The sequence below is a fragment of the Urocampus carinirostris genome, chromosome 15 (assembly GCF_059441175.1).
Source record: "Urocampus carinirostris isolate Australia breed hairy pipefish chromosome 15, RoL_Ucar_1.0, whole genome shotgun sequence".
NCBI lineage: Eukaryota > Metazoa > Chordata > Actinopteri > Syngnathiformes > Syngnathidae > Urocampus > Urocampus carinirostris.
This window is the reverse complement of record NC_142363.1, coordinates 7,774,756-7,835,365: the sequence shown is the minus strand read 5'-3', so window position 1 is coordinate 7,835,365 and position 60,610 is coordinate 7,774,756. Positions and strand designations below refer to the sequence as shown.

Here is a 60,610-nt window from a genome sequence, read left to right as displayed (position 1 = left end):
AGGACTGATGTTTCTTTTTGGCTGTGATGCCTTAGCTGCTAAGGCATCATCCCTGATAGGGCTTACTTAACACTATCCATCCCGTGCTCACGTTCTTTAAACAATATACATGCTGGTCTGCTAAGGTGACAACATATTCAAAGATTAAACGGTCCAGAGGTCAATAATGATAGATATGTTAAAGTGAAATTTTATACTCAAAGCACACCATTTTACACCTCAATCATTGCAAAGCACAACAGGAAAAACAAGATAGGAGCGGATGCGCTCTCACATCTTTGGGGTACTGATTTGTGAGTTCAGTAAGGAACTAACGTGTTGCAAAGGAACACAATATAAAACATTTTCTAACTCCGGTATCATTACTACTGTCAGGAACCCACTCTGGGGGTGCGGAAGAAAAGTGCCAAAACACTGGTTAGTACAGCAAACAGAGGTCATTTATTGACACAGAAAGTCAATTAGCCAGGCGATTAATAGTGGTGCACGATGCAGGCAAGGGTTCGGTGTTCCAGTGAGTCAAAATAGCGAGGGCAACAGTCCAAGAGTTCATTAGGCAGTACTCGTGATCTGGAAGGACACGTAAGGGTCCGTTACATTGGAATGACAAAACCCTTGGGACGTTACATGAAGGCAACAGACTAGTACAGAACCCAGGATACAGTGTTTGAATTGTGAAGAGGCAGGGGTGTGATTGGAGGGTAACCAGGACACCAGGTATGAGGTGGAAATTAGAGCTAGAAAGTGAGGGACCAAAAAAAAGGCAAGCAAAAGGGGAAAAGAAAGAGAGATAAAAAGAGAAAACCAAACCTGAGTGCAGGATTGTGACAACTACATGGTTTGGTACTGCGTTATTCTACTACTTATTATTTACACATCATTAATTACAGTGTCCTCTGATTTCCGTACACACCAGCATCGTTCACGTTGTGACGTATAAGCCTCAATCTGACAGCAACAAAAAGTGTGGGCATGTTTATATTTACCTGCAAAATAAAACTAAATAGAGTTATGGTGGCGCAGTCTTAAGCATAGAGTACAAGGCCCCGGAATTTTTGCTCATGGAGATATTTGCCCTATTATATATGCTACCCCTCCATCTCTCAACCCCGCCAACCAAGCACCAACCCCCCAACAAATAGCGCCATCACCCAACACCCAACTGCCCCTAACAAGAACTGTCCCGTATGTAAGAACCAACTTCCCATACCCTGTGCCCTCTTCTGCTGCACGTGTAGTAGAGGATTCCACGCTCGATGTGCTCCCGAATTAAAGTCCGCAGTTGACGTCATGAGGGGTGCTAACTCTTGGATATGTCCAACTTGCTCCAAACCACAAATGACATCAGCGGGCGCACGGTGTGAAGATAGAAAGGCGCAACTTCCCCCCCAATCCCAATCCCACCTCACCATCCTGCAGTGGAACTGTGACTCCCTCGCGACAAAGATCACAGAACTAAGGGCCCTAACAAAAAGACTCCACTGCGATGTCCTGCTACTACAAGAAACAAAACTTGGCTGTGAGGATCCCACCCCATTCCTCCCGGGCTATGATGCCATCCGCCTTGACCGCCCCTTCAGTGGAACCAAAAACCACAGAGGAGGTGGCCTCCTTACGTACATTCTCCATGGTATCCCATATTCTGTAGCCCCACCAGCCAACTCCGGTCCTGCTGAAATGCAACAAATCCTCATACCCACTGCAAGGAGGTCCCAACTCTCCCTTACCAATATTTATGTCCCCCCTGCCTCATCCTCTTACGCGGGCCCACCGAACAGCCACGCGGCGTGGCTACCTTGTCTACCCACGGTCCGGGGCCTAATATGCGGAGACTTCAACGCCCACCATCTTTCCTGGGACGACCTTGTACAAGCCGATACCAGAGGGCAAGCCATCTACGACTGGCTGGAAGACAAAGATCAGTATCTCCTGAATGATGGTTCCCCAACACGCTACTCCCATCACCTGGAAAGAAGTAATCTAAGCGCCCCAGACTAAACAATCGCGGATCCGCTCACCGCGGAATCCTGCAGCTGGACCCCCCTCGTCGAGCTCTCCTCTGACCACCTGCCGCTCCTGGTTAAATGGAAAGAGAAGTTCAAAACTGAGCCGGAAAGGCGGCGAGTCACACCTAACTTCAAGAAAGGGGATTGGGGGAAGTACAAAGGAGCTATTCTTCGAGACCTTCCCAACATTTGTCTCTCTGCGCCCCCAAAAGACTTCCTCAACGCATTCACCGACCTCCTCAAAAATGCAGCGGAAGAAGCTGTCCCCAAAAAAGTCTTCCGCCCAAACAACATTCCTAGGATGAATGGGGAATTAAAACAACTCATCAAGGAAAGGAATCGGCTAAGACACAACCTGAACGCGGCTACCAGAAAGACCTACCTGCAGAAATGCAGAGAAATAGCAGAGAAAACTATCGAGGCTAAACGCACTGCTTGGCATCTCCACCTCCAAAAGATTTCGGAGACCAAGGACTCCAAACAAGCTTGGGCCGCGGTGAAGTCACTGTCCAGTCTCCCATCATAACAAACCAATGAATCGCTCAAGTATAACAACCGTGAATATGCCTCAGACAAGGCCAAGGCGACGGCTTTCGTCATCGAATACGCAAGAGTGAGTGGGCGCAAGAGTGATAAGTCGAGTAGGAGGACCGTACGAGGGCTTCGAAGAGATGCGCGTGGACTACAGGGTTCCCCTCGGCAATGGCTCGAGTGCCCATTTACTCTTGATGAGCTACGCCGTGCACTCCACCAACTCAAACCAGGAAAAGCTGCTGGCCCGGCTGGAATTGCCCCTGAGATGCTAAAATATCTGCCCCCAGCTGCACTCCCCATCCTTCTCCAACTTATCAACACCAGCTGGACCACACAGTGGTGCCCCCAGTCCTGGCGCACAGCGGAGATCATCCCATACCACAAAAAAGGCAAAGACTCTCAACTCATTGGGAGTTACCGTCCAATCGCCCTCACTTCAACAATCAGCAAAACTATGGAACGACTCATCGTGAACCGCCTGTCAAAATGGCTTGAGAATCATGGGATTCTGAGCCCATGGCAGGCAGGCTTCCGGAAAGGCCGCTGCACCACTGACCAATGCCTCAGATTGTCTCAATTCATCATGGATGGGTTCCAGTCAAAACAACGTCTGCGCTCTATTGCTGCCTTCTTCGATTTCAGCAAGGCGTATGACCAAGTGTGGCGTGCCAATCTCCTCCAAAAGATGCTGAACATTGGCGTACCTCTCCGGTTTGTTGAGTGGACTAAGGCCTGGTTCGCCAATCGTACGGCACGTGTGAGGGTTAATGGGACTATGGGACGCTGCCGGACGTTCAAAGAAGGCCTCCCCCAAGGCTCGGTATTATCTCCACTCCTCTTTACCATCTACATCAACGACGTTCTAGATTCTTTCGAATCCTCCACCCTCGTCTCCGGCTATGCTGATGACTTGGCGCTGGTCTTTAGCGGCCGTAATAAAGAAGAAGTGGCGGTGAGACTAGAGTCAGAGGCGGCCAAAGTCAACCAATGGGCCACTATTAATCATCTCACCCTCAACACGGCGAAGTCAGAAGTCGCCTTCTTTTCCATGGACGCTGCGGAATCCTCTTGGTACCCAAACATCACTGTAGTGGGTTTGAGACTCAAGATAAATCCTACTCCTACTTTCCTGGGGGTTCGATACGATCGCCGACTGACCTTCAATAAGCATGTCCGGCACTTGAGCCAAGTCATGAAGCAACGATCCAATCTCCTGCGACAACTGACCGGCACGTCTTGGGGATGGCGGCCCTTGGAGATGCGGACAATCTACATTGCCACCGTCAGATCGCTCGCTGAATATGCAGCTCCTGCCTGGGCGCCCTGGGCCTCCAACACCAATATCCAGATACTGGAGAGGGCACACTCGGACGCGGCTCGAGCAATTACGGGCCAACTTCGATCCACTCCCATCGACGCTGTCCTCCATGAAGCCCAGCTCCCACCGCTCTCCTCCCGACTTCAGCTTGCCAACGATCACAGGAGAGTACTCCTCCAAAAGCACGGTCCTAAACGCCTCAAGAGAGAGGACTGGCGTAATTCCACAACCCCCATTTTATCCTCTCTCAACCTCACGTCAGGTTGTATATGACCCGAATATCCCGTGGCCTCTGGTGCCCCCACCAACCATCCATTTCACCCCCGTCCCAAAGTCCGCATCCCCTGCCCAACAACTTGCCACTGCAGAGGAAACACTTGAGGATTTGGGCCCAACCGATTTGTATATTTTCACCGATGGTTCCACCCTCAACGGTACGGAGAATGGAGGAGCCGGAGTGGTCATCTTTAAAGGGAACACACTAATCCACTCCTGGCATGCGCCAACCGGGGCCTTTAGCAGTTCTTTTCAGGCCGAAAAGTCTGCCATGATCGCTGCAATCGCCTGGCTAGACCACAATAACGACTGGTCCTCAGCCTCCATCATCACGGATTGCAAGTCACTCTTCCAAGCTCTCTCCAACCCTAATATAACAGACCCCTCCCTCCTGTCCCTTAACTTCTCAATTGCGGCCTTCTCCCCATCCAAGAGCATCCGGCTTTTTTGGGTCCCGGGTCACTGCAACCTCCCGGGTAACGACCTTGCAGACAAGCGGGCTAAATTAGGCTCGGCCCTCCCTCAACCTACCGCCCCGCTAGACCCACAAACTCGGCTCGCCATTATTCGCAGGAGCTGCAAACTCCCCCCATCTACCCATCCACGTCTCATTTCTCTTACCTCTTCCCACCACAAGCCGGAGGAAGAATCCCAGCTCTCCAAGAAAGACCTTGTCGATCTTATTTGATTCCGGTCCGGTCATCACCCCTCCCTCCGAAGATGGCAACATTTGACGGGGAAATGCGAAGACGATCGGTGCCGTCTCTGCGGTGAGAACGAAGAATCGGCCGAGCATCTCTGGCTGCGGTGCCCTGCACTCCAGTCTGCCCGATACCACCGCCAGATGGGATTCTCCTTCGGAGAACTACGGAGCCTCCCACAAGCGAGTCTAGCGCTACTGAGGATTATCCTTAGGCGCCTTGAGTGACTCAACAACAACAACAACAACACCAGCAGCTAATGGTAGGCAGCATGCGGGTGGGGTGGACGGTGGGCACATCTTATACAGAAATATCAAACTAACCAGAAATATAGAGGGCAAACTGTCAGGATCTGGCATGCCATCTTCCTCCAGATGGCACCAACCAGGGGCAGAGCAAGACACACATGCACCTGATCTCTCCACACCTGGGTGTGACTACCCCTACCTTATTATAAGGACCTGTTGAACAGCATACTGGGTTGGTCATTATCACCATCACACTGCTTTTCTCAGTTTCATCCTGGTTTCTGCCTTTCTGCATTTGTGTCCTCATGCAAACATAAACACAATTTTTTGGTAAAAGTCTCTTAAAATTTGGTATTCATTAGTATGTTTTGTAAAATTTGTAAAATTGAGATTTGTAAAACCATTTTGGCAACTCACCATGTGTTTCCGCAGTGGTTAAAACATTCTCATTCACCAGTTCGAGACTGGGTGGAAACAATTTGTTGCAATATTAAGTGGCGGTGTGGAAACATGTTGGCTTGGAGAGAGATGGGTACCACCGGGCTGTACTTTCCCATGACACACCACAGTTAATGTTGCTCCTATGACGCTATTGGTTAAGGGATCCGTTTGCTAGCTCTCAAGATTTAACAATCCAAGAAATATGAAGGTGTCACTGTTTCACAGGGGGGTCTTAATCCATCCATCCATTCATATTCTGCACCGCTTATCCTCACTAGGGTCGTGGGGGGTGTTGGAGCCCATCCTAGCTATCTTCAGGCAGTGGGCAGGGGACACCCTGAACTGGCTGCCAGCCAGTTGCACGTGTTTCTAAATGTTTTCTTCTATTTATCTTATGTGGCTATCTCAAAGTAGTTTTAGGGGGTCGGCTTATATGTGAGTATGTAAGTTTATTTGTAACTAGATATTCACTTTCAGAGTAATGTGCAAGTTTTTGGTGTCAATAATCTGGCGAGTAACTGAATTACTTTTTAAATAAAGTCACACATATCTGTAACTAACTCGTGATTTTAGGTAACATTGACAACATTATGATGCTTGAAAATCAGCAAAACTAGTAAAAAATTATCACGGCCTCTTTTCGATCGCTTATTTAATATGTCAATCTTTGAGTGGCTTTCAGTTGCAGCACAATGAGAGCCACTGCAGTCGTGTCTTTTCCCAGTTTTTCATAGAAATGCGAGACAAGTTTCCTACGTCTCATGCAAATGATACGTCCAAGTATGCCACGATGCGGAAAGACCCGCTCATTCGTGAGTGTGACGATAAATAATACGCTTATCTATTGGTGATTCGGGAGATTCACAGATATTGGACAGCAAAACATTGCTTTGATCCGGTAATAGTGCTCGGCATGTGTGGCCTAATTATGGGATTACAGGCGCAACCACACAGGTCCTGATGACATTAATGCAGATTGCTTGAAAGCCCCTAAGCCATTGTGGCGAATATTTGACACGGCGTGCATTTGTGTGAGTGCACGCTGCTAAAGTCACAGCTCTGGTGTGAACATGTTGACAGTCTTGATGTAAGGTAAGGGTGCGAGATCATCTATTCATGACACCTTTGCCTCAGGGCTGTTTGTTTCCTGCACGCTTCCCAGACGGATTCCGTCTTTTGCTGCTCTGACCTCAGTTCCAATTTCATGTCACCCCCCAGTTATACTAAACATAAAAATTTGCATGAAAAATGTGTTGAAAATTGAATGTAAAAAACGAAGTAGTCCTTGCATGTTTGTAATTTATTTTTAAAGTAAGACAGCTTGACAAAGATTTGCCAAAGGATTTGGCAAACAGGAGAATGGCTATTTTGCATGGACAAAACTGATAGTAATTATGCTCCCAATAAAAGGAAAGCTCCAACTATGCTACAACTACAGAACCATCAGTCTCTTGAAATTATGCGAAAGGTGCTACTAAACAGACAGAATCCACAGGCTTAAAACGTCCAGGCAGGTACTCCCAAATCCTTTCAATTGTGGACTCCCAAATCTACTAAATTGTGGACTGAACAATTCGGAATTGTGGACTGAGCAATTCGGAAAAACGCTGGACTGTGTAATGTAAGATCAAACATTCGGTTGTGTCCGGCAACTCTGTTTGACCCTCACCTCAGAGATCTGGTATGGAATGGGATGAAAATCAGCACAGAAAAACAAAAGTAATTACCAACAACCCCCCAAGGTATCACCACAAATATCACCATCAACCCCAAAGAGCTTGAACCTGCTCCCCTTTCTCTCACACCCACCCAAACACGCTCAAGGGAAATACATCCATAAACTTTTTTTTTTTCAGTTTTTTGTGACATATTTTCAAAAGAACTCTGCTTGCAGTTATTTTTAAACCATTATTTACGAAATGAGCCTCAACGATTTTAAATAACTGTAGGAGGGGGACAAATTGAAAGTGATATATTTGTTGATACAGCACACAGACTCTGGCAATATCATTATAAATTTGATCAAATCATCTAACGTCACAGAGATAAATAAAATGTGCTAAAAAAATTAGCTTTTCTCTGGATTTTGCTGGATTTTGTCTCGGAATATATGATATGGTTCTCTCTAGAAAAAAAATCGAAATATTTGGCCATCACGGCTCTTTTGATCAAAAAATGTTCCACCCCCTGGCATATGGGTTCTCACTAAAATGAAACACGCACGTACTCACACGGCCAAGTAAGTGTTGAGGAAAGGAGAGCTGTCATTTGTCAACAAAGAACTTTGGCAGATCTCAGTTGCTATGGGAACTGTCTGTTGCCGACGACTGCTTTTGCATCACAAGGTCCTCAAATGGCTGCAATAGCTGATAGATTCCCTCCTCCGCCTCACCTTCAACAAATTCTGACATATTGCCACAACCTGAGTTCATTTCATGAGCTTAACCAGCCCGTTTTTGCAGGTGCTCAAGCACCCTCAAATTCAACACAAGCACTTTCAAAAAATTGCAACATTTTTAAAACTCTCTTTTTCTTAATAAAGGACAGAATAGGCTTGGATATAATGAAAAAAATGTAGCTAAAATACAAAAAGAAAAACAAAACAAAAAAGTGAACAACGCAGTGCCACAAATACTCCACTGCCACTGAGTCCATTTGATTCCAGGGTCGCAGAATGGTAGTTCATGTATATTTGCCAATTTTTGATTTGCAATCTGCATTTTACGGTATATAACATTGTGTCTCAGTACTCCCAGATTGAGGACAACAAAACAATAGCCCGTTACTTCAAAAGTAACTATATGCAGTAGTTGCAAATAATGTATATCCTTGCAAAGAAGCAGACCAACCTAAAACTACTTTAAAATAGCCACACAATAAAATAAATTGAAGAAAATGTGTACACCAACCTGATAAAGATGTGAACACTTCATTTCTCTTGGCTTGTACAATCTTGAGTTTGACAGAGAACAATTTTCCGAGACAATCCATATCAATTTTGTCCCTCAAACATAACCTTCTCCAAGTCTATATACTGTTTAAAACGTTTTCTTTTTTCTACAGGCCTGGTGTACTGCAAACATAATTTTACAGATAAAAAAGCAAAATTCAACACACTTTTAAGGTAAATTTTGTGCTAATGTTTTCCCCATAGATTGATTTAGTCTGTTTTCTGTAGTCTGTACATCTCTCATCTCATAATATACTGGACTGTCTCAGAAAATTAGAATACTGTGATAAAGTTCTTTATTTTCTGTAATACAATTAAAAAAACAAAAATGTCATACATTCTGGATTCATTACACATCAACTGAACTATTTCAAGCCTTTTATTATTTGAATATTGCTGATTTTGGCTTACAGCTGAAAAAAACTCAAAAATCCTATCTCAAAATATTAGAATACTTCCTCAGACCAAGTAAAAAAAATAATTTTATAACAGCAAAACTAAATCAAACATTTGAAAATGTCCATTGATGCACTCAGTACTTGGTTGGGAATCCTTTTGCACGGATTACTGCATCAATCCGGCGTGTCATGGAGGCAATCAGCCTGTGGCATTGCTGAGGTGTTATTGATGCCCAGGATGCTTCGATAGCGGCCTTCAGCTCATTTGCATTTGTAGGTCTGGTGTCTTTCATCTTCTTCTTAACTATACCCCACAAATTCTCGATGGGGTTCAGGTCAGGGGAATTAGCAGGCCAATCAAGGACAGTGATGCCATGGTCAGTGCACCAGTTACTGGTGGTTTTGGCACTGTGGGCAGGTGCCAGATCATGCTGGAAAATGAAATACTCATCTCCATAGAGCTTTTCAGCAGATGGAAGCATGTAGTGCTCTAAAATCTCTTGGTACACAGTTGCATTTACTCTGGACTTGATGAAACAGTGGACCAACACCAGCAGCTGAAATGGCTCCCCAAACCATTGCTGACTGTGGAAACTTCACACTGGATTTCAAGCAACTTGGGTTTTGCTCTTCTCCAGCCTTTCTCCAGACTCTGGCGCCTTGACTTCCAAATGAAATGCAAAACTTGCTTTCGTCTGAAAAGAGGACTTTGGACCACTCTGCAACTGTCCAGTGCTTCTTCTCCATAGCCCAAGTCAGACGCTTCTTCCGTTGTCTTGAGTTCAGAAGTGGCTTGACCATGGGAATACGGCTATTGTAGCCCATTTCCCGGACACGTCTGTGAACTGTGGCTTTTGATACCTGGACTCCAGCTTCAGCCCACTGTCTTTGAAGCGCCCTCAAATTCTGGAAGCGGCTCTTCTTCACAATTTTGTTAAGGCTGCGGTCATCTCTCTTGGTTGTGCAGCGTTTCCGGCCACATTTTTCCCTTCCAACAGACTTTTTGTGGATATGCTTTGAAACTGCACTCTGTGAACAGCCTGCTCTTTGAGAAATTTCTTTTTGTGTCTTACCCTCCTGATGGAGGGTATCAATGATGGTCCTCTGGACAGCAGTCAGATCAGCAGTGATTTAGTTTACTGAACCAAGCGTGTTTTTAAGGCTAAGGAAACCCTCGCAAGGTGTTTCGAGTTAATTAGATGATTCAGGTGATTAGTTGAATAGCCTACTTGTATACTTTTTCATGATATTCTAATATTTTGAGATAGGATTTTTGAGTTTTCTTAAGCTGTAAGCCAAATTCAGCAATATTAAAATAATAAAAGGCTTGAAATAGTTCAGTTGATGTGTAATAAATCCAGAATGTATGACATTTTTGTTTTTTTAATTGCATTACAGAAAATAAAGAACTTTATCACAATATTCTAATTTTCTGAGACAGTCCAGTATATATATAAATGCAGACCATTTACCTTTGTGTGATATAAACATATTTGATGAACTGAATTCTCAAATTTTTCGGTTCATTTGACATCAATGACAATAAAGACAATTCTAGGTGTAGTTCTAATCCATTTTATGTCATTGAGCCTTCATTAAGAATAAACTTTTCTCTTTCAGACGAGGGAACAGATGAATGGAAGTTGGACCTTTATATAAAACATCATACCCTTGTCAGATACTTCATTGATACCATCTTTGCAAGTTTTTGCGTCACTTTTTAGAATCTCAATAACTATTTTATTGTACATTTGCCAAAGCAATGATGGCAATTTGACAAGCATTCTTAGCTGGTATTGCAATTAATTGTAATCATGTATTTTTGCCTGGTATTCAGCTCAATGTGTTTTTTACTGAATGAAAGTTTTTTGTATCAATAGAAGGCACTCATATGACGCACTGTCCCTTTAAAACAAACCTTCCATTAATAAAAACGCCCTTAAAACGAACATTCAATTGATAAAATACTGATAGCAAAATATTTTAATTAAAATGTTTCCATAACCGAATTTTACATGTTATATAACTTTAAGTGAATAGAAACAATGTTTTTTAATCACCCAGAACCGCTGAGTGCTCAGCACCCCTAAAGCTCTGAACCTAAAATCACCCCTGTTTCAATTCAACGCCTTTTCTACCATCTACGGTTGTTTCCTACCCAAAGAAATGTATGCATCATTCTTCCAAAGTAACCAGCAGGACAGTATTGATGTTCGGAAATGCAAACATTTGATGGCTGAATTTCCACCTGATCTTCCAGTTGGAAATTATTCACCCAAACAAACTCTGGCTTTGGGTTTGTTCAGGGTGATGCAAACAAAATTATTTAAAGGTTGAATTGTTTTTGACCTTCTAATAAGTCTGTAACACTGGAAAAAACTACTGACCCAGGCAAGGAACTGTGCACATAGTGTCATGATTACTGATTTGAATCACCTCTGCCCGCTTATTTGGCGCCAACTGCTGCGGTCTCTGATTGGCTTTCTTTCAGTATTTGAATCCAGTCATGTCTGTCCCCTGTGGTCAGTCCGTCTGCAAACCTCAGTGAATACTAGGCAAGCCTTTTTCGACCCTGACTCCCACCTGTCCCGTTTTTGCTCCTGTCTGTCTCCGGCTACGACCTGTATTGATCCTGACCACATCTGCTCTCCCGTCCCGACTTATGAGCCGTGTTTGATCCTGACCACGTCTGCTCTCCCGTCCCGACTTACGACCCGTTTTTGATCCCGACCACGTCTGCTCTCCCGTCCCGGCTTACGACCCGTTTCTGACCCCGGCCACATTTTTGCTCTACTTTCCCAGCTATCTACCTGCTTTTCCGTCCTTGACACTGCCATTGCTTACTGCGGAAGATGCACTTCCGTGTTCTGATCACAATCCGAGTATGAAAGCAACTTGCTTCCCGCGCCTAGCAAACACCGGATCGTGGGCGCAGCCCTTCCTCTTTCTTAAATAAAACTTGTGAGAAACGTAACGCAATAGGGTCCTGTTTCCATTTTGGTCCTGACACGTAGATTGACAATTTGCCAGATTCACATATTAAGATTATTACAGAGTTTAAGTTTGACATTATTTCTAGAGGATTTTTTTAGAATAATTTAAGTGCCAGGGGGGTATTACATGAAACCAAAATAAAGGATTAAGCCATCGTAGTGCATCGTAATAATAGTGCAATAACATTTAGTAGCCAAAAGCAAAACAAAAGACAAATGAGTCACAAGGGATATATTTTCTCAGTTTTGCGCAATTAATTGCAATAGCACCTAAGAATATTTGCCAAATTGCCATCAGAGCTTTGGCGAATGTACATTATAATTGTCACGGTTGCCATGGCACGCAATTGGCCCAGCTCGTGTGTTACGTTGCCATGGCGCCCAATTGGCCCTGCCCGTGTGGCGCCAGCTGCAGCTTGTTGACAGATTGTCTCCCTGTCAGTATCTAAACTCTGTCCTGTCAGTTCCCGTTCGGTCGGTCTGTCTGCAAATCTCTTTTTTTACACGGCAAGCCCTTTTTCGTCGATCCCGTTTTTTGGCTCCTGTCTGTCTCCCGCTACGATCTGTTTTGATCTAGACCATGTCTGCTCTCCCGTCCCGAAATATGGCCTGTTTTGATCTTGACCACGTCTGTTCTCCTCTCCTGGCTTTCGACTTATTTCCAATCCCGACCAAGTTTTTTCTTTCCTATCCCAGCTACTGACCTGTTTTTTCCCCTCCCGACCCCGCCATCGTGCGCCACAGAAGGGCTACTTCCGTGTTCAGAGCGACCTGCTCCCCGCGTGTGTGCAATCCTTTCCCTTCTTCCCAATAAAACTGTGAGAAACCTTACGCGAGTGGGTTCTGTTTACGTTCTGGTCTTGACAATAATAGTTATTGAGATTCTAAAAAGTGACGCAAAAAATTGCAAAGACGGTATCAATGAAGTATCTGACAAGGGTATGATGTTTTATATAAAGGTCCAACTCCCATTCACCTGTTCCCTCGTCAAAAAGAGAAAAGTGTATTCTTAATGAAGGCTCAATGAAATAAAATGGATGAGAGTTACAACGAGAATTGTCTTTAATGTCATTGATGTCAAATGAACTGAAAAAAATGGGATTTTATTGTTGTATAAAATGCAGATTGTAAATCAAATATAGGCAAACTATACTGTCATACTTTTCAATCTGCCCCACCAAACGAAAAAAAAAAAGGAAAAATATAATGGAAAAGAAGTACGACAATCATACCACAGTAACTGTATTTTAACAAATCAGTATTCAATACAGATATTTAAGTAATTTTTGCTTCGGTATTGAAATGAAAAATCGAACTTGGACAAACCTGTAAACAGCCAAACGCATAGCCGAGTGAGAAGAGGAGCCATCTTGGCTAATCTTGTCCGGCCGAAAAGTATCATTTCGAGACAGATTATCAATCTGACAACAAGTGTTGAGAACTTGTTGTGATTGTAGATGACATAGAAAAAGGAATTCATTTTTGTCTCATCATCACACTATTTTTACCCACTGTGCCACGCTGTATAAAGTTGTAATGGAGCATTATGGTAAAGAGTTCAGCCAAAATAATGTTGTATAACGCAATGTCGTGAGCAAAACGAGTGCAATGTTGATATAAAATCAAATTACTTTTTGTACATCTGCTATAGTGATTACACACCGGTTTAAGGCGTATTATTTTCATTGCGTCATGGTTTAGTGCCTGCAGTCCCTCTCCTTCTCCAAGAGATGGCAGCATTACCCATTTTTTCAGTCCTCTTCACATTTTTTCTCCCAAGGTGTTTCCAACCAGACAATTTGCCTCCTCTACCATAAATACACCTCACGTTGCTGAGTTGTTTTGATCCCTGAAGACATTCACTTGCCAATGTAATGGGAACCAGGTTGATGTTCTAGCTCCAGCTGGTGTTACACATTTGTTTTAGACATTTTTTGTTTTTTGTTGTTGTTGTTGTTTTACCTCATCTGCAAAATAGATGATAAATGTCAGTCTCACATGACACCATTTATTTGTTGACATTAAGGATGATTTATTGAGTAAGTCTCATTAAATCACGTGAGGTCCCGTGAGACTTGGCTCAAGCACCCTTCTCTGACCTGTGAGACTATGCTATCTAGTGGTGATATTCTAGTACTTCACATAAACTCAATACCCTTAAAAATACTAATACACTTCCCCTAACAGTCAAATACGGATTAAACAACATAAAAATCCCCAAATATAACATTTTAACTAGTCAGCAACCCTTGTTGCGCCACACCAAGACCACAAGCTTCCCCCCCACGACATTTGTTCTCCAGTTTCCTTTTTGTTCCAAGTTTGTCCACTCCACTACAAACATTTTTTAAAGGTACTTCCAGATCTCCCTTAAATATTTTCACCAACCCAAGATCCCATTTCAAGTCTCAATTCTCCTTGATCTACAGTAAATTATTTTTTGTTTATTCAATAAACACCCTCTATTGGGGTTTGATCACATCCCCGTTTTACATCTTCTTGTATACTGCATTTGGGTCTGTCCCCAATCCCAAGACATATTGTCATCGTTATTATTATGTTATTAATGGGCCAGACCAGGGGAATATTGTGAGACATTAAACCGGTCCGTGGTTGATTGTATCAGGTCCCAAGAAGGTTCATGACAAGGGGAAGGGAAAGTTGAAATCAGAAAGTAGAACGATTAAGTTGAAGATGGACATTATTATGAAAAAGGACAATGGTGAAAGAATGTTTCACCCACTAAAAGCAAATTTCCAATTCCAATATCTTTCACAAGCGCTCGAGAATAAACTTTCCTTGTATTCAGGAACTGAGCTTGTTCTGTTGTATGATTTGGTCAGTAATGTGCTGCAAAAGAGGCCCCCACCAGTAAAACACAGTTTACCTTCTCTTCAAAGTCAAGTAGCCACATCTGGCAAAAATTGGTCACATCTGTTTGCTGTGTTAGTTCACTGCCTGGCTTTCTAGTATTAAAGTCTGGCAAGATTCCTCCAGAGGCCTACATTGAGATGAGCATGACATCCTGAAGGAAAGTTTGCTCACCATCGAACACACTGAGCTGAGGATGTAAAATGGGAAGGATGATTGATTTATTAGACGTATGAATCCAAAGTTTTAACAAAACATGACCCAGTTTCGCCAACATTCCATGGACTGTGTTGGGACTGTTGTGTTCTTGGAGCACATTAACTTTTTTCAGGAACAAGTACTGTAACATATATATATATATATATATATATATATATATATATATATATATATATATATATATATATATATATATATATATATATCTCATCTCATCTCATTAGCCATACCGCTTATCCTCATTAGGGTCGCGGGGGGGCTGGAGCCCATCTCAGCCATCTCCGGGCAGTGGGCAGGGCATATATATATATATATATATGCCCTGCCCACTGTCATCTCATCTCATCTCATTAGCTGCACCGCTTATCCTCAGTAGTGTCACATGCGTCCATCCCAGCAATCATCGGGCAGTGTATGTACATTTTATTAAATATATTATTATTACTTTTATCTATTTTTATTTTAAACTGGGCCGCATGTAAAAATCTCAGGTTATCAAGTTATCACAGTGTAATGTTGTAAACAAAAGAGAGTTGACATTGCAATAATAAAAGCATATTTGTATTTGTATTTTTATGGTGTGGAGGATTTTCATCATAAAATCCATACTTGTCAACCTGTACGTTTTTGCCGTACAAAGTACGTTTATTATGCATTTTAGGATGTGTACGACGTACAAGAAAATCTGTACGGAAATACGCAAATTTGGCAATTATGGGTACCAACCTGTATACACCAACTATCACAAAACGGCAAATTAATCAAGCCAAACGAGTTCGATTTGTGTAGTGAAAGGAAGTCCGTCTCTTTATAGAGAACCGGCTTTTTCGGCTCAACTCATTAAAGAGAGCCGGCTCTCAAACGGCTCACTTGCTTTGATCATTATATTAAGAATTATTATGTTGTATAAAGAAGTTAAAAGGAAGTATAAAAGGAGAAAATGAAAAAATACAGGTTTGTGGTTGTCCCTTTATTCAGTATACTACCAACAATAATTTAATCCAGAAAATGATTTAATAATTTGAATGAAAAAATGTATTCTTCTACTTAATTATATTTGCATGTATTTTTTCTTTCTACAGTGAACGTCCAAGCTACTTAATTTTTGAACTTTTTTATAATAAACCTCATTCATGTCGAGCTACTCAGTGTCTCACAACAAAATGTTAATTAACAATATAAATGATTAACGAAACACATGTACAATATGACATGTTTTACTACATAAGTAAACACGTTTGAAAAAAAATATGGTGTAAGATTGTTTTGTATTTTGTAAGGGAAAATACAACATTTTGTAAGGGTATGGAGCCGTTGAGGTTGACAGGTATGTAAAATCTATTGTGGCCACGTTTCCCTCTACATATTACAAAAGACTAAAATGGTAACATGAAATTTCTTGACTAATTTGGATCATCTTAGACCTTTTTTGAAAAGGATGAATATTGAGTTGGAGAAATTCACCGCACCGATCATCTGATGAAATGGCCCCCTCTTGTGTTCAATATATATTATGTTTTCTACCCCAGCACGCAGTGGATTAAAAACTATTATTAACAGGTAATTATCAGTGTTGGGCGCGTTACTGAAAAACGTTAATTACTCATAGTTACTTCATTTATAATGTAACTCAGGTCCCCCCAAGATTACTGACACAAAAAGTAGTGCATTACTGCGAAAGTAACTATTTAGTTAAAACATACCGTATACAGCAGCACGGCGGTGCAGTGGTTAGCATGTTTGCGGCACAGTTCTGAGGTCATGAGATCAAACCTTTCTGTGTGGAGTTTGCATGTTCTCCCCGTGCTTGCGTGGGTTTCCACCCACATTCCAAAGAAGATGCATGACATGTTAATTGGCCGGTCCAAATTGTCCCTATGTGTATTTACGGTCATTCAAATAGCATTTGTAAAACAGGGGGTGCCGGGGCCCCAATAGTAACAAGAGGGTTAATGAGTTGTAATGATTTTACATCAGGAAAATATGCTCGTTACACGAGCAATTTGAGCTATGAGCGCGATCTTTGAACCAATTAGGCTTGTATGAAGAGCGACTACTGTATAATACTCAGTTCAAAAATTCTTGTGCAGTTAATGTGTGATGAGAAGTCCAGTCAAGTAGCCCTTAATCACAAGAGGACATTTACAGTGGGGTGATGCTAATAATGATAACACTAATAACACAAGGACAACACGTACCCTATTATTGGTAAAATGATTAGGATACAAAGTAGAAATTCTCTTCAAAAAGTTTGGAAAAAAATACACACGTACCAGACCAAATTATATGTTTTTAATAACTTTTCAAGCAGCATTCCTTGATTGTCTCTTTTTAAGAAGCAGCACTATAAGACAGTTGTGAATTGCCATCTCAAAATGCAATCATCCAACAAATGATTTCAGCCCATAATTACAAAATCAATTACACTTGCGTCCATTTTTACATTCGGGCACCGTTTTATGCCTCTGTGATTCAATTTCAAAGGATTCAGTTTGTTGATATACTTTTGCCATGTATATTTGGCATAGTAAGAATAAACATGCGCAAAAATGAAATGACTGTCGACCCAATTCAATTGCTGTGGAAATGATCAATCAACATTAGGAAAGTCAATATCCGGTTTTGGTTTGGGCATATTTGGTTTGAATGAACAAAATTTGAGAATAGTTTTCAACATCACATTTTTTTCTACTAACAAAACTAGATCACCTCAACAATTATTTACTATGTATGAACTGTAAAATATGAAAAAAAAGTAATTGGAAGCCAAAAACAGTTAGCTATTAACTCATTCACTGACATTGACAACCATACACGTCCAAAATCCATTTGAACTAAGAGCAGTGTGCATCATTTGACCTCTAGATGTCGCTGTATTGTGTCGTGTAGCTAAGGAAGGAGTGCTACAGGGCCAAAGGAACATTACTAACTACGGAGACTCAAAGTGGCCAAAAAGCACTTTTTTGCCCAGGTTTTTGGTTTAATGAAAGAAAAATGTTTTCTTTAAAACTTTGCCCCTGACAAAAAAAGACCATATTAAGGTTTATTTTAAGAATTGAAAAAAAAAACTAGGTGAGGCTCATGTAATGCAGAATAAATGTAAATTTCTCAACCCACATGAGTTTTAAAAATTATACGTTTATACAACAGTTCATCTATTGGGTTATTAAATCCATATTGTTTTAACGATTGTTGGCCACTGTGAGGATACAATTTCCCTTTAATGCAGTTTAAAATGACTGGATTTAGCTGCCAATGCTTGATTGTATCATGAAATTGAAGATCAACTAAAACCGCATATGCATCATTGCAAAAAATTCAATTAGGGCAGCAGTACATCAGGAGGTAAAGCGCTCATCTTGGGATCAAGAAGTTCGATTCCCAGCTCCTCCTGTTATATGTCGAAGTGTCTTTGGGCTAGACACTGAATCCCTAATGCCCCTTATAAGCAGGTAGTTGCTTTGCATGGCTGACACTGCAATCGGTGTGCAAGTGTGTGTGGATGGTTAAGTGTGAAGCACATTGTAAAGCACTTTGGGAGGTCTTCGTTGACTTGAAAAAGCGCTATATAAATGCAGAACATTTATTTAAGTGTAGTTGTTTTACCATAAGGAGGCGCTAAATGTACTCACACACTCCCGTCAGGTTTATGTTTTAAGGGCTAAACCCCACACAATTTTGGACGTTTACTTTTTTGATTAAGTCATTCTATAATGAAAAGGTGGAGAAAAGACACAACCAAGTTGTGTTACTCTTTCTATAGAAAATCAAAATATATTATTTTTTTTAAAAATGCTTAGAATGTTTGTATTACAGTCAATCCCGCTTGTTGCAACAAAATCATTGTCAACGTGTCCAAAACCTGATGTCAAATCAAGGTAAATTATTATTAAGTTATTTTTCACATATTAATGAATTGACTAATGAACTTTTGGAAAGGTTTAAACAACTAATACATAACATTTCCTTTTTCAAAATGAATGTATTTTGTTACATAAGAATCAATCTAATATTTTATGGATTATTAAGTTGGTTGCACAATACAAAACTGTTTAATCACATGTTTATAGTGAAGGTAGTGTTGTTAAAAAGATGGCTTGTATGATTCTTTGTATCAAGAGGCCAGGTTCGATTGGGTAAGCGTGAAGCACATTGTAAAGCGCTTTAGGTCTTCATTGACTTGAAAAGCGCTATATAAATGGAGACCATTGACATTGAAATTAAAACAGATGGCCTGAGATTTTTTTTAAAGGAATGAAGGCCTTTATTACAACTACAAGGCTCTAAATAATATACACTGTCCCTTTATGCAGTTATTCAGTTTAATCAGTTGGCATTTGTCTCTTCAAGCTCAAAGCAGACTTCAAGGTTTATGATTTGAAATGCAAATAAACGCTGCGTACCGAAAAGACTGAAAAGAATGAATGACATTTGTTCTTCAAAACTGCTACTGACAAAAAAAGACCATAATGTGAAGTTTGTTTTAAGACCCACGTGTTAACAAAAAAAGAATCAGTCAATCTAAAACCTTATACATCACCAAAAATTCAAACAATCAGTTGCTGCTGAGCAATGTCAGCTATTATTCAAATTTCAAATCGGGGACAATCAATGCACTCGAATTGACATTTGCGCATGCGTGCGCCTTAAGCAATTTTCTTGCAAACGTGGATGAAGTAGCACGGCGCTTGTGCCTGACCGGGGACGTAGGCCATGAAATCTCCGAAGACGTTGTGCTCCACTTTGCCATTGAAGGCTTCTCCCAGCAGCATCTTGAAGTTCTCCAAGCGGTGAGGGTAGTAGGAGAGACGAAATTTGCTGGGGACAAATATTGAGCAGATTCGTGAAGGTGGCTCTCCAGCATACACAGGTTTCAAAGACTTTTTTCATGGCCAAATTCAAGCACTTTTCAGGGCCAATTTTTCCAGTACTTTCAAAGGAAGAAATCCAGCGCCAATCAAAGGAACTTTTTTTTGTTCACTTTGAAAACTAAAATAAAGTAGCTATCTTGCTGAGAGCACATAATTTGTGCTAATATGAGCTGTTCCTATCTTTGATCTATGACTTTTTGTGTCAATTGGCTGCTATAAACTGACATGAATTCTGCCTCAACAATGCTTGCGCAGCTTGGCTACATCACACTTGTTTACAACCGCGGAAAGAGCACTTATAAGTGTTGGGTATTATTTGAGTTCAATACGGAAAACAAAAAGAGAAAGAAAGTACTTTTTTGACTTATAGCACTAAAGAGTTAATATGTTAAACTTTTATTTTATTGTTTTGTATTTTCAGGGATCTTGTGTTGTTGTTCGTTCGACTTTAAATCTGTTCAGTGTGTGAAAAGCCAAAATTGTCTTGTAATTTACACTTTGTTTTCCTGTAAATATGTGACAGAAAAAGCGCAAGTGTGGACGCAAAGTGTAGCGGATTCTCAGGTAATGGTTAGTTGGTTGACTGGTTGATTGGATCCCTAAAACACTAGGGTGTCATGGGTAAGTACAGCCTGCTGGCACCCATCCCTCTCCAGGCCAATATATGTTTCCACCTGGTCTCGTGTGTTAGAAGAATGTGCTAACCACGGCACTACAGAAATACTATGGAAAAATATTTAAGAGGGATGAAAAGAGAGAGTGAGAGAGACAAAGATCAAAATGAAAGAGAGAGATACAGCTTTAGACATGATCTCTATCATCCTGGATGAGACAAGAGCTGCAAAAATTAATTGATACATTTAATTTTTTAAATTCAGATACTCTTTAAATGTTTGCTCTGACAGTTAATAAAGCAACTATTTGTTATAAGCTTGACTATATTTTTGTATTCCCTTATAAGTTAAAAAATATACGTTGTTAATCTTATAGATAAAGTATAGTATTTAGTCGCGTGTTGGGGGTAGGAGGCGGGGGCTTGGGGGGGATGCGAGATGTTTTCTTCTACCTAGGGTAGGCACAACATAAAATAATTGAGAAGCACTGCACTAGATGCAGAATTTGTATGGCTCTTGAAGAGTCAATGTAACACAACTTCCACATTTGAAGTGTGGGCAACATAGCATACTTAAAAAGTCAAGACAAAAAGTTACCGCTTATGTTGCTCCCGTTTCTAGATTTTTGCAATTGTGTACATTGTGTAGCAACCATGATCCTTATTGACCCAGCAACTCTTACCTGAGTTCAGGTTCGCTCTGGGGGCCGGCCTGAGGAACTTGGATGGTGTAGTCCAACGTGATCATGTGGGGTTTGTTGTTCACCCACAACACCGAAGTGGAAATGTCCTGAGTTAAATCACTCTGCAGGACACAAACGCACACATTTTGTAACTCAAAACTCATTCAGTTGACATCAATGGCATTGAACGTGATTTCAGAGCTTTTTTATGAGAGGACGTTGGAGAAATAAAGCATACTTGCTCTCACATGTAATATTCTCTTACATAGGCACAACTTTACTGTCATACAGACATCCCTGGTGTAGGGATTTTTTAAAAAACAATATCTTAAAACATGGTTTTTATCAGAACTTTTCTGTAGAAAACCCAATTCGACCGAACATCACAGAGACCTTAGCTAGCTCCGGGGGCTTCCTAAGTAAGTTAAGTTTGAGACCTCTGATCTTGACCCAATACAGGATTGCAGTACTTCTAGTACAAAAGGTTGATGATGAGTGATCGTCAATTGCTAGGTAAACGCTCGTAATTTTTTCCCTCAGTTTCATACCTGGTAGTAAACATTTTTGCCTTGTGGTGCTCGCCCGGTCTCCAGGATGTAGTCGTAGTTGCGGTGGTCAATGATGAGGATTCCACCTGGTTTGACCATACTTGCAATGTTCTGAAGGGCCAACTTTTGGTCACTCTGGTCCCCTGGGAGAAATGTGACAAAAATGAAATGACTGACAAGCAACATCAGATGAATGCCGATCATTTGCTAGAAGATTACCCATTAAGGTGCAAACCAACGAAAAGGATTTCACAACATGTTGCAAGAGCCTCTACAGGTCTAAACTTGACAGTTTCTAATGAGTTCAGAGGCAATGTCCACGTGTTTGTATCAGTTGCTAAGGGTAGCAAACCAACTGTGGCTTTACTTCAGAAAGCAGGTGAACCGTACTTCTTCAGTGCTACGGAGTTGAAAAACCACTGCAATTGAAACAAGTAAAATTTTGCCCCGTTACAAGATCCTACTGTAAACTATTGAAGAAAAACTGGCATCCTGTTATAGCAGCAACCACAAAAGCAGGGTTTCTGATACTGAATACTGTATTTAACCAAATCACAGGTATTAATATTACATTTAAGTACATTTAAAACTCATATTTGTGATTTGCCAATACGATACCTTTGATTATTTTGTAAAATCTTTTGAAAATGTCAAAAAATACTGAGAAGAAGAATACCAATGTATTTTACCTTCGGTGCTGACAGCGCTGAGCAAGGAGGAGACAGAGTGCGCACGCTGTGTGTATAGCTCCGCCTGATCCTGATCCACTCACCCAATCAAATTGCTCTGGGTGCTCTGTTAGAGTTTTGGAGTTGTCACATTTTGTTGTGTGGGTTTTTCATCATAAAGTGTCTCGACAGTGAACATATATTGTTTACTGAAATCCATAAAGGATTCCTTAGTGATGTACAGACAAAACAAGGTTTGATGGTGTGACACTTTGACTGTGAACTGTAGTCAAGTCTGTGCCCTATATATACTGGACCGAATCACGGATAGATGAAAGCTCTCACAGCTTCGCATTTGTCCAACATGAAATTGCATACAACGGCATAATAAATAATTGCGCAAGTCCTAATTTATGTACGAGCCAGATGTACTCATGAAGAGAGCCATAGGTTCCTGATCCCTGCTTTATACTGTCCACCAACCAGGTTCTCACAAAATTCTATGGAAAACACTGGTCAGCCAAACTCTAGGCAACTCCAAATTTAATAATGTATAATTCTGCATTTTAATGAGGTAGTGTGTACGTTGGGGTTAGGGGGGATCATGGTCATACAAAATAATACTGTTAGGAAATCCTCTGTTGAGTTCTGCTTGAATTATGTGAGAACAAAACCAGATAAATCAAGAAGAGCTTTGCACTCTACAAAGTGTATCCAAAAACATAAAGAGCAGTTTACCTTTAAAATCCGGTAAGTGAGCGAAGGAGTTGCCAAGGCAAATAACTGCGTCAAAGCCCTCTCCTCCAGGTTTCCGGACTTCTTCAGAAAGAGTCAGCCAGTTGGCTTCTTCAATCACTGCCAAAGATCTTGCATTTTAGGAAATGTATTTACTTTCTGAACAAGCTCCTAATTCATCAGTGTATTTTTTAAATCAAAATTAGCATTATTCAACATTTGGCATTGACGCAACAACACTAGCATGCGGTTAGCGGCTTCATCCACAATACTCAAAAGAGTTGTTAGCGTGTGTGACACAAATGTAAGCTGCTAAATTAATTCACACTACCTGAGTGGGGTTATCTACCAAATTGATGCTATTTGCTAATGCAGCTATCGCTTTCTTTACCAAAAATATGTCCTAAATTCCAGCCAGGGACTGCTGTAAAAGGCCCAACAAACGATCGAATGATTTTGGAATTTTCTTAGATTTGCATCTGATAAAATATTTCAGTTCCCAATATAGTGATACCTCCGTGATACCTCCGTGACACATCCGTGATACCTACATTGTCATTGATATGAAGGTATCGTTCATTGTGGTCAGAGAGAGCACAGAGTAAGTGCTGCACAGGGCAGATTGTGTGTGCGTGTATTGGGTGGGTGTGACTGTGTATGCAACTGTGATACGCTCATGTATGCTGTCCGTCAAATAGACGGTGGGCATGCGCAGTCCATGTCTCCGAATTAAACCAATCTGTGAAGGATAGCAGCAGCTAGCTTTTAGAAGCTCGTTACATTGAAAATAAAGTTATGAATTAAATCGGACTCTGAGGAAAGTCAGAAAACTCAAAGAAATGCTGATCACCACCACATGCTCAATGGATTGTTATCGCATCTGGGGTACGACTGAGGCAGCGTCATGAGAGAAAGCAATAGCGTGGCTGCAGGTTCAGCTTCCTGCTAGGGGTGAGCTAACAACCCTCACAAGCTACTCCTGCAGAACCTGTTTTTCAGCAACGCCAGATTTATTAATCAGGAAATAAATGATCTGGAGCTACAACTCGTGGGAACTTTTTATGACTCTCATTTTTTTAAAATCATCGCGGAGACTTGGCACATGTCGAGGATACCTGATGCTAGCGCGCAACTAGCCAGCTGCTCCCTAAATTGCTTTCTTACTCTAAAAAGAGAAGCTCCCCAATTTGTTTTTTTCTTTTGTGTAATGACAATCACAATTATGTGTTGTGTGTTATTATTTGTAGATATATAGTTATTATTTCGTCGTATACTCCAAGTCTGTAATGACGACCTTTCAAGGTAAGTTTAACCCTTTGTGAGCTATTATGACGCTACTTAACGGATTTTCACTTTTCGCATCTGGTTCTGGTTCCCATTGACCGCAAAAAACGAGGGATCTCTGTATTGCACTTCAAAAGCAAAGGTATCCCACCCCATTGGTCGAAGGCTGCTTCTTTTCTCCTCTCCCATCTGGACTTCAGTGCATACTTGAGCATTTTGTCGCTGGCATCCACGCTCACCACGTTGAAGCCCTCTTCCAACAACATGATGGAGTCCACTCTACCAAACAAACATAAACAGGGTGTAGCACTGAAAATGTTTTAATGTAATTTATTGCATTGTGGATTGTTTTCATCAAACCATTTTTGTGAAGTGGTTGCATTAACTGAAATGTTTGGTTCAGCCGTTGTGTGCGGGCACGCAAGGAAACACATGTTACCAGAACAGCTTTGGCTTGTTTATACCCGTTTGCCTACTTTGGTATGAAATAAATGCCATTGAAGTAGGGGAGAACTTCTTCAGTTTTAATTTACAGGTTTGGTGCGAGCAAAACTTGTTGCACAAAAAGGCTTGCCAGCAAACCACATCATGTAAAAAGGTAAAGTCTATTTTGCACAATCCTGAGAATCCCAAAATGTGTTAAGATCAATTGACTGCCATTCACATTGTATCATGTGAGGAATTGATTCAATTTCAAATAAAAACATTATAACAATGTTTGTTTTATTAATTTGAATATTTTAAATTTCATCCAATATCAATGTATATGAATACATTGATAGATAATCAATTCCTTAATTAAGGGACATGATTTAAATAAAATAAAATACAAGACGAGATGGAATCTCTTATCTGAGGTTTGCCTTCTATCGCTGTTCCCTTGCAAGTTCAAAATCCATTCATGTGCTCTCTCCTTATTTTGAGTATTTAATAATGATAATAATATTTAAACTGAGCACACACTAATTGTATTAGCATTTGTGTTTTGGTACTAAAGATGTACTTGTACAAATATTAGGCTGAAAAAAGGGGTACAGAACATTCCCCATCCATACAATGGGTAGTGTCTATTAAGGTATAGTTACCTATTACGCTTTAGTCATTAAGTTGTATAAAAATAAAGCTTTAAAGGGACAAAACTGCTATAGAAAACATTTTTATAAATATAGATGCATTATTTTAACTATGTTATTTGCATATTTGGTTTTCCCAAAAAATATTATGTACATGACCTCAAAGGCTCTCTTTTCTGTCGTAGTTGAACAAAACAATTTGGATTGGGTAACATGCAGTGAACGATGACCTGAAAATGTAGCGCAATGCAATCATTAACAGCAACGGAAAAAAGCAAACCCACTTCAAACAAACAATTTATATAATCTAGTCTGTGTTCAAACTAGTTGAATACCGTGAATTCCGGACTACAGAGTACACCTAAATAAAAGCTCCATACTCAAATTAAAGAACGAAACTCAATTTTGTCTTTGTACTGGCCGCACCGGATTTAAAGACGCGGGCTTAAACAGCCATTAAAATGAACAAATTCACGTCCATTTCTTTAATTCACGTGTTTTTGGATCATGGGACCTTTTAAGATAGCAATTACAGAAAGAAAATGCAAATAAGGGCTGTGTTGCGTAAAATGTGACCCCTATATTTCTAGACTAGCGCCATGTGGAGAATAGTGCCAGACTGTAACACAGACGTGTCTTTATGTGTCTTTGACTGTTGTCATCATGGTTGCCGCAGTAGGGGACCAAATTGCATTCACTTGTTATCTCAAGGATTCAAATACATTTCAGGGACCTTACATTGACGCTGATGATACGGAAGAAGTGTAGCGTTTTTTTTGTATTTGAATTGGATGTATACATTGAGGAATTTAATTGTCGGAGAAAACGTGAGTATGAAGTAAATATTGAATTAAGTACCCTCAAACCTCCTGTTTTGCTCATGTTATGTATTATATGAAAAATGCTAGCAAAAAAAAATATTATCCGCACCTTATTTAAAGCCATAGTGCTTGAGATGTAGGAAATAAATTACTGACTTGTATTCCGGAATTTCAAAGTAAATCCTCAGTGAATGCAAGTGAGATTGACAGGTATTGACGAATGAGAATTTCTGCGACTGCCGTTTTCTGTGGATGAGTCATTGAGGTTTAAAGCAAGTGACAAAAACATTCTCAAACATCTTTAGAGGTTCTAAAAATAGTGAAGCCAGTTGTAACACATTCCACACTGATCATATTAACATTGCCCCACAGGGCTGTGCAAAAGATGACCGTGTCTGCTTAAGGTAGACTGATTATTAGGCAGGCCAATTATCGGCACCGATATTTGCGAATATAGGTATCGGCATAATTATTCATTCGATGCGCCGATTATTAAACACAACGCCGAGCAACTACTGAGCCTTTCTCTTCTTCTCTTGCTATCTGACCCCGTACCTTCTGATTGGATAAACAAAAAAAGAGCTATTAAAGTTTTATTTGAAGTTATGAAAAATATTCTTTGTTTCTTTTTTCATTTTTAAAAATGTTTTCCGCCAATTTTTAAGCTTTTATAGCAAATGAACATTGGCTATATATATTGCTTATCGGCCTCCTCTTAATACTAATAACCAGCATCGTCCCTGAAAAACCCATATCGGTCGATCCTTAAGTCTTCTCAAATAGGATAGTACACTTGATTTCAAGATTATAGAATGTACGCCAGTGTTAGACAGCAAATGTTTAAGACACAGGGTGTAATAACTGACCACTACATATAGCTGTATCCTGTAGTCACCAACAGTATCTGTTTTCATCACATATTGCAAAAGTACCAGATCAAGACTTTTGACGGATACAAAAAAAAAATCCAATCACTTTTCTCCTACTGATCAGGTCGCTCTGACAAATTATTTAACTCAAGGTACCCTTCACTCAAAAGGTTTCCCCACCCCTGCTCTAAAATTTAGCACCCCACCTGCCTTAGAGGCAGTGATGGGACTAACGCATCCCTGAAGCAAAACAATTTTTGGGGTAAACGAGTACTGTAATATATTATAAAGATTCTTTTTTTTAACTCTACTGTTGTTATCATATGTCTTACTGCCTTATTCCCGTAAACATTAAGTAAGAGTTTCTGAAGACTCTTGCATTGCTCACGCTGTCAAGTAAAACCACTGAGCATCCAATAACATTTCCAGGCAGGTGGGCATGTTTAAATTTACCGACAACGTACAACTGAATACTGTAATGGTGCCGCAGTCTCAATCACAGTAAAGGAACGCTAAATTTCTACACATAGAGATATCCGCCCCACAATATATACTCACATTTAAGCTGAATTTACAACTATAAAATAAAACTGGTGAAATCAGGATGTCAGCTTATCTGCACATATTAGGCCGTGTGTCACCCGGTAGTGAATGGTAGGCAGTAGCTTATACAGGAACAACAAACCTACTGGATATCAAAGGATGAACACAAAATTGGCGGTATAAGTGTGCTTAATGTTGGTCCTTTTAATTATCAAATTGATTTTGCAAACCAGCATGCCTGGAGAAAAATGAAAACGTCTTGGACAGTGTCCAGAAATGGAGAAAGAGATCGGCGAGGGGTTCTAAGCCCAGAGACAAAATGGATGTAGAGTGCTCCTGCTAAGTGTTCGTTTGAAAGTTCTCAAGATTGCACAAGTCAAGAAATATAAAGGATTCACTTCTTCCAAAGGTTGGTGTACATTACACATGTTCTTCTATTCATTTTATTATCTGACTGTTTAAAGCAGTTTTAGGGGTTGGCTTTTTTGCGAGTATATCTGGTAATTAGTGATAGTTACGTAGAGACTAACACGCTACTTTTTGGCGTCAGTAATCTGGGGGGATAACTGATTCGCGTTTTAAATAAAGTAACTAACTAATTACTGTATTTCAGTAAAGCACCAAACACTACTACGAGGCAATGATACGACATGAAAAACACTGAGAACATTAATTGTTACATTTCGCTAGAAAACACCCCAAGTAAAACACTTGGGATCTAGTACGACTCATACTGTGGCCTTGCCTTAGCTGATACACTATCAGGTAAACAGAACAAATATGAACCAGTCAAAACAATTTGCAACTATCCCACGCCTGTGCAGAAATAAGTGACTTTGGCTAATGTTTGGTAAAGTTGCCTAAAGTTGCTTAACTTAACACAGCCAGAGACGGGAACTAAAAAAACAAGTACTGCAACTCTGCACTTTAATTATACATCATCCTCAACTAGATTTTATTCTTAGTTTACCTGTTCAATACCTTCAAACATTGACGTATCTATATATATATATATATATATATATATATATAGCTGCAAGTTTGACACCCCTGATTTAAAGGGACAACGTGCTACATTTGACAACTCAATGCCGCTGTAGTGTCACTAAAAAGAAGTGCTACGAAGCACAAAGAAGAACACAAACCACGGAGACTCACAGTGACCAGAAAACACCATTACTCCTCTGGTCTTCATTTTGCGCAGCTTTTCGCAACGTTTATGATTTTAAAGTACCAATAGCAAAAAGATGTCGGACAATTATGTCAGCTCTCTCTCGGCGGAAATCATGTACAGTAAGACCACGGTTATCGCGGTTAATGAGGACCAAAACCATCCGCGATAAGTGAAAATCCGCGAAGTAGAAGCGCACCTTCAAAAAAAAAAAAAAACATTTTATTTTTTATTTTTTTAAATTATTATTATTTAGACCCGGTTAATGGGGAACAAAACCACCCGCGAAAAGTGAAAATCTGTGAAGTAGCGACACCCCTTCAGAAAAAAAAAAAAAAAACAGATCTCATCTCATTATCTGCACCGCTTATTAGGGTGACGCCGCGTCCGCCGAACTCGCTCCGTCGCGCGGCCCGGGAGTGACCTCCGGCGAGAAACACCTTCCAATATGAGCCAGTCTTTATTAAAAGTAGAGTCATCAAAAATTGGTTCAAATGTATCGCAGATAGATGTATGTCAGTATTGCTTTTAAGTACCTTGCATTTATTTTCCATACGCCTCACCTAAAGGGAACTGACTTTATTTTTGGCCATCTTGCTTCTACGACTACCAGTAAAAAACAAAAACCTCGCGAAAAGCTTGGGAATAAAAGACAAGAATGGTGGGGTTTGGTCCCTTTGAGTCTCCATGGTTTATATTCTTGCTTATTAGCGCTCCAATCCAAGCAGCCTCAAATATCATTGCATTTATAAAACTCCCTTTCCAGTAATAAAGGACAGGAAAGGCGTAAATATGATGAAAAAGATTTGTTTTGTGTTTTAAAGTAAAATAAAACAAAAATAGGAACAACGCAGCATTTGAAATACTCCATTGCCTTAAAATGTTTAAGTCCATTTGAGTCTGAGCACTGCTTTCGATATTTAGTTTTGTAGTATTGGTTGGTTGCTTGGATCCCTTAAACACTAAGGCCGTAGGGGCACCATTGCTCCTGGGGAGTGTCTTGGGCAAATACAGCCTGGTGGCACCCATTCCTCTCCAGGTCAACACGCGTTTTCACCCGGTCTCGAATCTGGGACCTTACATGTATTAGGTGAATGTGCTACCCACTTCACTACAGAAACAGAATACTGTAGTTCCATTTTTAAAAATATTTTTGAGTAATTTCTCACATTTTTGTAGTATTTCTGTATTTTTTTTGTATTACTAATTGTACTTTTTTGTCATACCTTTTGTAGAAGTATTTTGTGGTATTTCTGTCCTGATATCCATGTAGTATTACAGTATTACTGAAGTAGTTTTTTTTGTAGTATTTCTGGAAAAGTATTTCCATACTGCTATTTTTGTGGTATTTCTTTAGCATGTTTTATTATTACTGTAGTTGTATTTTTGTAGTATTTCTGTCATAATATTTATGTAGCAGTATTTGTATTATATTGTTACTGTAGTGTTTTTGTAGTATTTCTGTAGGAGTATTCATACCTGTCAACCTCCACGGCTCCATGCCCATACAAACTGTCGTATTTTCCCGTACAAAAGACAAATTAATCGTACACCATATTTTTTTTTTCCGGAATGATGCATAATGGGAAATCCCCAGGCGGCAGATGCGATTGACAAATTTGCGTTTTTCCGTACAAATTTCCTTGTACGTTTTATTCGTCTTAAAATGCATAAAAAACGTACTTTGTACGGCAAAACCGTAAAGGTTGACAGGTATGAGTATTCCCAGTGCAGCCCTTTGAGACTTCTCGTAATTAAGGGCTATACAAATGAACATGACTTGACTAATATCTTTGTATCATTTCTATAGTATTTTAGCTGTATTTTTGTAGTTTTTATTGCACAAAAGTTACGTTTTTGTGTGGTGCACTGGATTTATTATTATATACTTTACATTATTTTTTGATCATTTACGTTTGGGGGTTCGGATGACATGTGGCCCGCGGGTCGTAGTTTGCTCACAGCTGCCCTGTGTGCTTAGCACCCCCCAAATGCTCTGAACCTAAAATCGTCCTTGCCATTCAGTAACATCCAGCGGTACACACTGTCGCCTTAACGACGTTTTTTACCATTAGGAGAACAAGTTTCATCTTTTAATACGAGCCGATCGCAAAATCAGAGTAAATACATCAAAAGTAGGTGAGAATGTATAAGACACATGTGAAAGCTTTGCTTATGAGTAGGGGCAAAGGTAAAATTGTCAACTAATTGATAGAAGTGCCGTTTTTACCCTGTTCCGCAGGCTACATCCAGCACTCTTCGGACCCCATGTTTTCTGAGCAGTGACACCACCCAGCTTTTATACTCCTGCGTCCTGCTCTGCGTGTTGCCGATGTAATGCTGCCACACTTTAGCCGCTTTGCCATCCGCGTACTGGTCGGGAAGACCCTCGGCAGCCACGCCGAGCGAGCGGGTCCGGAACACACTGTCAACCGACATGTTGCCGACGTTTTGCGTTAAATGTCTCCTTTTAGTTGAAGCAAATGAGGAAGTTGTGGTCTCGACGTGGATGACGGACGCATGCTAACTCGAGCTGCGGTTGTTATTATTTATACGAGAAGGCGAGGGGCGAACAAACTTTAACCCAATGATGCGCTGCCGTGAGTAAACACCTACTTTGTGATTGGCTAAAGGAAGATGCGTCACTTCCGTGTTTACCTAAAGTTTACCCTTTCAGCCTTGCACCATTTCAAAATTGCGTCCTTTATGAAATCGTAAAAAAAATTTTTCATCTTGTTTTATTAAATTATCATTTAGTGTCTTTTTCATTGACCAATACAGTTCAGTAATATCTCGTCTTTGCGTTTCAAAAAGAACCAGCGATGGAATGGAAGCCCAAGAGTGCCAAATATTAGATAACTTGATGTATTTAATTTAAGTCTGTTTTACAGAAGGGCAACACGGTGGAGCAGTGGTTAGCGCATGTGCGGTGCGGCACAGTTCTGTCATGGGATCGAACCTATTGTGTGGAGTTTGCATGTTCTCCCCGTGCTTAAGTGGGTTTCCTCCAGGCGCTCCAGTTTCCTCCCACATACCAAAAACATGCATGTCAGGTGAATTGGCCGGTCCAAATTGTCCTTAGGTGTGAATGAGCGAGTGAGTTGTATGTCCCCGTGTGCCCTGTGATTGGCTGGCAACCAGTTCAGGGTGTCCCCTGCCCACTGCCCGGAGATGGCTGGGATGGGCTCCAGCCCCCCGCGACCCTAATGAGGATAAGCGGTACGGCTAATGAGATGAGATGAGATGAGATGTATTTAATTTAAGTCTGTTTTACAGAAGGGCAACACGGTGGCGCAGTGGTTAGCGCATGTGCGGCACAGTTCTGTCATGGGATCGAACCTATTGTGTGGAGTTTGCATGTTCTCCCCGTGCTTAAGTGGGTTTCCTCCAGGCGCTCCAGTTTCCTCCCACATACCAAAAACATGCATGTCAGGTCAATTGGCCGGTCCAAATTGTCCCTAGGTGTGATTGGGCGAGTGAGTTGTCTGTCTCTATGTGCCTTGCGATTGGCTGGCAACCAGTTCCGGGTGTTCCCTGCCCACTGCCCAAAGATAGCTATGGGCTCCAGCACCCCCGCGACCCTACTGGGGATAAGCGGTGCAGATAATGGATGGATGTTTTACAGAAGGGCGCATTAGCGGCTGGGTTGTTAGTGCGCAACCCCACTGTGTGGAGGTCCATGGCTGAATTCCAGCTACCGCAGACTCACCGGATGTCTTCCCCATGCTTGCATGGGTTTCCTCCGGCCACTCCAGTTTCCTCCAACATTCCAAAAGCATGCACGTCAGGTTAATTAGCCGGTCCAAATTGTCCCTAGGTGTGAATAAGCGAGTGAGTTGTACAGGTATGTCTCTGTTTGCCCTGCAAATGGCTGGCAACCTGCCAGAAGATGGCTGGGATGGACTCCAGCGACCCTGGTGAGGATAAGCAGTGGAGAAAGTTAATGGATTGATAGATGTTTTCAGTCATCACCCAATCACTTTTTAGCCCCACCTCTCTTGGTTTGACTGACAGCAAGTCATTTTCAATCAGTTACAACACCATTTGGCAAACCAGACTTCAGCAATACAGGATTTGAAAAAACTGCGTTCGGAAATACAAATGGGCATTGGGAAAAGTTTTGAAATGAAAACATAGTTTGTTAAAAAAAAATAATTATGGAACCATGGTAATTATTTAATATATAATTGTGATAACATTTCAATAACAATATTTTGCTAAAGACTTTTTTTTTAAACCATAACCTGACTGCCCATTTTGCACATCTGGTTAGCTGCTCCTCTTGCACTCTTTGCACTACTGTATAATACTCATCGATATAATTATTTAGTATATTATTAGTACTTCAATACTCCAACTCAATACAACATTTTATTTATATCTGTACATTCAAGGAAACTGTGCGGGTCAGATGTATCGACATTTCGTTCTGTACACGAGTACAAGAATGACAATAAAGTATATCTGAATCTGAATCTAAATCTAAAAACCATAATTTCACAATTACCCAACACTGGTGAGCCTTCAACTGTCCTGAGGGGTCAATTGCTGCCCACCCACTGTATTTTAATTATTTTCATTCAAAATGTAAGACTTTGAGAACATATAAATTGTATCTTAATTCGGCGACAGTTCAGCAAGTGTCTTACTGTTAATCAGTTCCTCTGGGTCATGATCAGTTTTTGGATTTCTGTGCACTGATCTATGGCCTTGTGTTGTTACGTATGATGGTGGTGAAGTTGTTCATTGATTAAAGCTGGGGTTAGTGTTTAAATATGGTCTCTTATCTAGTATAACTAACTAGGAAATGGCCGTTCTGGGTCCTGTTCAAAGTTTCCCTTTACATTTTATATGGCAGAGCACATTACACACTTCCTCAGTCATATATATATATATATATATATATATATATATATATATATATATATATATATATATATATATATATATATATATATATATATATATATATATATATATATATATATATATATATATATATACATTTATCATCTACTATCTATCCAATCCGCCTTGTGAAAAAATCCAAATATGCCACATCGTATCGAGTTTTCATTCATCCATTATCTATACTGCTTTTCCTCAGTAGGGTCGCGGGGGTGCTGGAGCCCATCCCAGCTTCCTTCGGGCAGTGGGCAGGGGACACCCTCAACTGGTTGCCAGCCAGTCGCAGGGCACACAGAAACAGACAACTCACGCGCTCATTCACACCTAGGGACAATTTGGACGTGCCAATAACCCTGACATGCATTTTTTTGGAATGTGGAAGGAAACCGGAGTGTCTGGAGAAAACCCGTGCAAGCATGGGGAGAACATGGAAACTCCACACAGGAAGGTTCGATCCCATGACCTCAGAACTGTGCCGCACATGCGCTAACCACTGCGCTGCCATGCTGCCCACACACACACACACACACACACACACACACACACACACACACACACACACACACACACACACACACACACACACACACACACACACACATATATAAACTTATCCATAAATATATATGTACATTCATAGGCCTATTGGGCGATAAATATCATGATTACTGATTGGGGGCCCCTGCCGCTGCCCGGTTATCGCCAACAGCCCTGGTCGCTGATTGGCTCCTTGCCACTTTTTAAACCCCCCAGCTCCCTGTTACCGGTGTCAGACCGTTTGCGAACCTAGGCTCCCAGCTAGGCAAGCTCATGCCCTCCGACATTTTCCTGCCCTGTTTTCTCTGGCCTGATACCTGTTGCCGACCTGTTTCTGGACCCGTTTCTGCCCTGATCTGCCATTCCGACCACCGGCCTGTGTTGCCCTGTTTCTTGCCTGATACCTGTTGCCGACTTCCTTTCTGAACTCGATACCGCCCTTGCTCTCCTGTCCTGGCTAGTGACCACTATCCCGGCTGTCTACAATTATTCTCGCTCAACACGGAAGTGCCACTTCTGCGTTCCAGCCTTCTGCTACCCGTGTCCGTCGATCATCGGATCGTGGAAGCAGCACTGCTCTCCCTTTTTATCTATAAAACTGAGTAAACGAACGCTACTGGGTCCTGTCTCCGTTTCTGGCTTGTAACAATGAATGCAAGTAAGGAACCATGTGCTGTTGAAGGAGGTTTTGATACACATTTGCATTTACTCAGCTATGTAGCAGTACAAGAGGCCCAACTCCAGAAAACATGCTTCGAACCATGAGACTTACTTTTCTACCTTCCAAAAACTTTTTTACACTCTTTGAGTTGAATCTTTTTCTGTTGTGTCGTGAACGTTTTACTTCCCATCAACCCCAAATAAACTGAATTTGCTTTCATCACTGAACTGAACACTGGTCTCTTCTGTCCACCTAACAGTCTACTCAGCAAAGCTCAGTCTAGCTTTTAATTCTTTTTGCTAATGAGTTTGATCAATGCAGTCCAAATGTTCTTAAATGGCGAGACAGATCCTTATCATGTTTAACACTGATCAGGCGAGTGATTCCAGCTTCAGTGTGGAAAGAATTACATGCTTATATCCTCCGCAGAGACTTGTCCTCGCAAGCATTTGTATACCATTGATGACCAGCCTTCTTGGGCAACTTTGGGTGCTTTGTAAGATTCAGTTTTCTTGAAATCGCTGATTTGGAACGATAGAATTTTCTTGCTCTGGCTGATAGGGTCATCCCTTTCGTTTTCATCTGAACAACCTTCTGCCACAGGCTTTCAGTCACTTTAGAACGGCCCACCGTTTTGTCAAGTCAGTGAAACTGGCAGTTTGAATGCCAATTGAATATGAGTTGACAGATAATTTAGGAAATCATCACCATGTGCTAGATAACTTAAATTGGGTGCACCTGAAAGTGTTCTTCAATTTTGATCAGTGTATTTCTGGCTAAATAAAGTGTTTTTTTTATGTTGAAATGCCTTATCCATTTGGTGAAAACTTTTTCTAGAATGGTACAGATCCAACTAAATGTCCTTAAACTGTTGCGCTATGAAGATGGTATTGCTTGGTATGCACTCCGGTTTCCTCCCACATACCAGAGACACGCAGGCCAGTTCGATTTCCGAGTCATAAATTTTTCCTAGGAATGAATGTGAGTGAATGGTTGTTTGTCTCTGTTTGCCCTGTGACTATTTGGCAACCAGTCTAGGGTGTCCCCTGACCAATGCCCAATCACTTTTTACTCCATTTTATGTTGCTATGTTCGTAAACTGTTAACAGTTGTTCCTAAATCCTCAGGTTACTATCGAATGATATCTTCTACAGTGTTCCCAAATTTTCTTCTGACTAAATAAACCAAGGACATAGGTTTTGTCTTGGCACTGGTGGTGACCAAATCAATCAAACTGTTATTGTTTTTAATGGGGCTTACGATTCATCCTCACACATCACATCCATCCATTATCTGTACCGCTTAACCTCAGTAGGGTCGCGGGGGTGCTGGAGCCCATCCCAGCCATTTCCGGGCAGTGGGCAGGGGACACCCTCAACTGGTTGCCAGCCAGTCGCAGGGCACACTGGGACAGACAATTCGCTTGCTCATTCACACCTATGGACAGTTTGGACCGGCCAATTAACCTGACATGCATGTTTTTGGAATGTGGGAGGAAACCGGAGTGCCCGGGGGAAACCCACGCAAGCACGGGGAGAACATGCAAACTCCGCACAGGAAGGTTGGTAGCTGGATTTGAACCCATAACCTCAGAACTGTGCCGCACACGCGCTAACCACCGCGCCGACGTGCTGCCCATATATATATATATATATATATATATATATATATATATATATATATATATATATACTGGACTGTCTCAGAAAATTAGAATATTGTGATAAAGTTCTTTATTTTCTGTAATGCAATTAAAAAAACAAAAATGTCATACATTCTGGATTCATTACACTATTTCAAGAACTATTTCAAGCCTTTTATTATTTGAATATTGCTGATTTTGGCTTACAGCTGAAAAAAACTCAAAAATCCTATCTCAAAATATAAGAATACTTCCTCAGACCAAGTAAAAAAATAATTTTAAAACAGCAAAACTAAATCAAACATTTGAAAATGTCCATTGATGCACTCAGTACTTGGTTGGGAATCCTTTTGCACGGATTACTGCATCAATCCGGCGTGGCATGGAGGCAATCAGCCTGTGGCATTGCTGAGGTGTTATTGATGCCCAGGATGCTTCGATAGCGGCCTTCAGCTCATTTGCATTTGTAGGTCTGGTGTCTTTCATCTTCTTCTTAACTATACCCCACAAATTCTCGATGGGGTTCAGGTCAGGGGAATTAGCAGACCAATCAAGGACAGTGATGCCATGGTCAGTGCACCAGTTACTGGTGGTTTTGGCACTGTGGGCAGGTGCCAGATCATGCTGGAAAATGAAATCCTCATCTCCATAGAGCTTTTCAGCAGATGGAAGCATGAAGTGCTCTAAAATCTCTTGGTACACAGTTGCATTTACTCTGGACTTGATGAAACACAGTGGACCAACACCAGCAGCTGGCATGGCTCCCCAGACCATTGCTGACTGTGGGAACTTCACACTGGATTTCAAGCAACTTGGATTTTGCTCCTCTCCAGCCTTTCTCCAGACTCAGGCGCCTTGACTTCCAAATGAAATGCAAAACTTGCTTTCGTCTGAAAAGAGGACTTTGGACCACTCTGCAACTGTCCAGTGCTTCTTCTCCATAGCCCAAGTCAGACGCTTCTTCCGTTGTCTTGAGTTCAGAAGTGGCTTGACCATGGGAATACGGCTATTGTAGCCCATTTCCCGGACACGTCTGTGAACTGTGGCTTTTGATACCTGGACTCCAGCTTCAGCCCACTGTCTTTGAAGCTCCCCCAAATTCTGGAAGCGGCTCTTCTTCACAATTTTGTTAAGGCTGCGGTCATCTCTCTTGGTTGTGCAGCGTTTCCGGCCACATTTTTCCCTTCCAACAGACTTTTTGTGGATATGCTTTGAAACTGCACTCTGTCAACAGCCTGCTCTTTGAGAAACTTCTTTTTGTGTCTTACCCTCCTGATGGAGGGTATCAATGATGGTCCTCTGGACAGCAGTCAGATCAGCAGTCTTACCCATACTTGTGATTTAGTTTACTGAATCAAGCTGAGTGTTTTTAAGGCTCAGGAAACCCTCGCAAGGTGTTTCGAGTTAATTAGATGATTCAGGTGATTAGTTGAATAGCCTACTTGTATACTTTTTCATGATATTCTAATATTTTGAGATGGGATTTTTGAGTTTTCTTAAGCTGTAAGCCAAATTCAGCAATATTCAAATAATAAAAGGCTTGAAATAGTTCAGTTGATGTGTAATGAATCCAGAATGTATGACATTTTTGTTTTTTTAATTGCATTACAGAAAATAAAGAACTTTATCACAATATTTTAATTTTCTGAGACAGTCCAGTATATATATATATATATATATATATACATAAATATATATAAAATGTATGTATGTATATGTATGTATGTCAGTTCAAATTATTTGTCATTTATACACCTATAAATCGTTTTACTAATAATGCTAGTAATACTTTAATACTTAATACTTTAGGTCTAATCTATTATCAGTATTCAAATTCACATTGCCTCCTCACCTCTGCCTGAGCTAGTTTTACAACGTATTTAGTTTTCCTTCTTTCTATTTATTGGCAGTAGTTAGTTGTTATTGTCGTCTTTTCATAATTGCCATTCATAGATTGTTATTAAAAATAAGTCCAACCTGCTTGCTTGCTTGTGTGCTTGTTAAATAAAGTAGCATGAGATGCTAAATTGGTACCAAAAACTTGCCTTACCTCTTTATAAACGAAGTATCATACTTGGTGCCTGGAATTGTTTTGTTATTTTGGCCATGTCAGAAATCATCTTACGAGTGATTACTTTTTTCAGAACAACACAAACTTTCAATATCAGCCATTATCTACTGTAAATATGTGTGTAAGACAATATAATAACAGTTTAAAATGAAAAACACAACAAAAAAACAACGATTTTTCAGGATTATAATGGAGTAGAGACTGGAACTGAACATGAACACATTCTAAAACAACATAAACTGGAATTATGAACTGTTATTAATATATACAAAACATTTTTTGAGTCTTGCTCTCGTATTTGTCCATCAGTTGTCCATATATTGTCAACTGTTTTTAACCATGACCAGATGTTTCATGAGCCTGTGTGGTAGATGGTGAAGCAATTCCTCAAGACCCCTGTCATACATGAACTAACAGTACCCCAATTTATTGCCTCTTTGACAATAAAAACTAACAAAGTAATGTTCAAAGAAATCAAGCATATTTTATTGGTCAGAGATAACAAAATAAATGCATTACAAAATGCATTCCCTATGATGCCCCATCTGTCTCATTTCTTGCCTGTGATTGGACTGTCATCACGCGTGGATGCTTGCGAGATAATTAATTATGGAAAGTTGCCTCCACCTTGAGGGTGTTTTGGAGATTTACTTTCATTGAATTAGAATTTATGGGTAAACCCTTATATTGCCACAAAGCCCGTCTTTGTTTGAAAGCAGGGAAATCAGTTCAATATGAATAAAAGAGTATGTTAAATGCAATGTTGGGAATAACACCCTTATAAATAACATCATTACGTAACGGCCAGTGTTGGGCACGTTTCTTTAAAAAAGTAATTACTTAAATTTACTAACTACTTCTTCCAAAAAGTAACTGGGTTAGTAACTGTGTTACCCTATAGGAAAAATAACTAGTTACCAAGGAAAGTAACTATTTCCGTTACTTTAAAAATATGTTTTTTTGTATGTCAAAGAAATTGAATTTTTTTTAGCAGTATATGAATCAGTTAAATCGAGAACAACAGACAGGAAATAGTGCTATAGGAGCTTAATTGTAATATCTATTGTACCTCACCAGCAACATATTTATCCCACACTTGAAGTGCAACAACTAAAAACAGTAAACAATACAATAAAATAACAATAAGCAGTAAACAATATAAAGTGTGTTTAATGAATTAAATCTAACTCAAATGGTCCGTTGTACAGATGGCAATTCTGACTCGTTTTAGACTCTAAAAAGAGTCAGACTACCTCTAAAATTTAGAGGACCGGCTTTTTCAGCTTGGCTAACTATAAGGAGCCATCTCTTTTGGCTCCAAAATGGCTCTTCTTGTTTTTTTTTTCTTTTTTTAAAACTGTAGTATATACTACCCTTTATTATGCATTTTTATGAATCACTTAAAAATAAAATAAGCAAAATTAACACATAAATGTGAACACTGAAATACACAGCAAACGTAAACATCTAAATAACTTCTAAACTACTAAGAAAAAGATAAAATACAAAACAGTTCTAACCTTCTACATTCAACAAATTCAAGGTCAACAGCACAGAATCCCTAAAGAATGCATTTTGACCAATCACCAGGGAAAAATAATGTCTCAAAGGGAACCGTATCTCGATTGGTGGCTCCCGCTTTCAAGAGCCGGCTCATAGAGCTGTTTTGTTCACGTATGACATGAGTCAGTTGCCGCAGCATTCACCAATTCGCCTTTTCTTTTGGAGGCTCAGTAGTACAACTATATGTTAGTCGCTATATTGAATGATGACATGATTCAAAAAGATGTGTCGTAAACAACTCTGGGGAGAGCGTCGCTGAAAGGGTGGGCGGACATGCCACCGTTGGCGTTCTGTAGCCAAAGTAATACACCGCTTTTGTCTGTCAGTAACGATAACGGCGTTGTAACAGAAAAAACAATGAGTTAGATGACCCTGTTACTGATAAAAAAATAATGCTGTAACAGCTCTTGGAAGTGAATTAAAAACAGTTTTATATTTTATCTTTTCTTTTGTAGATATATAGATATTTTAATTACATACCTGTCAACCTGTATGGTTTTGCCGTACAGAGTAGATTTTTTATGCATTTCAAGACGAGTACGACGTACAAGGAAATCTGTACGGAAAAACTCAAATTTGTCAATGATGGGTACCATCCGGTATACACCGACTATCACGAAACAGCAAATCAATCAAGTCAAAGGAGTTTGCCGCGGAAGCCTCTATCTCAGTATCGTTTTTTTTCCCGTTGCAAACGAAGCGAGAGGTTTGATGCTACTGTGCGCATGCGTCTGCTGCCTGGGGATTTCCCATCATGCATCATTCCGTAAAAAAAAAAAAATATGGTGAACGATTATTTTGTATTTTGTAGGGGAAAATACGACAGTTTGTACGGGAATGGAGCCGGGGAGGTTGACAGGTATGTAATTATATTTCCTGTGTTTTGCAGTGTTAACGTGTTTATAAAAATGTAGTTTATCTTTCTTTCTTCTTTTATCTCACTTTTTCATTTTGTTTTTTATTTTTGCCCCATTTTTGTCTTTTTTTCTTGACTTTTTCCCTTTTTTAAGTCATTCTGAGCATTATTTTGCACAATAATTGGCAATGTAGGAATTAAAGCAACAAAAACAACCTGAGGAGTCGTTTGGGACACGGAAGCACAGTGTCTTTTTGGTGAGCCGAGCGAAAATATCCGGTTCTCTAAAATAGTCGGGATTCCTATCTCTTCAAGTAAACTCCGGTCAAAGATGTCACTGTGGTGTTGTGTATTTTCTCAGAAAATTTAAAATCCTTTGACAAACAACCTCTTTTTAAAGTAACTTAAAAAATTACGTTCCCTCGCAAGTAGTTAATTTTACTAAAGTGTATTTAAGTTAACTGATTTGTTTTACTTTACTTAAAGAAGTAGTGAGTCACTAAGACCAGTTACTTTTTTAATGGAACGCGCCGAACACTGTATATGACAACCAAACTGTTGTTTGAATAATCAGTTTTGTAAAACCAAAATAATAATAAAACAAAATAATAGTAAATTTGCTCAACATCTCATCATCTAAATACATTAAACCAAAAAAATAACCCTGCCGACAAAATGTATAACCTCAAACTTAAAAAAATGTTAAGAATTTAATAATTATAATATGGAAATTACTGAGAGTCGTGCATCGGATTGGGACATAATTTGAAGGACACCGGTGGAAAGTGATTTTTGAGTGCTGCCCTGCAGAATGGGCAGCCGTGGTTCAAGCGCGCCCTCTGAAGTCACAGTTGAGCAAGACATTCATACCCTGAGTTTCTCCCTTGGCTCCAGTCGCCCCCTGCTGCAGTTAGCATCAATAACATCGTGTTGATTTAGGCAAATACGTCATTTTCCAAAACGGCATTTTATGTCTAGATTGCAGCTCAACTCAGACAATTGCCCCCCGTTATAATTGACACAACATTCATATTAATGACTAATTACAAAGCTTTTCCTTCTTTCTCCGGATAGAACTTTCTAAAACCTCATGTGATGCTAGGGGTGATTTTAAGATCAGGGCGTTGTGTCTGGCTGGTTGAAATTTAAATAAAATTACCAGTAATAATACAATAATTAATAATCAATCTACCTCTGTGTTCTCAAGCACAAGGTGTTGTATTCCGAAAAAGATAAGAATTCAGTATCGGAAAAATAGTTAATGGTTTATCGATAAAGCACCAGAATGTGATGATAATGTAGTATAGAATAGAATAGAATTGCATAGAATAGAATAGAATAGAATAAAATTTATTGCCATTGATATCAAGGTTGTGAAACATTGTATGCAACAAAATTAGACATGGCACTCCAGAGTAAAACATGTGATAAAGACTTTTGTCATGATTACTCATTACATTCACCTGTGCCCACTCGTTTGGCGCCAGCTGCTGCTGGTTACCTGATTGCTTCACCCTCCTATTAAAGTTCAGTGCTTTCACTCTCCCTTTGTCAGTCCGTCAGCGAGCCTCTGTTTACACAAGGCAAGCATTTTGACTCTGACTCCCGTCGGTCCCGTTTTGTTACCCGTTTCCCACTCGTCTGTTCCTGATTTCCCCGTTTGTCTCCGGCTACGACCCGTTTTTTGACCCCGACCACATTCTGATCTCTCATCCCGGCTAACGAACTGTTTTTCCGTCTACTACGCTAAGATCTCCCGCTCCGGAAGATCCACTTCCGCATTCCGAACATGCTCTGATCCCGTAAACGGCTTGCCTCCCTCGCCCAGCGAGCACCGGATCGATGGCACTTGTTTTTCCTCTTTATCTTAATAAACTAGTGAGTAAACGTTACGCATCTGGGTCCTCCTCCTGTTCTGGTCTTGACAACGTTGAACAGAGGAAAAAAGAAAAGGCTGTCAGGATGAATAGTAAAAAAAAATCACAATATAATGTTTAGAAAGCTGGCAAAGTTTAGCATAATAATGCAATAAAAATAGTGCATTGTAACAATGCAATGTGGTCAACTAAAGAGGAGAAAATACTGTACATGATTCTTAGCATACCTCTTACATTTTACACTGAATGTTTTGAAAAGAGCGTTGCTAGGAATTAAATGGACTAAACCATTTCAAGTCAGTGGAGTATTTCCGACGCTGCATTGTTGACATTTTTGTTTCTCTTTTTTATCTAGCGTTTTTCATATTTAAGCGAATCCTATCTTTTATTAAGGAAAAAATGTTTTTTTAAATGCTGTAATTTCTGGGGGTGCTCGTGTTGAATTTGGGGGTGCTTGAGCACCCTCCAAAACCAGCTGGTTACGTCCTGGTGTGATGCTCCGAAAGTTGGGAAGAGTTTAATAGAAATGTACTGTGGTCTGTAATCAATCAGTTACTTGTTAACAAAGTTATTTTCTCTGTCCATCACTCCGCGACCATTCGGCTAAAGAGAACATTCAAACGGTTCCAGGAAGAAGAGAAGACAGGATTTGCGGTGGTGACATGAGAAAAACTTAAATTCAATTGAATTAGTTATCCCAAACACCCTCAAGATGGCAGCAACTTCCCACAACGGTATCTCACCGGCATCCACATGTGGCAACAGACCAATCAAGGTCAGAAATGACACTGGGCATAATAAATAATGCATTTCGTAAAGCATATTTTGTTATCTGTAACCAATAAAAAAATCATTTGAATCATTTGAACATCACTTTATTAGTTTTCAAAGGTACTGGTGGGTCATGTATGATGTGGGTTTCTGTCTGCAGCAGATTGCTTCACCGTTTACCACACAGGCCTGTGAAACACCCCCTGATTGTGAAAAATAGTATACTGTATATGGAAAACTGAGAGACCAAAACTGACATTTACTTATTACTTCATATAAAAAAAAAAAAATTTCCCCTTGGTTTACTGAGACCAAAACACTCGAAATTCATTTTAGCTCTGGGTTTCAAACTAAAAAAGTATCAAAAACACAAAAAAATTGACCATGGCCAACCCAAATGCTTAAACCCCCCAACAAGTTAAGCACCTCGTATTTGTACTTTGTAGGTAAATATAAACATGGTCACCCTTCAGTAAATGTTCCTCTTGGATAGTGGGTTGTGTGTGACAACGTGAGTGGTGCAGGAGTATTCAACAATCAGAGAACATTGTCATTCGTTATCTGCATTTAATAAGTTGAAAGATAATGCATTAGAGGCACCATGTAGTAACCAACATGTTAATAAGAACGCGTTACAGTACTAGTTACAGAGGAAAGTCACAGCGTTACTACAGGAATGGGTTATTTTGTAATGCTCTAATCCCAACATTAGTGTCCTCTACTAAGTCTGTCTTAAATCAACAACACACACAGGGCGCATTACACTGTAGGATGTGCCACACATTTGAAAGAAAATCTACTTTTGAGCGAGCCTTATACACGTGAAAATACATGAGTTAGACTGTCTTTTATTATTATTTAGATTTAGGCTGCCCGGACACCCGGGGCGTGCATCCTTTACTCTTTTACGTCGGGCGTACAACTTACACAAGGTCTCTGCCCGGGTGTCCGACAACTTTTTCAAGAAAAAAAAAATGTTTTTTTCATTTTTACTTTTTTATTCTTTTTTTTTTCCAAATGTTAGTTCGGTTTGGATATTTCGGAATTTCAGTTCTTTTGGCAATTTGCATACTCGGCAGCCAATCAGAAGCCTGCATCGAAACACTTCGTGCTGCCAGTGTTATGCCGAGAAATGCATCCCTGCCGAGATTTGCATCCCCTAGGTACTATAACCACTTTTACCTGGTTTTATCTCACTTTTATATCACTTTTCGGGAATGTAATGGCGAACATATGACCAAAACCACTTCATCTTGCATTTGTTGGGAATGTAATACAACTTAAACTATTCCGTCTTTTTATTTGTTGTGAATGTAATCGAACGGTAATGCACACCGTATATACAAATAACTTTTGAGCAGGTAACATGTTTATTTTGCCTTTTTCTATTCAAATCGCTCGTATTGAAACTGTTATGCACTCTACCGTAAAGCTTATTTCAGCATAATAAGCTTTACGGTAGAGTTCTCAAAAGTGATTTATATACGGTGTACATTACTGTTCGATTACATTCACAACAAATACAAAGACGGAGTGGTTTAAGTTGTATTACATTTCCAACAAATGCAAGACGAAGTGGTTTTGGTTATATGTTCACCATTAAGCTCAGGAGGTTGAGCGCTCGTCTTGGGATCAAGGGATCCCAGTTCGAATCCCGGCTCGTACGTGTTACATGTCGAAGTGTCCTTGGGTAAGACACTGAACCCCTAATACCCCCAATAAGCAGGTTAGCGCCTTACATGGCTGCAAGGCCGCAATTGGGAAATGTGGAGCACATTGTAAAGCGCTTTGGGAAGTCATTGACTTGAAAAGCGCTATATAAATGCAGATCATTTCATTTCATTAAATTCCCTAAAAGTGATATAAAAGTGAGACAAAACGAGGTAAAAGTGGTTATAGTAGCGAGGGGATGCAAATCTTGGCAGGGATGCATTTCTCGGCATAACACCGGACTTTGCCGAGTGTTATAAGGTCGTGCATTTGCATATCATTTTGCAAAGTAGACGCACAGAGAACACAAAAAAAATGGAGAAGTGGTGAGGAACCAAGCCAAAACCTCAGCCCCAGAAGAAATATTCAAAAGAAGCTAACAAAATCTATGATGCTACAAAACGTAAACGTACATTAAAAGCATCGTGTAAAGAGGAGTTCACGTGGCTTGTCGCAGATGACTCAACACAAACATTGCATGAATGAAGATGAGTAAATACAGGTACATACTGATGGCAGATGGAAAACAGCGATGTCATATACATGCAATGAATGTTATAAGTAGATTCATAATAAACTTAAATTTAAAGTGTTGTTCTGTTATATATTCTGATTATCATTCCTTAATACTTTGCAACAATGTTTTTTTTTTTTGCGATTAGTCGTCTTATTGTTTTTCAAGTTTTGAAAAATGGGGCAGGCAACTTTTCAGAGTTGTCTGCCCTGGTGTCCGGTAACTTTTTGTCAGGAGTTTCCGACACTGCTTTAACACATGTCATTTTGATTGTTTTATATAGTTTTCTTTCTCATAGAAGATCTCACACGCATACAAAGTTGATGTTAGCTAAAAAAGCTGCATCTCAGTAGAACCTAAGTGAGGGCATAAACTTGTGAGACGAATTAAATACATTTATTGTTTATAAAGTGGGTAGTGCACAGTATTTTCTGAGGATGGAGGTTCAAGCATCTGACCTTTTGAAGGGGAGTTGAGTATTATTTACTGCCTCTTAGTGTTAAAAAAAAAACGTAATCAGGAAAAAACAATATAGATTTGAAAAAAATATCTATGCACAAACTATTATAAATAAGAAACAAAACTCTGGTTTGGGGGGCTGATGGACCCATCTGAGCAAAGCAGGAACTGGAGGCAGTGATGCTTAAAATGAGGGATGGCATTTAATAACTAAATGAGGTACAGAGTGTCTAACAAGGGTTCACAAAACAAGAGAATGTCAAAAGAAAGTCCAAACCAGAGACAAAAACCAAAATCGGAAATGGAAAATGCAAAGAATAAAGTTGAGGGCAAAAATAATAAAATAGAAAGAAGAAATGAAAACATTCTGAAAAAAGAAACGTAAAAAGAAGTAAAGGGGAAAAAAACAATTGAAAACAATTTAAAAAAGGCAGAAAAAGAAAAAAACGAAGTAAAATGACAGCCTTTTTTCAAGGGAGCACTTACCAACAAGATGGCTGACAAACACATCAGCCCCCTGTAGGTGATCGTCGTCTTATGTCAAACAAATACAATTATTTCCATCTACGAATATATAAAAAAGATGCACATTTATATAATAGTTAATGTATTTTTGCTTATGATTCATATCAACACCGTTTCCTTTCAAGACACTTTATAACATTACACTACAGACACTTTAAACTGGACCATACTTGGACTGTTCTTGCACTCGGGTCACTTTGTTTTATCTTATTTTTAATCTCCTTGCCTTAACTCATCTTGGGTTAATTTTGTACTTTTATCTTTTTGATATTCGTAATATTCCATTATGTATATAGTTTCTTAGATTTATTACACTGGCAACTGTGGAATTGTGGTTCTTTACTGTGCATATGACGATAAACAATTTGAATCTTGAATCTTTAAATGATGTTATTGTACCACCAGGAGGCAATAAAAAATACACGTTATTTCCATTGTATTTGAAATGAACAGTTTGCTAAACACACCAGGAGTGTCCGATCACTGATAATGCAAACGTGCTAAGTATTTTCTAAGGGTGGACTTGAACTTTGGTTGAGACTTTGCTCTCTTTGCTTTTGGCGCTTAATCAGGTAAAACCGTCCAACACAAATAAACGCAACCACAACCAAAGCGGCTAAAATCCACAGCCAAATAAAAGTGCCTGCTGACAGAGAGGATGTTCTCGTCGAGCTATTGTTGGGCTTGACGTAACCTCTGACCGAGGGAGTGGTGAAAACAAAATGTTCCTCGACTGTTTTGACGCAGTTCACCTGACGTTTTAGTACATAGCCTTTTTTACAGGAACACACAAAACTTCCAAATGTGTTTTTGCACTCTTGCTCGCATTCATTCATGGCGCATTCGTCGATGTCTTCGCAGACTTTTTCGTTGATGATGAAGCCTTCCGGACAGAAACAAGCGCTGTCTGTGTTTTTTTCACAGAGGGCGGGGCATGTCTCCCGTGCACAGTGGATTTGACACCTTCGTGGATCCTTCCTGTCCGGCGCATACCCGGTAAAACACGAGCACTTGTAACCCCCCTTCACAACAGTGCAGCTGTGCTCACACGGAGCACCCGAGCAACCTTTTGAACTGGGAAAAAATGTCCAATCTGATAATTCCCATGCTTGACATGCATCTTTGTGGGAGGACTTGCACAGGAATCCGTCGATTTCATCCGAACAGGGGCGCTCGATCAGTTTTCGCTTTTCAGAAAGAGAAACGCACCTAGGAGAGCAGAGTCTGATATTGTCCTTCCAGGTAATGTAAGAGGGAACAAAGTGGCCTTGGCCTTTACCCGAGGTCCATTGATATCCTCTCATATAAACAGAGGGGTTGGTGCAGGTATTAGTTGGGAAATGAAGTCCAAGCCAAAAGTTCCCACTCAGTTCTTGCATCACCATATCAAGTAATCGCTTTTCTTGCGATGACTGAAGAGTCATTAGCGCTCCTTTCCCGGCTCGACATCTTTCTTCAGCAGTGCTAAAGTCCACTCTGTCTCGGCTGACGGCCACGCAACTGTTTCCGATGCAGAAAGGCCTGCAGGTCTTGGCGTGACCTGAGTAAAAGCAGGCGGTGAATACGAACATCCAAAGGAGCACTTGATGATTCAAATGGACCATCTTGCCGCGCCGCAGTTCATCTTCAAATGTTGGCCGGCTGGCGGTAAGCTTGGAGCTCAGCAAGCGACTGCGGAAGGAAAACAAGGCAGGAAGGAAACCAGATAAAGACTTAACGACACTGTTTTTCCAATGCAAAGCGCAGGAGACATGACACATTTATGTTCAGGACGAAAAATAGAAAATGTTAGGATGAATCCGATGAACAATACAACAGTAAATGTGGTAATCAGTTCCTCCCGTTCTGTTTTGCCCACTCTGACTTCCTCCCACATTCCAAAAACATGCAGGCCTGCTCAAACATGCCAAAAAGCACACTCTTTGTTTTCCCGTGTAGCTGGCATTTCATTCCGGATGCACTCCAACTCTTATTGAAAAAAAAATAACAACATCTAAAACATGACCCAGAACAATTGTCACACTTTAGAAAAAAATACTGATCAATGGCTATATTGTTCTAGTCCATCGGTTGTAAAGCTATGGCTAGTCTTTTTTCATTAGTAGATATGGCTCAATAAAATAATGCTTCTTGCACAATTTTTTCCAGAGCGTCCCAATCCTGTAAAACTCTTCACTAGGTTCAGTGCATGCATTGCCTTAACTAGCATAATTAATGAAGTTTTTGGTCCAACATATAAAGGGCACAGTTTTACCTACAGTATACAGTCAGGGTGTCACACCAACAGACTCAATTTTGGGCCTACATTAAAGAATTCTTTATCTGAAAGCTCATTAACAAATGTAATTTCACTGTTGAGACTTTATGATAAAAAAAAGCCCCACAAAAAACTGTAATTACCCACAAATACTAGCCAAGCACACAGAACAATTTGATTGCGTGAGCGGTAGGGTTAGGCGGAGCTATGCAAAACATCATGCTCCCCTCTCTATGAGACGCGCTCACCTCACTGAAGGGAAATACATCCATAAACTTTTCGTTTGCAGTTTTTTGTGACATAATTACAAAATAACTCTGCCTGCACCTTGTTTTGAAACCATTGTTTACAAAAAAGAAGGCCACAATGAGCTGCAATGATCTTATGTAACAGTGGGAGGGAGCCAAGTTTGAAGTGGTGTATTTGTTAGTATGAAACACAGGCTCTGGCATTAATATTATTTCTTGGATTTGATCAAATCACCAAACGTAACAAAAAGGAATAAAATGCGCTGAAAAATGAGCTTTTGTCTAAAGTGGGATTCGGCGGTCTTTGGCAAATACATTTTGTCTTAAAATATATGGTAATGCTCTCTCCAAAAAAGTAAAATTAAAATATCTTGCTATTATGGCTATTTGGGTCAAAAAAGTTCATAACATCACATAAATGCCAATCTTTTAACATAAAAAAACAGTAGATTTGATCGTGCACTCCATTTCTACGCGTGAAACACAATCCATCTCCAGATTATTATAAGAAAATGTGCTTGTTTAAAACTGGAAGTGGTGGACTTATCCCAAAACAGAAATCGAATGCAATCAATAGTGAGGTACATCCATGCAGAAAGACTTAGTCTTGCTTCAAGATAAACCAGCTGTTGGCAAAAATTTTAGTCTGGATTCAATATTTTTAGAGGTTATTGATTAAATTTGAAAAATCTGTAGATTCTTTTTAAAAAGCTGTGGGCTTTTGAAGGGGCAAAAAGCAGTGGCCTAAGGAGGTCGCGTTGCTAGGTATGCTACTATGGCCATTACATTGTACCGCTAATTACAGTGCTGACTTCTACATGCAGTCATTAATTGCATAAAATTCTGGTCTTTGAGACAAATACATATAATGTAACCAATTGACTAAATTAGTAGTAACATATAATGTATACATGTCAAATTGAGCGTTTTAATTATTGTTTGTGTCAGCTTTGATATTTTAAACATGCTTTGCATTTGGCTAGAATTCAACAGTCCATGAGTACATACAGCTCAATGAAATAATGTTACTTGCACAAAAGAATGCTTGAGTTTTTTAGGGCAGTGGTTGGTAATCACCAGGCCACAGACTAGTACTACCGGGTTGTTTTTTTACTGAGCCGCTCAAAAAGGAAAAAAAAAAGAAAAAAAAAGTTAAAAAAATAAAATAAAAATTGCCCTTCCTCTCTGCTTATACCATATTTATTTGTGTATACACACAATTACTTTTTATCTAAAAAAACTCAAATTTTATTCAATTTACAGTGATTAATTACTTTAATTGAGCAATGGCGCCAACCACTTTTGCTCTACATTGGATGCAACAGGAATTAAACCCAAATCTCGGTGCTTGATGACATATCACAATATTTTTACTCATGGAACCTTGTTATCTGGCTTTTTTTCAATCTTGAAGGCGCACGTTGTTTTGCCTATAACTCATTTCTATAATGCTGTATAATGTGGCACCGTAATGAGGCATTATGGGAATGAGTTCAGCCAAAACATCGTACAACGATTGACCAATGGTGTGCCCTAACCAGATAAAAAAGCAAGACAACGTGGTACGATGAGTGTGATAATGATGACATAAAATCTAATCCCGCTTCACTTGTCATCCAGATTCCTAGTGTTCTAGTAATAACACAGTTCATTTAGGCTTATTGTTATTGTTATTTAAACAAGTTTATGGTTTGTTGCTTATTATTTAAATGATTATTGTTATTTTTAATGAAAGGTGCTAAATAATACACACTGTGCCTTTAAGTCAAACTGTGGCTCAAGGGAAACTGTCGTGTTTTTACTCTTGGCTGAGATTGCCAACTCTTTTTGAGGGCAAGCGAAACAAAGGGGAGGACAATAGTGGTTTTATGAAAAAATTAAAGTATGTAATTGAGAATTTAGCAGAAGTCAATGGAAGGAGACCAAGAAGAAGGCTGCGATTGATGTGGATGGATGGTGTTATGAGGGCACTGCAGGAAAGAGGTCTAAATCTAATGAAAGCCAGAGCTATTGTTGGTGATAGGAATGAGTGGAGAGATGTTGTAAAAGGATGTTTGGGCGCGTTCTAAGGGATGGCACCCGAATGATGCCGCAGGTGTAAACCAGTGAAAGCAGTCAGGCCCTGCTGTTGAACAAAAGAGCGTGTTGTGTCACCCTGACCCGAGTGACATAGCCGCTTTCTTGTGTCCCGTTTTATCTGGAGGGACGAAAGCATGACCAACTTGGGTGCCGAGGTGCCTAACTTGTTTGGGTGTTTGGGCATTTGGTTTGGCCATGGTCCAAAAATGTTTATGTGTTTTTTGGCTATTTTTTCCCTTTTATTTTCTTTGTTATTGTATGTGTTTATCTTGCTGTCGGTCAGCCCTCTTGAGGGATATGACCAAGGTAGATAAATAGTATTGAGAATATTGAATATCACAAGTTTTTATTATTTTGCAATTGGAGAGAAAAACAAAACCATGTATGAATGCCTGTTATGTTGAAAGATTTTGTCCATCAATAAAAAAAATAATAATAAAAATAAAAAAATAAATTATGTAAATCTTATCTGAAGACAAACTTCACTAAACACACAATGAAGGCATTTTTTTACCATGAAGTCATAGGTCATCAGTCAAGATGGACTCATAAAGTTTTTCTAAGCGTGGATCAAAACCGGGGGAAACCCAACAATAACCGTCTGTGGCGTTTTTCTTCGCTTCCTCCCTGAATCGTCGACATCGGACAATGGCAATCGTTAATGTCACGGTAACTATAAGCATAAGCGGCATGAGTGAGCCGAGTACACAGATGAGCACTCGAGAGTTGGCTAGCTTGGTGCTTGACAGCAGCGAATCATTGCCTGGGGTGATGGTCAGGAGAAATGTATCCATAGGCGTGGGCTTGGCTGTCGTCCTGGAGACAATATCAATGATGTTTACTTGTGTTTCCTGATTGTTGGCTGTTATATTTGTCTCATCCTGAATGCAACCGGTTCCATTGGGAAGATATCCCAGCGGGCAAACGCAGAAGTAACTCCCTTCTGTATTTATGCATTTGTAGTCACAGTGCTTCAACGCGCACTCGTTGACATCCAGGCACGAATAGCCGTTCTCAGATAAAGTAAAACCGTCTTTACAATGGCACAAAAAGGATCCAGGCGTGTTAAAACAAATATGAGTACATTTGGAATGTGTACATTCGTCCAGGTCACGGCAGTTATCTTCAACCAGTTCAAAGCCGTCCTGGCACACGCACGTGTAGCTTCCTGGCACGTTAACACAAACAAGAGTTCCGCACGGGTGAAACTGGCTACACTCATCGATGTCAGAACAATTGCGTCCATTTTCTGCTAATTGGAAACCGTTGTGACATTTGCAGATGTGTCCGGACTCTTCTTGGACACACTCGTGCTCACAGGTTCCCACACCGCACACGTCTCGTGTCTTACACGAAAGTGCATTGTCCTCAAGAGCGTAACCCTTGCGACAGAGACATTTGACCTGGTCAGAGTCCTGCTGGCAGATTTGCTCGCATCCGCCATTGTTGTTGCTGCAAGTTTCTAGGCCCGTTTGGCAAAATGGACCTGGAACAGTCCACTGATATCTGTCATCTCTCTGGATGCACACAGAAAAGTGTGACTGATCACCGCAGTTGACTGTGGCGTATGTTCCAATTGGCAATGATTTGATCTGGTTTAGGAGCGGCTCCTCAGAGAAAGGCGCCGTGTACTCGACGTGGCCCGGGGCCAATACGCGCAGGGCGCTACACATACCTTGAAAGTAAAACTTACACACCGGAAACGAAGGCCCTCTGCAAGCCCCAGCAGTCCATTTTGGCTGATTGCCATCCAGGGAGTTGTAACTGACCCGCACGCATCGCTCTGTGCATGTGTCCACTGGCTCTTTATTCCAGTTGGAGTAACGTGAATCTTCCTGTCCGGAGACCCACTTGAAGCCTTTAAGGGGCTTGTCAACCAACACGCAGTCCCCTCGGCGCAGCTTCAACCCAATCCAGAACTGTTGGCGCTTATCCTTCTGGATCAATGAGAGGAGCGAATGCAGGATCTCCTCTTCTTCTTTGTCTCTCACGGTCATCAGGTAGCCTCCATTGTGGTAGCAGGTCTGGTTGGCCTTGTCGAAGCTGACATTTTCCAGGAACACGGTGAAGCAGGCGTTGGAGTAACACGTTGTTTCTTGCTTTACGCCATCGGATCCTCCAAGATTGGTAATGAAAAGCAACATTTGGAAGATTGGCATAGTGGCGCTTGATAACAATTTCACAAACATCCTCTAAGAGTTTTCTCGTGAAATGAAAGCAACATGCCTGTTCGAAGCTCTGTGGCTCTGAAAGTAAAGCTCTTGCCGATGTATCCTGTTTGGAAAAACTAAAGGCGGAAACTATGCTGAGCAGCAGTTAAGGGCCTTTTCATTCTGTTCTGCTCAGCAGTTCCGTTTTGAGCTGGAAAACAATGGCTGCCTCACTTATGTTTAGACGGCTCCTCCAGATGTCTCCGGCCACTGTAGAACTGAGACTTTTAGACCTTAATCATGGGGTCTTACATCGCATGGATGTCCATTCAGAAATGTTGTTACACCAGGATTGGAAAGTGAGGCTTGGAGGTGACTTTATGAAGGTTTTAAAAACCCATTTTCACACTTGAGACCGTTCTTACAACCATAGCCATGTTTCACAAGACCAAATTAGGCTACAAATCAATCAGGACTTTTCAAATCCTATTTTCTGTTCTCTAACTAATAAAACCCTAGTCCTAGTGTGTAACATACAGTGGTGTAAAAATACTTTAATCATTTAAATAAAACACGTGATTCAAGTAAATGCAGAAGTCCGGGTCATCACTAAAAAGCCTGAGGATTCTTTGCACCAGGAACTAGGTAGCTTAATAAGAACACCTGAGTAACCCGCAGACAGGTTCTGAAAATAGCTCACCAGTAATGGGTCATTGTGATTTTATTTCTAACTTGTGGTTAAATGTGGGGTGCATTGTGAGGTGTCCTTAAAAAGTTGAACTTTAAATATTTTCACTATTAGGTATATCTTAAAATGCCCAACTGAGTTGAAAAGCCCTTATGCGCTATTTTTCACTCCGTCTATCTGCTTTTACCTTACTTTTATCTGAGCTGTTCGGGGCGGAACACACTAGGTTCAAACAATGGGGGAATCTTGATTTGAATAATAATTAAAGATACACACTTGTTTATAAAGTGTGTTTTTTTTTTAAAAACACTCTTGAATCAAGAAATGTCTTTGAAATAACATGAAGCTGATTAAGAAATCAACTGCCATCTTGCTGCTATGGATACCAAATAAAAGTAAAACTTCGCAGAGGGTAGGGTGAACACATGGAAAGAAAAAAATTTGCTTTTTTGTCACTGTGCATGTCTGTAATATGTATTCTTTCTTGTGCGATTAAACACTCATTGTTTGTTCTCACAACACCAAGGCAATTTCTACTGGTCAAAAAATACACACTGTTCCTTTAAATTATCATGCCTCCCGCTGAAATTGGCCCGCGAGTTTGTGACCCCTGTGTTTGAAACCGGATTGTGTAAAAATGAGACTGAAAATTCAAAATACTTATGAATAGTAGTTGATCAAAACCCCAGCCTAATTAACCTCATTTCCTTGTTAGAAATTAATAAGGGAATAGTAAAATGGTAAATGGCATTCATTTATATAGCGCTTTTCAAGTGACCGAAGCCCTCCCAAAGCGCTTTACAATGTGCTTCACTCTTACCCATTCACACTCATTAGTACCACATTTGTATAGCGCTTTTATGCAGTATCATAGGAGTTTTCCTGTTATTGAATACGGCTGCTGTTCTCCACTGTAATGCTATTTGTAGAATCATGACTAAAAAAAATGGGAGTAAAAAACTATGAAAATTCACCAAAATAAAGCTACTAGGGAGAATAGAAGAATGAAGGGAGAAACGAATTATCAATGGTTAAGTCCTCCGTAAAAAATTACAAAAATAAAGACACCCAAGTAAAACTGTTCCAATGAAGCTGTATCACTCTCAATTGTTTTTCAAATGTGCTAATACTTATTACATTTCTACAACTTAATTTGCTCCGTTCATACATTTGAGTATGAGATCACTTGTTTACAAAAAAATGATCTCCACCGAGTTGATTGTTGACGTAAGGTTTATATGGGCTGAAAACTGAAACAGTTCCTGTGTTTGTTTAACCTCAGCGGATGGCCAAGTACAATTGCAGGATTCTAGACAGACACGCCTAACACCAAAGCGAGCTACACGAAAAAAAAAAAAATGTTGCTCCTGTTTTTATCGAGTGGTGGGCCAAGAAGGCCTGCAAGGCCTTCTCTGCTCGCCACAAAAATATCAGATTCATGTGATGTTAATTATATTTGACTGTCAATACATATTACATAATTCCAAATTGTCGGTCAGCTTCTTTTCATTTCCTTTCCCCATGGTCGTGGTGCTTCGAGATGTGGGCTTTTAACCAATTTAATTTCAGCCATTAGTTGTTGCTAGGCCCAAAAATCTACCTGGAGGCCCTCACAAAAACTCCTGAGGGCCGTGTATTCTTACATCAGTCTTTCAGAAAGCTGTTGGTTTAGCCAATAAGACTTCAAGTTGGCATCTGAGCGCCTGTTAGCAGGCGTTGAGAAACAACATCGGTTTCACAAATAATGATTGCCCAGGGGCAGTAATACAGCTGGTAAACCTGTAAAGAGAAGTTTCACAAGGAAATGCAGTATATTATGTTGATTAAATATCAAAAGGTCGGATAACTCAGAACCAAGAAAGCCTTTCGCAAGCGGGAACAAGTTTTGTCCGATCGACCGATCTGAATTTTGGCCTGGTCATGCCTAAAATGTCAATCGTTATGTTTATGTGGGCCCCAGCTTCTTACTTGTTGACTTTTTTACTATCCTCCTGTCATTGTTCTTTTTTTTCTCTGTTTACACAGTCTTGGTTAACTATGATTCTGTATCACGCTCCTGCGTTGTGCAGGGCGCTTTGAGCCCCCACCCGCAGTAAGTGTTACCAGCTCCCTAAGCAGACTCTACTCGACGGGGGCTGGCGCCGTCGGACCCATTGAGTCGGGGGCAGCCCAAATCACCTCCCCTCCACTAAAGTCCTGACAAATTAAATAGGAAATTTCACTTCCAAGAGCCGGCTCATCGAGCCATTTTGTTTGCAAACGACATATTACTAATTCAGTTTGGAGCTGAAGGCCTCAGTGCAAAATGCACGGCCCGCCACCTGTTTTTTAAAGATTTGCCTAACAAACAAACAAATGTAACCTGTTGAAGTAGATGAGACAATTCTAAGCTGTTGCTTAGGGGCCGGTCACACAGCCGTTTGCGGCTGAATCACGGCCAGAAATTTCTGCCTGTGAGGCGGACGCTATTGGTCGCTTTAAGATCGCCACACAGACGAGATGCAGCAGTGCTTAACACGCGGTCGGAAATTCGCGCGCGGGTGGCAGCGCGAAAAAGTTTTGCGATCCTCAATTCTTTAGAGTAGTGTAGTACACAGTCTTTCACGGGCGTATCGAGGCTGAACCACGGCCAGAAATTTCTGGCCGTGAAGCAGACGCTGTTGGGCGCTGTTGGACGCTCTGAGACCGCCATATAGACGAGATACAGCAGTGCTTTACTCACGGTCGGAAATTCACACGCGGCTGGCCGCGCGAAAAAGTTTTGAGCTGCTCAAAACTTTGAGCACGTGTTAACCGCGGGCGGCACACGATGTAATGACGCGGAAATGACACGGAACGACGTGCTCTGGCCGCGGCCAGGGCGTGGTTACACATGGGTAGGACAGGAAATTTCAGCGGGTAATCGTGGGTGGAGCATGGTAATAGCATGTTCTGCGCCTGTATCGCGGTGTTATTACGTGAAATTAGCATGTTACGCGTGTGACGGTCAAACGCCTTTCTCCGCGTATATACAGTGCGATTTGCCGAGCACACGTCAGTTGTGCTCGAGGCGTCAAGGGGTGGACATGTATCCCCGTCAGCGTAGTGACCTCGTCTTAATCCATTTTTATTTCTTGACATTTCTTTTCATTTCATAACAAGATGATAAAATCAAAATGAAAAACTATTACAATAATAACATATTGGCTTCTTCGGTGCCATAGCTTGAAATCTTGATCTTCACGGGACTGTGTCTTGAGCGGTTATGATTTCTACAGCCCGGTGTTATGCTGAGAAATGCATCCCTGCCGAGATTTGCATCCCCTCGCTACTACAACCACTTTTACCTCGTTTTATCTCACTTTTATATCACTTTTAGGGAATGTAATGGCGAACATATAACCAAAACCACTTCGTCTTGCATTTGTTGGGAATGTAATACAACTTAAACCATTCCGTCTTTGTTTTTGTTGTGAACGTAATCGAACGGTAATGCACACCGTATATAAACCCCCCCCTCGCGTGAACGCGCATTCTGCTGCGCTTCCAACAAAAGCGATCGTATTCTATATAAAACGCTTATTAAAACAATAAAGCGAGCTAATTATAACAATTGGGAGATCCTAGTCTATATAACGCGTTTATTTAAACAATAAAGTGCGATCGTATTCTACAAAATGCGTTTGTTAACGCGGATGAAAAAGTCACCAACGTCAATGCACGCTTCCAACAAAAGCGATCGCAGCAGAATGCGCGTTCACGCGAGGGGGGGGGGGTTTGCGTAGGAGTCGGATTTGGGCACAACACCGGCTCGGGAGCTTTTATACCCGTGGTCCACACGAGAAAATGACGCGGAAATGACGCGATGAGGAAGCGGAACAGTCGCCGGCGTCTGTTTTGCGGGCATACCACCGATGAACAGCGGGTTGGCCAATTTTGCGCATTTTTCATCGCGGGCAACCAAGGGCAAAAAAAAAAAACGCAAAATTTTAGCCGTGATTCAGCCGCAAACGGCCCCTTAGATATGAATTGAAATTGGTATTTGAATTTTTTAACTTCACTTAAATGAAAGTCTTTTTAACTACTGTCATGATTACTGAGTCGGGGCACCTGCGGCTTCCCCGTTGGCGTCAACAGCCCTGGTCGCTGATTTGCTCCCCGCCACTTTTTAAATCCCCCGCCGCCCTGTTACCAGTGTCAGACCGTTTGCGAACCTATGCTCCCCAGCTAGGCAAGCTCATACCTTCCGACATTTTTCTGCTCTGTTTTCTCCTGCCTGATACCTGTTGCCGACCTGTTTCTGGACCCGTTTCTGCCCTGTTATTCCATCCCGGCCATCGACCGGTTTTGCCTGATATCTGTTGCCGACCTCTTTTCTAGACTCGATACCGCCCTTGCTCTCCAGTCCTGGCTAGTGACCAGTATCCCTGCTGCCTACGATTATCCTCGCTCTACACAGAAGCGCCACTTCCAGCCACCTGCTACCCGTGTCCGTCGATCATCGGATTGTGGAAGCAAGCCCGTGTGTGTCACAGTTGCCGTGGGGCCCAATTGGCCCTGCTTATGTGTGTCACGGTTGCCATGGTGCCCAATTGGCCCCGCCCGTGTTGTGCCAGCTGCGGCTTGTTTAGAGATTGCTTCAGTGTCAGCCTGTCAACGAACATCTGCCCCACAAGACGTTGGTTCTGTCCTGTTTTCCTGTGATATCTGCAGTCCGGTATTGTTCCCGTTTATTTTTGTACTGTTTAATTTTGGGTTCCAGTTTTGTTTCCCGTCTATTTTCTCCTGTTTATTTTCGTTACCCTGATTCGTTATCGATCTTGTCGGTCTCTGGCGTCCTGTCCTTCCACGCCAGACCGGCTTCCTAACGTGCATGACTCCCCATTTCTCATAAAATAAAAAGCTCGTGTGAAAACGTCACACTACTGGGTCCTGTCTCCGTTTCTGCATCGTAATAATTTAAGCTGTGACAAAACAAAGAAACAATTACAATTTTAAAAGTTGTATGAAGAATAAAGTTTATTAAAATACGTACACAAAAAAACTTTTATAGTGACGGACATTTTAGTTTGTATTTATCTTATTTTATAACTTTCTATATAATTATCTTTAGTTAATATAAGAATACAAGTACAATGGGCACAATTATGTATTATTCTCCAGATAACTTCTTACTTCACTTTTTTTTACACCTAAATATTGAATCTTTAAAGGGGTAGTGTGTAATTATTTAACCACCAGATATCGCTATACAATGTTACCTTGGTTATCTTGGTTAATGAGGAGCAAAATGTGAAAATCTGCGAATTAGAAACATTTTTTTAATTTATTGATTTGATTGAATATTTTTTACTCGACAACAAACCCAATTTACAGGCTCAAGTATTTGGTTTACAAGTTAAAGTCCTGTAATTTATATCCTCTGTACTGTGAAATCATGATTTTACAAATAGTTTTGTTGTTTAATGCACAACTTATATGAATTTAGGACCGATCCACTTTACATTACATGATATTTTGCCGCCATCGTGTGGACATCATGCAAAACTGCATTTACCTTTCCGTTCGGTCCTGAAGAAACCATAAACATCCGTACACATCTTTTCCTGATCAAACATATGTCAATTCAGTCATCTTTATTTAAATAGCACTCAATCACAAAAACTCTCAAAAGGCTGCACACGCTGCACTTCCAAAAACCCCTGATCTGAAACCTGCACATGGGCAAGAGAAAAACCACCAGCATGCGAAAATAAGAAACCTTGAAGAGGGATTACTTTCCTCTCAAGCTGACCAGGCTGCAGTGGGTTTTGCCTGGGCAACAACATACACAACATAGTCAACATCAACAATTAAAACAGGTAATAACTAAAATTGTTCAAGGAATTGCATTGTCATATATTATTTTATTTATTTTATATGGTTTTTACTTCGTCGCATACTTTCGGACTTATTTTTTCGTGTATTGCCCCTGACCCTACTGAGGATAAGCGGTGCAGATAATGGACTTTGTCATGCAATTTGTACCAATCTCTTGTTGATCACTTATAAACTAATAGGTGAAAAGTTTAAGTTTAAGCATTTCAATTATAAACCAAGCCATTTTTTTTCCTGAACTATAGCGCATTGTACTTATTATATTGTTCTCTAGTTGTGCCATGTTTAACATACTGTGCTGAATCTGGGGCAATAATTACAATAGTTCATTACATCCCCTTTTTAATACTCCAAAAAACGTGCAATAAGAATTATACACAAGACAGGATATAGTGACCACACAA

The 60,610-nt window shown here is 40.4% G+C and overlaps 3 protein-coding genes and 1 long non-coding RNA gene across 4 annotated transcripts; 1 reads left to right on the top strand and 3 right to left on the bottom strand.

Moving 5' to 3' along the window:
- Positions 1 to 17,225: 17,225 nt before the first annotated feature.
- Positions 17,226 to 31,383, bottom strand: gnmt (glycine N-methyltransferase). The gene is made up of 6 exons (XM_088353831.1): positions 31,065 to 31,383; positions 24,509 to 24,636; positions 23,077 to 23,193; positions 21,671 to 21,813; positions 21,123 to 21,244; positions 17,226 to 19,773 (listed from the first exon to the last, which is right to left on the bottom strand). The coding sequence occupies exons 1-6, from the start codon at positions 31,271 to 31,273 to the stop codon at positions 19,602 to 19,604; spliced, it is 891 nt and encodes a 296-aa protein (XP_088209957.1). The 5' UTR covers positions 31,274 to 31,383; the 3' UTR covers positions 17,226 to 19,601.
- A 9,629-nt stretch (positions 31,384 to 41,012) lies between these two features.
- Positions 41,013 to 59,192, top strand: LOC148351439 (uncharacterized). Its single transcript, XR_015852915.1, has 3 exons — positions 41,013 to 41,075; positions 47,853 to 47,924; positions 58,710 to 59,192. It is a non-coding gene; the product is annotated as an uncharacterized LOC148351439 (long non-coding RNA).
- On the bottom strand, positions 46,585 to 52,167 carry LOC148351441 (thrombomodulin). The gene is made up of 2 exons (XM_088354906.1): positions 52,027 to 52,167; positions 46,585 to 48,599 (listed from the first exon to the last, which is right to left on the bottom strand). Exons 1-2 carry the CDS (start codon positions 52,035 to 52,037, stop codon positions 47,429 to 47,431), a joined length of 1,182 nt encoding a protein of 393 aa, XP_088211032.1. The 5' UTR covers positions 52,038 to 52,167; the 3' UTR covers positions 46,585 to 47,428.
- On the bottom strand, positions 52,034 to 53,782 carry cd93 (CD93 molecule). The gene has a single exon (XM_088354905.1). It carries the CDS (start codon positions 53,699 to 53,701, stop codon positions 52,034 to 52,036), a length of 1,668 nt encoding a protein of 555 aa, XP_088211031.1. The 5' UTR covers positions 53,702 to 53,782.
- Positions 59,193 to 60,610: the final 1,418 nt, after the last annotated feature.

Excerpts from the sequence above, each read along its gene's own strand:
- gnmt (XM_088353831.1), bottom strand. The coding sequence starts at position 31,273 with ATGTCGGTTGACAGTGTGTTCCGGACCCGCTCGCTCGGCGTGGCTGCC. Across the intron at positions 24,637-31,064 it reads GATGTAGCCTGCGGAACAGG|AGTGGACTCCATCATGTTGT; the intron begins GTAAAAACGGCA and ends TTTGTTTGGTAG. Across the intron at positions 21,814-23,076 it reads TCACTTACCGGATTTTAAAG|GGGACCAGAGTGACCAAAAG; the intron begins GTAAACTGCTCT and ends CATTTCTCCCAG.
- cd93 (XM_088354905.1), bottom strand. The coding sequence starts at position 53,701 with ATGTTTGTGAAATTGTTATCAAGCGCCACTATGCCAATCTTCCAAATG.